We start from the raw sequence: 55,201 nt of genomic DNA, 5'->3' as shown, positions 1-55,201 counted from the left end.
AAACCTTTTCTTCATAGTCTTCATTAATCACCCGTCCTTCCCGTAGATCCTTGCAGGAAAATAGATTTTTAAACCTGTCAGCTGTGGTTTTGTGGGATTCATTTCGTGCCTGCTCTGTCTGTTCTCCTGCACTGCCGGGGAGGAGGGAGACAATTACAAACTCCGGGCGCTCGTTGCTGCCCCGAGCCCGGAGCTGGGAATTATGTAACCACTGGGTGGGCTGGGGCATTAAATACAGAGTTTGGGTCGGGATTTTGGGTTTCCCGGCAAGCCAGGAGGTTGGCAGGGCTGAAAATCCGTCCCGAGCCGCCTCCCTGGGACAGCGGCAGATTCGGGAAGGGGAGGGAGGCTCCAGCGCCGGGCGCAGCACTCACGCAGCTCGCCCGAAGTTCATCCGCGACATCGAGCTCACGGAGGGCAGGTTTCCATCCACGCCGGCCCCATCCGTGTCCCACTGCCCCAAAAGCAGCGCGGCGGGCGGCTCATGGGTGGGATCCCGCAGGATGCGGTACCAGAACCCAGCTCCGGTCCCTCGCTGTCATCAATAATGGATGGAGGCGGAACTGCGGGGCCCGAGGGGGAAGCACTTCCAGGAAAGGCGGCGGAGGAGCCCCCGGGGAGCGGCGCGCAGGGAGCGCGGCTGTGGCTGCCGAACGGAGCCGAGCAATTAGCGCGGCTCTGCCGGGAAGGGCGGCGGCGCTGCCGGGCGGGGAGGGGCTGCCGGCCCCGGGGACACGCCGGGGACACGCCGGGACCCCAGGGCACGCAGGGCGCTCACAGGGACACAGGGCACGCAGAGAGACCCAGGACATGCGGGGCGCTCACAGGGACACAGGGCAGGCAGGGCACTCACAGGAACACAGGGCACACAGAGGGACCCACGGCACTCCGAGGGACCCAGGGCGCTCCGAGGGACACAGAGCACTCAGAGGGACACAGAGCACACAGAGGGACCCAGGGCAGCCCGAGGATGCAGCCGTGGTTGAAGCAGCACTGGCAGAGCAGCAGTACCGTGCTCTCCCCTGTCCCCACAGCAGGGACCGAGTCCAGCCCCAGGCTGAGCTGTTTGCCGTGTTTGAACACGGGCCAAGGGGTAAAATGCAGATGTATTTGTTCTGTTTTAGCCCCCAGAGGAAGGGGAGGGAATAAGGAGCACATTCCTGGCTGTGAGCGCGGGCAGGCCCTGGCACAGGTGCCCAGAGCAGCTGTGGCTGTCCCTGGGTCCCTGGCAGTGTCCCAGGCCAGGCTGGGACAGCGGGAGGTGTCCCTGCCACCTGAGGAGCTGGCACTGGATGGGCTCCGAGCTCCTTCCCAGCCCGGAATTCTGTGACTGGCAGCACAGCCCACAGGCTGGCAGAGCATCACCCCATGGGAGGCTGCTCCGGGAGAGACACGGCCCATCACCGAGCTCGTTTTCCATATGGAGGGATCCATACGCCGGTGACATTTCTAGGACATGCTATTTTTGCCTCGTGAGGGGGCTGGAAACATCAGAGTGGCTTTCAAGAAGTGAAAGCACCCTATTTAAGCTGAGAAAATTGTTCTTGCTGATTAACCTCGAGCTTTTGCACAGTGTCTCTGGTGACACAATCCCACAGGATCTGAGGTGAGGAGGACAGGTGTGGTGGAGCTGCTGGGATATGCAGTGGGGAAGGGCCCAAATGGGGTTTGGAAACCTCTCGAGCTGCTCCATGGGGATGTGCTGGGGTGCTGAAAATGGTCACCCTGAAAAGTAACCCCCCAAACTGGGGCTCAGAGGCTGCTCCTCAGCAAAGAGCAGTGGGACACAACAGCCTGGAAGTTACAGAAGTAATTCCCTGATGGAAAGCAACCACAGATTTAGGTGGGCAAAGGGGCAAAAAGGCAAAAAATAAATTCCCCTAAACTTCTTGTACTTCATTTGCTCCAGAGTTTGCAAAATTTCTCAAGTTCATGGGTTATTTTTTTTATGCAGGAAATTCCATGAAAATTATGACAATTCTGGGAGGTGAAAACCAGCACATCTCTGGGAGTGTAGATCCAGCAGGGGGGATTTAGCTCTTCCAGCCTAGAGACACACCAACTGCAGTGTGGAGAGGCTCCCAGACTTTCTTTCCCTTTCTTTTTTCCCTTTTTTCTCCGTGGGGATAATAATAACAGTGTCAAGGACACCATTCAAGCTGAAGCCTGGAGAGCTATTCAGTCCAGGCCTATTTACGGCCATTATAAAATGCCTGTGGATAGTTCAACGACCGATTTTCAAGAGTCTTTCTCTACCTTTTGAAGGCTTAGGAAAATCTATCAAACTGCAGAAATTAAGCTATTTTTCTTCAGGGGAAGAGAAACAGAGCAGGGAGCTTCTCACATTAAAATGCTGCCGTAGATTCCCGATGAATGAAAAATTGCCCGGCATAATAATGAGCTGGGAGATGGATTTTGAACCAGCTTAAAGCTCTGTGGCAGCAGTGCTGGGGATTTGGAGGTGAAAGATGGAGCATCTCTGGGAGCTGCTGTTCCCACATCCATCCAGGGAGTGAGGGATGCAGCCGGGCTCCGAGCACCCAGCAGGGCACGGGGATGTGCAGGACAGCTCCATCCCGGGATCAGGGCTGCAGATCCCCTGGGTGTGCTGTCCCTGTCACACGTGGCTCTGCACAGGGGCCCTAAAGGCCCAAAACCCCCTCAGGAAGGGGCACAGCCCAGTGTGTCCCCACTGTCACCCTGCCTTCTTCCTGCCTGCTCCCGCCCCTCACCTGCATGCCTGGAAAACGGCACATGGAGCAGCTTGCTCTGGAAAATGGGGGCTAGAGTGCTGTGTGCTAATTGTCACACAACAAAAACAATCATGTGCTGAACAAGCAGCTCTCCCCCAAATGGGCTCCCAGCACGATCTGGTTCTCAAAGCCATCCCAACCCACAAATGGAGCCCACTGGCTTTTCCAAAGCCTCCAGTTCCATTTCACTGAGTGGGAAGCACGTTTATTTTTCCCTTCCAAGATGCCAGCTCCCTCCTGTGTGTAACCACAGAGCATCATCTCTGTGTCCTGCAGGCAGAGCCCAGCCCACTTCCCACCAGGAGGGGAGGCCCAAACCATCCAGGGCCATGTCCTTGCCTTGGGGAGCAGCACGTGCTCCTCCAGCTCTGTCCCTGTTCCCTGGGAGCAGAGCCCAGTGCCCGCCCAGATCCACCCTGTTCTCCTTGTGCCCTCTGGAGCTGAGGGGTGGAGGGGCTGTGGGACACCCCAGGGCGGTGGCACATCCCTGGCAGCCTCCGAGGGCCCCTGGGAGTGCCATGGTGCCGCTGTCCTGCACGTCCCCCGCTGTCCCACACCCCGGCCATGCCACAGGGAATGCCCTGCCCTGCCCCTCCCTGGACAGCCCATCCTGCTTTCAGGGCCTGCTGTGCAAGATCCCCTCCCATCCCAGGTTCCCTTTTTGTGCTCTCCATCGATTGTGTCTGCCTGAGCCCCCGGTCTGTACACGGGAATATGAATAAATGATGCCCTGGGGATGGAGGGGATTTGGAGCTGCCACGTGCTCCTGGGGTAAAACCCTTCCCTTTGCAACAGCCTGTGCCACTCCTGCATTTTCCTTTCTGCTGCCGAGGCTTTTGCTTCCCGTTAGAGCAGGAGCTGTGTCCAAGGCGCTCCTGAGGGACGAGAGCTCGGCTGCTGAATTTCCAGGGCTGGCACGACGCTGTCAGCGCCCCAGGACCCTCTGCTGCGGGCTGGTGCTGCGAGGCAGGGGCTGGATTTACAGCAGCAAGCAGGGATTTGGGAAATGCCAGTCCCTCTGCCGGGGGAGCGTGCCTGGGGTGTGCCTGGGGGTTGTTCCCTGCTGGGGCACAGCAGAGGTGCCAGGGCATGGGACACACCTGGGGCACACCACACCGCTCTGAGGCTCCAGCACTTCTGAAGCGCACACTGCTCTGCCCCGGGAGGACAGGGAAAGCCCTTGGCGGAATGTCACTGTCCCCATCTGGCTGCCAGGGGGTGCAGGAGCAGCCAGGGCAGCCCGGAATGTCACTGTCCCCAGGGAGCTGCAGCAGCAGCGCTCCCTCCTCCCCCCCGTCCCAGTCCCGCCCCGGAGCGGCGCTGCCGGAGCAGGCGGGGCCGGGCCGGGGCTCAGGTGTGTCCGCGGCGCCCCGGGCCCCTGTGAGCCCCCCGAGCCCCCCGAGCCCCGCGGGCCCCCGGCTCCCCGCGGGACAGGCCGGTCCCCGCGGGCAGCAGCTGCCCGCTCCCGTGGGAAAGGCGCCGCGCCGGCCCGCGCCGCTCCCGCCGCCGCAGCACTTTGTTCTTTGTGAAAAGCGGGAGCTGGAGCCGCTCTTTGTGCCGCCGATTTGAATTTGACCCTTTCCAACACCAAAAATCGATATTCCCGGGGAGAAGCAGTGGGTGCTATTTTTCCAAGCCCTGTTTACAGCGGAGCGGTCCTCGAGGCAGATGTTATCTCGCGGACTTTACCAAATTTTACAAAGCATTTTCTGAGCACATAATGACAGTATTATCTTTGTCCACCTGCTGAGAGGAGCGGTGGGCTCACAATAAATATCGGCTTCCGAGACGGGCGAGTCAGAGTCCGTCTTATCTGTCCAGATGGGGGGAAAAAAGGCCCTAATTTACATCCCAGAAAGCACTGGGGTGTGACAAAGGTCATCGGCTGACACTGTACCCTCGGCTCGGATGAAAAATATACGAGTCAAGGCTGCATTGTGTGAGGGGGACCGGTCCCTCCCAGCGGCTCCTGCTCTGCCCCTGCACCCCGCACCGCCTGAGCCGCGGCACTCCCTGGCTGGCAGAGAGCGCCGGGCTCCTCTGGGTTTGCCGCCACGGGCCGGGTTCACACAGCTCCTGCCCCTGAGGAAACGCCTCCCCGGCACTGACAGCGAGGGTGGGAGCACATCCACGGCTCTGGGTCCAGGGCCACCTCCCACGGAGTCTCCTGGCTGGGCGACTCCCTCCTTCATTTCCAGGACGTTTTCTGGGTTTTACAAATACCCCACAATTAGTGAGTTAATGAGCTAATGAGGGAATTCTAGCCAGCTTCCCTCTCATCCGAGACCCCACGGGATGCTCCCTGCTCAGCGTCTCAGCAGCAGATCCTGGCGCATCCCGGGGGGCACAGCCCATTACGGAGTGACAGATTCCTGGAATTAGCCATTAGATTAAGGTACACGGCCCTGGAATTAGCAAAGGCACGCGTGATGCTGAGCTGGTACCACAGGAGCTCAGCCAAACCAGGGGTGAGGGCTCTGCTCCGAGGGGCCGGGGGGCTCTGGCTGCTGGGGTGTCACTGTGGAACCTGTCCCAGTGCCTCGCCAAAATGACAAAGAAAAATGAGTGGGGAGTCAGAAAGGAATATAAAATCATTAACACAGCGCCTAATACAGTGGGAGAAATGTCAGTGGGGACGCTGAGCTAATGGGCTAGTCTCCTCCAGAATTTTATTATCTCTGAAGTTCTAAATAATGCATCACACTCGGATCCCCCTGTCCCTCCTGCCGTCAGCCCGTGATTCCCCAGCCCAGCACAAGGAAGCGGGAAACCAGAGACACTCACCCTTGTCTGCACGTTCTACAGGTAGTGATTGAGCCAAGATTTATTTATTAGTCAGGCTGTGATTGATTTAGAGGAGATTTGCTGGCTGGAGTTAATTACAGGCAATAACTGGCTGCCGCTGCAGGGACATCCCGGACAGTGCCTGCTTGGGACAGCGACCTGGGGCAGTAAAGCCAAGGATATTCACCTTGGTTTGAGCAATGGCCTGTCCTGGAAGTGCTCGAGGCCAGGAGGAACAGGAGGCAGGAAAGGGAGCAGAGGAACTGCGCATTGCCCATGGCCCTGCCGTGGGGCACCATTGCCTCCCGGGCCCGCAGCTGCCCCTGCCCTGTCCCCAGGAGCGTTCCTGGATGTCCCTCCCTGCCCCGAGCCTTGTTCGGGAGCCAAACACACTGGGACACAAACAGCTTCTCCAGTGGAAAAGGAACAAGCCCCTTTAAAAAACCCCAAACAAGTAGAGAACCCAAAACAAGCTCTTTAAATTTCATCTCCCAAGGCAAATCCTTTAACTTCAAGCGTCAGTCCCAGGTTTTTGTGCTCATTATCACCCTGTAAAGCCCCTGCTAGAGGCATGTTTGCTGCCTGGCACTGGGGTTTGTCATGGAAAAGCTGACCCAGCCAAGAGGGAGCTGGGAAAACATCCTGCCATGAGCATTCCAGGGACGCTGCCTGCTCGGCGCTGGCACGAGTGGCCCAGACTGAGGGTGTCCCAGGTCACCCCAGGAGTGGCAGAGGGACACGTGCACAGCCACCAGTCTCTGCCCCTCCGCCGGCTCTCAGGGTGTTAATTAATTAATTAATTAATTAATTAATTAATCGTGTCTCCCTCGTTGGCTGTTCGGGTCAGGCTCCCCGTGCCCATCACAGTGAGAGCACCCCAGGGAGCCCTTTGTTCCGCAGAGGTGAAAAATTGTACCCACAAAAAGAGTTCCCCCTGCGATCAATTCCCTCTAACAACTTTATTGATTAGCTGCAGTAACATCTCCCATTTATTAATTATGAAGAAGATGTTCCAGTGATTGCTTAAAGTTAACTGTTGTGCTTTCCCTGTGCCCTCAGGCCCAGCCCAGCCAGCACTGCCCAGAGTGGCATCCCCGTCCCTGGAGGGATTTACAGCTTTGGGCATGTGGCTCTTGGGGACATGGGGCAGTGCTGGGGGAACGTAGGTCTCAATGCACTTGGAGGGCTTTCCCAGCCTGTAGGGACTCTGTAATTCCTCTATGCCCTTGTTCCAGCTTGTACCTGGCCATGGATTTGTGTCCCCGCAGCGCTGGGACCAGAGGGGTGCTTGGTCCCAGGTCCTGTGCACAGGGGACGTCTCCATGGCTTTGGCTGTTTGGAATTACTGACAGCAGAGGGGACAAACGCCAGCACTGGGACCCTTTACACACAGGGAAGGGATGTTGGGGTGGTTTCAACAGCTCAAAGCAGAGATTGTCCATCTCCTTTGCTGTGGAGATTTTCCAGGCAAACCCAGCCTGGCAAGGGGCTGTTCCCAACCCTGCTCCAGCCTCAGGAACACGCCACCCCAAAACCCCAATGTCACCAGGGCTGAGGGGGCTCATCAACCACGTTCGCACCGTGAATTAAACGAAGGAGTCAAGCCAGGGCAAGGAAGGCCAAGAGCAAGCTGGAAGCAGGGGTAAGGAAGGAAAAGGAAGGTCAGAAAGAGGGTAATTAAGGAAATGCAGCACAGAGAAATTATACAAGAGAGGATTAGAAATGTACAATTGGTGTCGCTACCCGGGGCCATAAATCACCTGCGGTGGAAGGAGCTGCTGAAGGAAGCCCAGGGTGATGCTGGACTGATTATGAGTTTGAAATATGGCACGTTGGCAAAAAATCCACGGCGATTTATCTTCTGTCACCAACCATCCCGGGAAGGTGGCAGCCATCCCCACACAGCTCTTCTGAGACTGAAACTCTGCTGCTGAATTGATTTCTGAGCCTGCCAGCCTGCATTCGTCTGAGCGGGTAACAAATAACACAGGGAGGGAAAAATTGGGAAATCAAAGAGATCACAGTCACGGCAAAACAAATGGATGGGGGCAGGACAGGGATTTGGATAGCTCAGACTCCATTTACACCCTGCAAGCAAACAGAACCCCAAATAAGCCTTTAGCGTGGTGTCCTGGGTATGTAAAGATTTAATAACTCAGATTTGCAGTCCTACCCACCCAGAGTGATTGCCAGCTGAGAGAAGGGTGAAAATCTATGCTTTTAGTAAATATCTAGATCTAAAAATAAGAGTGGGATACAAATCCTAGCAACACAGAGGGGTTGGCTGGGAGGTGAACGAAATCTCTGCATTAAAGTATGAACATGTGCTGTCACTACAAACCCAGCCCAGCCTCCCAAAGCCCCTGCATGGGCACAGGGCAGCGGCAGGGCTGGGAGCCAGCCGGGAGGGCCTGGGGGGCTGGAGATGCTGCAGTGCCGGTGGGAGGCAAGGCAGGAGCCTGAGAAAAGCTCCAGAAGGATCTGCTGGCAGGAAGCATAAACCAAAAATAGGCAGTGGCAGGAATCAAGCCGAGAGTGGGGAAAATGGAGACGGCGATCAATACCCAGAGACCAGAAACACAGAGGATGTGAACAGGTTTTATTCCTGACCTGTGCTAACAGGGCCTGAGCTGAAAACCTGATTTCTCTTAGACAATTCACAGGCATAGTTCAGAAATGACTAAAAATGAAACATGTAAATGAGGGCATTGATTGCAAGGTGTCCCTTGCCTTTAGCACTCCCGAGCTGCTGCCAGGGCCTGGATGGGGGTCCTGACACAGGGAAAGGGGGCACTGGGGCATCTCTCACATGGGCACAGCCCAGTTGAGGGACCAGGGAATGTGCCTCTGTCCCCAGACAGTGACTGCCTGCTGCCCTGAGCGTCTGGGAGGGGGTCCTGGGCATCCAGAGTGGATGGCAAACATCCATTCTGCAGCTCATCCACGGTGAGAACGGAGTGAGCAGGGAAGAGCTCAGAGCTGGAGATGCATCGTCCCACAGACAATAATCCCAGCACGAGGCTCTCTCCTCAGCACCTGGAGCAGCCCCACTCCCATCCTACAGCAGGCCCAGAGCTCCAGCCTGGGATCCACAGCCTCTCCAGGACACTTCACCACCTCCCCACTGGGAGAACTGCCCCCATTTCCTAAAAATATTGACCTAATTGGCCCTTGCACTGCGTTTCCCCGTGAGAGCCCAGCAGCAGTGCGGCACCTCAGCTTTCCTGCTGCCCCACTTCCACCCTGGACACAAGGAGGTCACGGGGAGCAGCTTGTTTGGGATGGCCACGGCCTCACTGCCACGGGATTAGAGCAGGGAGTCCCAGGGCTCAGGGTCCTCCCCTAAGCTCCGCAGTCCTGCTGGAAAACAGATGGTGAGGGAAATGATTGGAGGAGATTAATAATAACACTGATAGAAAACCAGATCGAAGGGATCAGGGCGAGGCAGAGGGGCTGAGCCATAATTTGGTGCCTTGTGGGAAATGAGGGGGACAGATGCTTGCCTAAATTTGGGGATTAGATTTTGTAGCCTAAAGAAGATAATAAATGAAATGATTATGGTATTAAAGTGCTGGTCCCTGCGGACAAGCAGGCTGGGAAGACCCTTGGCATTAAGAGCCAGGGATGAGGGGACGGGTCAGTTTTAGGGCACCCTACCAAAGGTCATCTCCTGACTGCTGAGAGCTGCTTTAGCCCAGGGGAAATTCCTCCTCCAGGGGATCTATGGAGCATGGGACAAGGATCCTGTGGTCACAATTTTCCAGGAAAGTTTAGCAAAAAAATGCTGGTTTTTGTTTTTTGTTTTTTTTTTTTTTTTTATTATTATTATTTTTAGCTGGCTCATGCACTTGTTTGGGCTTTGGGAAAAACATGGCATTTCAGTGGGACAGAGTTCCAGGGCCACCTTACTGGGGTGGCTGGGAGGGCAAGGATGAGCACAGCCACCAAGGCCAGGCTGCACTGGCAGGGGCACCCTCAGCTCAGCCGGCTCCACACTCACAGCGGCTCTGAACAAAGAGGTGTTTTTGTTTCTGGGCATTTTCCCGGGCTTCTGTCCCCAGCCTGGAGCCCGAGTGGCACCAGAGCTGACCCAAGGTGGGACCCCGGCCCGTTCAGGGGTGCAGTGCCGGGGCGGACGGGGGGACCATCCCTCCCTCGGTCCCCGCCCCGCTCTCGGGCGCTGGCCCGGCTCCGCAGGGACCATCCTGCCCGCTCTCCCCGGGACGGTAATTGGCGCTCGGGCTGACAGCAAGGCCCGGCGCCGCCTGGCGTCCCTGCGCTGCGGCCCCGCTGCTTATCCGCGCTCCAGTTAAGGAGTTTCCCATGGAGAAGTGGCTAATGACGGCCGGAAAGATGAGCAGGGAGGAGGCAGTGCAGCTCCCGCTCGGCAGACACAGCAGCCCCTCTGCCGGAGAGGGAAGCGGCGCGGGAGAGCCCCGCGGCCGCGGAGGAGGAGGAGGAGAGGGAAGTGCTTTACGAGGGGAGCCTCTCCTCTCGCACACAAATATCTAAAAACTATTAATTTCGGGCGGCGGCTAGGAAGATATACATGAAAGGGAAATTGATTTCTATTTAAATGGTATGTTTTCATCACCTTTTTTCAGAGCATGAACATTCATCTCTGAGTACCTGTGCTAATTGATTTCAAATGCAATTCAACACAATCACTGTAGAATAATAAATCTGGGGGCCAAGAAGGGAAAGGAGGGAGCTCGGCACGGCTGGGAGGGGGAGAGCCCGCGGGCACGGGGGAGGAGGCACATCCAGCCTGGGAAAGGTGGCACAATCCCATTAGAGCCGTCCCTGGGGGATCAGCGAGGTTTACGGATAACACAACGGGACCTGCTAATCCACATAAACTCTCGGAGAGAGAGAGATTACCAGCGAGATGGGACCAGCCCAGGAGAGCAGCCAGGGCTGGGAGGGCTGGTTTGGGTTGGGAGGGATTTACAGACAATCCGGGGACAGGGACAGGGACAATCCTGGGCGGGGACACCTTCCACTGGGGCAGGTTGCTCCAAGCCCCATCCCGAGCAATTGCAGGGATGCAGGGAGCAGCAGGAGCAGCAGGCGAGCCTGGAGGAGCTGGGGGGCACCAGGAAACGCTGCAGCTGGGAATCCAGGGTCGCCTGCCATGCTCTGAAAAACACCCAGCTTTTAGGTGTTTGTCCTCAAATAAATAATGGAACATGATGCCCAAAAAGCTGCCGAGGGAAAATGGGCTAATGGAAGGCCTGGGTAAATGCAGGTGAGGCGGAGGGGAGCTGCTCCTGCCTCTCAGCATGAGCACTTGTAGCCAGATATTGCAGTGCTACAGCCTGTTGTGGTACTCAGCGCTCGAGAGGATGCTGCAAACTGGGCAGAGAACAGAAAATAGCCATAAAAATTACCTGCAGCCGGAAAGACACTGCACGGCAACCAGCTGAAAGAGCCTGACATGTTTAGCTCATCAAGGAAAGAGGGGAAAATGCCCTGATAGCCGGATATGGGAACTCGTGCAGGAAAAATGATGGGATAACAAGGCACCTTTAATCTGAGGCTGCTCCACAAGGAAAGAGCCCCCAGACTGGAGCTGGGGGAAGCTGTGCAAGCCCTTCCCCACTGACACAGGCACATCCCTTGGGTGCAAGGAGGATCAGGGAGTGAAATTCCAGGCCTTTGGTAAATGAGCAGTGTATGAATTCAGTGTGGCACTGTAGGACAAAGCTCAACAGCATATGGAGTTAGCCCCATTTTCCCTGGCTGGTTTGGCTCCCAGCTAATCCCAGCCATTTCACACACCGCTGGGAAGGGAAGGGGATGGATGTGGACACTGCCCAAAATGGAGGTGATGCTGCAAATGCTCTGTTCCTTTGCTCTCTCCACTGCTGGGACAAACACGGGCATTTTTGGACTTCTCTGAAGCAGTTTTTATGGATATCATCTTTATCCAGGACATGTAACCTTGCCAGGGAGAGGGTTAGAGCTCCAAACCCACCTCCAAACCACTTGGAGCTCTTATATTGATGCAGCTGGGACTGTAAGCAAAATAAAGCCAGTGAAATAATGGCCAGTGGACAGGCAGAGACCGTGGAAAGGATATTGATTGGAACAGGGTCTCTTTCTGCACAGCACACTGAGCTCCGGAGGGCTGAGCTTCAGGTAATTTCTAGCAAATAATGTGTTGTACACTGTTATTTGTGGATCCTGGAAATCAAACTGGAGCATCCGGGGCTCTTGTCTAACAAGTCCCTGTAGCTAGAGCCAGTAGCCGGTGCCTTGAGAGAGGAATAAAAGCAGCAAATCAGAAATAAATGGGAATAAAATGAAACCCAGCATGTTTGGCAGGGGTGGGACACCGGGTGCACCTTCCCTGGGTCTGTGTGTAAACCCTGCCAGGAAAGCCCCAGGGGAGCTGAATGGGATGAGGTTTCCCAGGAGCAGAGGTGCACGGTGAGAGGGGACACACGGCCGTGGGAGCAGCAGCTCCTCGCTGCCATCCCTGCTGCAGGGCCATGGAAATGGTGTGTTTGTTTACGACACTCACTCGAGCTGCCAGCCCTTGCTGCTGAAGGCTTTGGGGCAGAGCACACCTGGCCAGGGCAGAGGGGGCATCAGGAGCCCTGCCAGCCCCAGCAGCGAGCCCGGCTGGCCTCGCTGCGCTGCCTCCAGCACGGGTAACAAAGAGATTGCAGCCCCGGTTCAGAGGTGGGGAATTTGATAAACTGGCTCATATTTTTAAATGAACAAATGACACTTCATCGTGGCCATGACAGAGGGCTCGGCGCTGCTTTACAGTAATCTATGCCTTCTTTAACACACGGCTGCGATCCTGGCCGCCGGCAGATGAAGGATGGAGGAGCAGGCAAAAGGTTAATAGAGCATTGGGCCTTTTTTAATTGAAAAAATGACTGAGGGACCATGTAGCAGAGCGAGCAGTAATATTATTACAGGCTGTAAGTACTGTTCCAGAGACTTACTGTTCATCTGGGAGCAGAGTAATGAGCCGGGCTGCTCCCGCCTCGGCCGGAATGCCGATGGCTCCAGCAGGAGCCAGCTGCCTTGGGAAAGGGACAGGATCGCCTAAATGTTTGTGTTCCTTCACAAACTTCGAGTTTCTCCAGGAAAAAGTACCCTGGGTGGCTGGCAAAATTGATTCCTCCACATGATGCCTCAGCATCGGTGTGCCAGGGGCTCCAGCTGGGCTGGGATCTGTGGTTAAGGAGAGAGGCTGCAGGGAGCTGATCCAGGGTGGCACAGGGTAAAGCAGCCTGGCTGTGTCCAGCTCAGGAAGGGACAGACCTTCAGAGCACCATGGATGGGCCCTGCGTCCTTCCCTGGCACTGCTGGTGCTCCCTGCTGCCAGTCTGGCACAGGGCACAGCATGGAGCATTCCTGCACCTGAGCATCCCTGCACTGGGGCATCCCTGTGTGAGCATCCCTGTGTGAGCATCCCTGTGCCAATTCCTGCACTGGGGCATCCCTGTGCTGAGCATCCCTGTGTGAGCATCCCTGTGCCAATTCCTGCACTGGGGCATCCCTGTGTGAGCATCCCTGTGTGAGCATCCCTGTGCCAATTCCTGCACTGGGGCATCCCTGTGCTGAGCATCCCTGTGTGAGCATCCCTGTGCCAATTCCTGCACTGGGGCATCCCTGTGCTGAGCATCCCTGTGTGAGCATCCCTGTGCCAATTCCTGCACCTGAGCATCCCTGCATTGGAGCATCCCTGTGCTGAGCATCCCTGTGTGAGCATCCCTGTGCCAATTCCTGCACTGGGGCATCCCTGTGCTGAGCATCCCTGTGTGAGCATCCCTGTGCCAATTCCTGCACCTGAGCATCCCTGCATTGGAGCATCCCTGTGCTGAGCATCCCTGTGTGAGCATCCCTGTGCCAATTCCTGCACTGGGGCATCCCTGTGCTCCTGCCGTGGGTGCCCTGGTTGGATTTCCAGCACAGGCCGCAGCACGCCCCGGGCAGCTCCGTGACCCCGCAGCGCCATCTGCTCCAGAGGTCAGGAACAGGATAAACGGCTCATGGGAGAGCCTGCAGGGAGGGAGAGCAGGATGGGGAGGAGGATGTCCCGGAGGAGCTGGCAGACAAGGGAACGGCAGCGATGCAGGGAGGCCGCCCTCGGAGCAGGGTTACCCGGAGCAGGGTCAGTGCCCGGCTCGGCCGAGCGGCGGCGGGGCCCAGCGGGGCCGGCAGGGCTAATTGATGAGGAACCGCCCGCGGAGCGCTGTGTCATCCCCAGGAGCTGCACCCGGGGCTGGGGGAAGCGGGCTGTTAAACGGGCTGTGGCGGCACTTCGGGCTGCCAGGATTTATGCGCCGCGGGAGCAGCTCTATCTGTCATCTGTGAAAAGCCTCATTTACAGAGAGACTCCGTCAGGAAAGGCAATCAGCCTGGAACCTGCTATGCTGGGAATTTATAACTGCTGTGCCAGGAGAGCTCATCCCTCCCTTGGGCAGGAGCTGGGGGAGCTGGCCTGGGCTAGGAACGGGTGTTTGCTCCCCCAGGGAATCCCCCAGCACCCTCAAGGGGCTCAGGGTCTGGAGAGAGACACGGTGATGGGGACACCTGTCTTTGGCACGGCTGGCAATGCTTCTGTTGGGAATACAGACCTGTCTCTGATGAGCAAAAGGGAACCCTCATGGAAAGGAGGCAGGTTTTGCCTCACCTCTGGGCCTGGTGATGCCCTGGGCCTTTTCCTCTGGTGTGGAGGAGGATTCCCAGGCATGGGAAACCAGAGAATCCAGAATGGTTTGATTTGGAAGGGGTCTTAAAGCCTATGCAGTGCTTTAAGCCATGGCCACCTTCCCCTGGCCCAGGTGGCTCCAAGCCTCTCCCCACAGCCTGATATGGACGTCCTCTCCTTCCCAGGAGCCTGGGAGCCCAGCAGGGCACAGCACCGGGGCCTCTGCTGCACTGCCCCCACGATGGACCTCAGAATAAAGGCCCTGACCGAGGGATGGATGGCTAACATCATCATTTGTGCTGCATTTTCCTCTCCCGGGGAGGATGAGCTCCAGTTATTCCCATCCATCTCATTCTTTCAAGTCATCTTCATTCTGCAATTTCCCCTCACCCCGAAAAGAGTCAAAGATCGATCCGTTTCTTTCCAATTTCAGCTGGGAGAGGGAAGGAGCCTGAGGAGAGGCAGAGGATGCCTTTTGCCTCCCCCGGCACGTGCCTGTCCGTGTTTCTGCCCGTTCAGAGCGGGAGCACGGCTGGCTGGGTATTGATCCCTCCCTGGGAAGCGCTGCAGCCCGTGCCCTGACCTCCTGCTCACCTGCCAGAGCCAAAACCAGCCAGCCTTGTGTCTCTGTGAGGCACAAAAGGAGTTTCCCCCTCACAAAGGTGAAGGCTGTCCCAGCCAGGACAGCAGCCACTGCCACTCTGCAGCAGCACAGAAAGGAATAAATCCCGACAGGAGGAGGGTGAGCCCTGCCCACATCTGCAGAGAGCTGTGTTTGCTCTCAGCTGCTCTGTTCATGGCCAGGTGAGGATGGCAGAGGGGGATGTGGCACTCAGATCAACAGTGGGATTCAGACACCCGCCGTGAAACACGACAGACCCCAACACCTGTGCCCCAGCAGGGTCACTGACCCCTAAACCCTCACCCCAGCACACCCTCCTGAGCCCCTTGCCACGGCTGCTAACAGGTCTGAATTTAGGTGTCATGCAGCAGGTGTTTGATTACCAGAGACAGGGCTCAATGGCATTTGTGTCCCAGCAGGGAGCAGTTTGGATGTAGTTTGGCTCCAGTGCTGCCTCCCAAACTCCCTCTCTGATAACAGGTGCTTTTATAAACATTGTAAATGAGATGGATTCAAAATAGGCATGGTTTTCCCACCTGATCAATAGATCTGAAAGGAACAATGCCAAATATCTGGAGTTACTGTGCAGCACTGATGGCTGTCAGGACAATGGGCAGAGCAAAGACAAATACACACCTTTGCCTGGGTTATTACTTTAAGCCTGTTATTATCATTATTATGGGTGATTAAAAATCCCATTAATCAGATGCTAAACAGATTAAGCCCTATGAATTAATTTTCTGGAAATAACTAAGATAAACATTCTGTGCAGAGCTCATTTAATGAAATAGAAGCTGTTTATCTGCAAAATTAGGGCCTGAGCTTCAGCTGGAAAAATCCAGCGCGGTGTGGGCACGGCGGGCACAGGCTGGAGCCAACGCTGATTTTTTACCCATTCTAAGTAAAAGAAAAATCTTGCTGTAAGTAATTTATGATACATTACACAAAGAGCTCATTAGTGAGAGCTACAAAATAAAATTACAGTCAGTTAGGAAATAATTCCTTGATTTAGTGTATAAGCAGAGGGGGCTGAAGGGCAGAGGCCCCATGTGCTGCTCCTACTCGCAGTTAAACAAGAGGGTTCTTACCAGCTTTGCCATTAATGATATAGGAAATGAACATTAATTGATTTTTCACGACCCTCTTTCCCTTCCACAATCATTGAGCTGCCTCTGAGACCAAAATATTGGAGCCAATGGGGTAAAGCAGTTTCACTGTGGTGAAGTAAATACAAGAGCCATGCAGCTGTGGCAGTGCCCTCATCCTGAAATTATCCAGCTGTTCCTACTGCTATCCCAGCCCTGGGCTGACCAACATCCTGATCTCCAGGGCATTGCTGGTTCCTTTTCTGTTAAAAGGAGCTTCACAGCCAGTATCCAGCCCCTAAAGTGTCACCAGGGACAAGTGGAGCTTCCCTTTGCATCCATTTACAGCCCTCTCCAGAAATTGCCTATGGATCTGCTGTTTCTTGTATCTGTTTTAATAAATGGGTGTGTTTGCTATTGCTGTTGAAAGTTCTGTGTTTGGCCTTTTTAAGTCATTTGATTAGGAAGTAGAGAGAATATTTTAGCAGCAGAGAAGGCTCTCACAATCAGCACTAGGAGGAATAATCCAATTTTCTTGGCAAAGAAGGGCAAGGGTCCTCCTAGGAGGTCAAAGCTCCCTTAGCACAATTAGAACTTTAATTAATGAAATTGGTTGAGCCTCCACCAGCAGAAGCAGCGTATCTGTGGAGCTCTGGGAGCGGAGACAGCAGCTCCCTGCTGGCTCTCCTGAGCACAGCCCGGGCCCCCCGATGCACCCAGACCCCACCATGCGTTCCAGAGATGCAGCTTGGGGCTCTTGGTTGGCCACCAAGAGCGAGATTGGCCTCTGCAGCAGCCCTGTGAGGAGCGGCACGACTCACCGTGTGTCGTGCTGTTCAGACATGCTGTCTGCAATTAATATTGCATAATGGCCTCCTGATTCCTAAATTATGTATTTCTCCTTCTCAGCATCGTGTGGTTTTTTTACAGGGTTAATTATTTTCCATCATTCTGCCTTTAGCAACAGTCGTCTTAATTAAGGGGCCAAGTTCCGCTCTCGTTGCAGCCTGGCAGATCCTAATGAAATCAATGGAGCCGTGCGGTGTAAATGGGAGGGACGCCGGCCCTCCAGTAAAGTAAACCGTTCCCTCTGTCGTTGATTAATGCATAAAATTAACCCAGCCTTAATGTCCAACTCCTGCCTGAGTGGATCACTGCAGAGCCCCCTCCCGGGCTGCCTTTCCCCAGCAGTTCTGACCTTGTTCATCCCGTGCGCAGGGCTCTGCCAGCAGCACGTCCTGGGTGCCCTGCTCTGCTTTTGGCTTGGAGAAACACGGCACCAGTCTGCAAGCAAGACTCCGAGTCACTGTCACCTCTCCCTGCAGTGGCTCCAGACAGGGCTGAGCAGGTGCTCCCTGTCCCTTTGCTCCTGCCCAGGGCTCCCCCAAAGCCATGTGCTGTTCTTTTCCAGGGATCAAACACCTGAGGGCAGGGATTTAAATCAGGACCCCCATCCCTGTCAGTGCCCCCTGGCTCGCTCCCTGCCTCTCCCCTCTCACCCCTGCCTGCTGGCACCAAAAGGGCTGATCCCCAATTATTCCTCCCTGGCTTGCATTTCCTGAGAGCCCAACATTAAACCAGGCCCAGGCAGCCATGCAGGGGAGGCTCCAATAAGTGGATGCACATGCAATATTCATGGATGGCTTCAGAATAGTTACAGATCCATCACACTTGGCAGAGGGATGGGGATGGCGTGCTCTCCTAATGCTGGGCTTAAGCACCTTCTTGAACCCGAGCCCTGAGGATGGATGAGCGCCTGGAGCCGGGGTGCTGGCGTGTCCCCATGTGTCCTGCACAGCCCCCTCCCACCTCAGGGGGCAAAGCCTTTGGCACCTGGGCCTGTGGGCACCCCTGGCCACCCTGCGATGCGCTGCTCCTGCACCCAGCGGGAGCTCTGGATAAAGAGCAGGGCAAACAAGGGAGCCTCTGGAGCTCAATGCCCTCACTCTGGGAAAGGTTTGTTTACCAGCTCCTGGCCAGCACCACACTGCAGCTCCAAACCTGAGCTCATCCCCCAGGATTAATTTTTACACAATCATTCCGCAGTCTATGATAATCACTCCATAAAAAAATGAAGAGATTTGGGATTTTTTCCAGCGCGGAGGATTAGGTCTAAAGACGAGTAATCTGCAGGAGGCTCAGCTGCATGCACACCACTAATCGCTCCTCACTCTTCCCAGCTTTAGCTCTTTCATTAGGATTTTGCACAGTGGGCTGGCTGTCCTTGCTGGGGCCGGCTGCCACAGACAGACAGACATTTCCCGAGGGATCCGGCCCTGTGCCAGCCCACGGGGCCACGGCAGCAGCCTGGAGCGTGGCAGTGCCACGAGTCCCTGCAGTGCCACGCATCCCCGTGGTGCCCTCCAACCCCGCAGTGCTGGGCACACGGCTGGGCTCATCGCCTCTCTCTCCACTACAAAGAGGAGCCTCTGGAACCAGCTCCCCACTCTGGGATCTCTCCAGTTCCCTTGGGAAGGAGGGGAAGCAATTGGCATGGGAGATATTAATGCAGCGCAACAAACCAGGTGGTGGGATGGTTCTAAAATGTAATAAACTATTAAAGAAATAATGAGCTTAAACCCAGAAGCCTTTAGTAAATTCCTGGTGGTTGAACCAGGTGGAGAGTGAATAATAACTTGGGAACTGGCAGTTTCCCTGTTCCAGGGGCAGCCATGTTCTCCTGAGCCCCCAGGAACCTCCTCCGGCAGCCGGCCTTGCCAGGCCTGGCTTAACTAACCCTGGTCCTGCACAAGAGCAGCAGTGAGTGCAGGAGGTAGCAACAGGCACCCCAATCCCCCCTCATGGGCACACCAGGACTATTCCTATTGTCTCCCACTGAGGCTTGGCACTGAATTCCCAAGGATTCCTGATGGGATGTGACCCCATCAGGGGCTCAGTGGGCTCCTGGCACTGCCAGAAGGGTGAGAGCTCACAGGCTGAGAGAAATCACTGCACGTTTTAGAGTCAGGAGGAGAGACGTGCCTGTTGTGCCCAGCAAGCATTTTTCCAAATATAATTAAAATAAGTACATCTCTACGACGGCTCTGACCACAGGGATAAGGATGCAACGCCAGGTTTTTAAAACAAAATAACGTAAGCACTTACAAAAGGACTCGAGCAGACTTTGGGTACTTATGTTCAAAATAATTGTCCCAGGAAACCCGATTCAGCAGCCACCCAGGCTGAAAGCACTTAGGCACACGTGGGCAGGCGTTCAACAAAGCATTTAGTGACCCCGGCGCTGCATCAGCAGGAACGCGGGGCTCCGGGCAGGGAGTGACTCAGGGAAACCGCGGGGCTCAGGAGGACGAGGTCCCGCCGGGGTTCCGCCTGGATCCCGCCTGGATCTCGCCTGGATCCCACCTGGATCCCCCCTGGATCCCGCCTGGATCCCGCCTGGATCCCGCCTGGCTCCTGCCAGGGTGCCACTGCAATCGTACCTGGTCATGCATGGGTCCCACGGGATCCCACCTGGTTCCAGCCTGAATCCCGCCCAGCCCGCGCTGGGGTCCCGTCCGCCCCAAGCACACACGGCAGCGTCCCCGCTGTGCCCCGGTTGTCTCCAGCCTCCGTGGCTGCTCCCACTGCCTCAAGGGCCGGCGTGCGAGGGTTCTTTAGCCCAGCAGGGTGTCCCCGGAGCCGCAGGAGCTCGCTCCTCACACCCTTCCCCCGGGAACACCTTTGCAGCCCAAGCGGAGCCGCTGTAATACTGCATACTCGTGGTAATAAATTCATGGATCTTCACACCCCAGCAGGCTGACAAGCACCTCTTTAAAACCACTTGGAGCACTGTGAGGCAGACCAAGACCCTTTATGCTTGGAGACCCCAAACACCAGCTTCAAAGGAGGGAGGGAAATTACAAAGATAGCCTTGAAAAAGTGGATTTCAGTGTGGGCAAATCTTCAAAGCACAAGTTTTCTGAGCTGTTTTAAAGACCGTGTACCTTTTGCATGAATAAGTCAAAAGAGGAAACCTTTCCTAAGCACTCACCCAACCTGACAGGTGGTTCCTCTGCTGGGCTGTGAAGTGACCAAGTCTCCTGGATCCTTCTGTGCTTCTCCTCGCTGGGCCCCATCCCTCCTGCAGTGCCACCCCTGCTGCCCGGGGACTCTGCCCCAGGACAGGGTGTCCGTGGGTCTGTCCCGCTGCCCAGCTGAGAGCTTTCACACACGAGGCACATTTCTCCTTGGAGAGCCTCAGATCCCAGCTAAGCAGATTTCCTGCCACTGCCCCTGCTGGATTTTCCTGACTTTAGGGCCGGTGTTTCTCACCAGCTGAGGGCTCGGTGCACCCGGGGCTATCCCAGGACTGGTGGGAAGCTGCTGGCAGCCTGGCACACGTCCTTGCAAGCTGCCCCTAGTCGCCAAGGCAGCTGGCAGAGCACCCTGCGGCCCTGTGGAGCTGCCCCCAGCCCCGAGCTGCCTAATTGAGGCGGGAGCGGTACCTGGGCCTCCCCGCTCCTGCCGCAGCCTCCGGCGAGCCGAGCTCTGTGTCAATTACAGGAAAATCAATGAAGATACTGTTCAGGACTCCTTTTCACCATTCAGCACGGATGATATCCTTCACTTTCTAGCACTGATTCATTTACTTTCGGCCTCTCCAGAGGCTCCTGACATATTGCTATCTCTGAAGAATCTGAAGCAAGAACTGCCTTTGTTTCCACTGCAACTTGTTGGTGGGGCTGGAGCTCACTGAGGGTCAGGGGAGAGGCTGCAGCACACGGCAGGGTTTAAACATTTCTTACCAAAACACCTTCCCAAGGTCCTCCCAAATCTCTTTTGCATGGGCAGAATCAGGGGGAAAATGGGTCCAAACACAGGACCAGAGTGCCATCAATGTCCTTACTCTGGCTGAGATGTCCCCAAAAGCAGTGACACCACAGTGGTGCTGCTTCTCTTGTTGGCCATGTTGGATCGGAGCAACCTGGTCCAGTGGAAGGTGTCCAGGGCAGGGGTTGGAACTGAATGGTCTTTCCCAGTCCAGCAGCTGCGAACTCTCCTGCAAGAGAAAAGCCAGGAGAGTGAACAGGACCGTGACACTACTCGCTCACTCAAGGTCAGAAACTACAGGAGATAATATTAAATGTTATAGAACTGATTCCTAAAATATTTAAAGCAAAAGTGTGCAGTTGGTTTGTCCTGGGAGGCCTTGGATTCCACGGGGACAACGCTATCCATGTTGAAGCTGGGGACACCGTGCCCTGGGTGGACAATAAGGGACATCAGGTGACAGCTACATAAAATGCCTATGTCCTGTCTTAAACCACTGCTATCTCCTGCATTCCCAGCCTTTTCTCTCGCTCCACCAAAGCCACAGACATCCCACAGCAGCGGGATATAGACCTCAGGCTGTGCTCTGGCCCAACTCCCACTGCAGGCAGAACTTCACTGATGCAAACCCTGCGAGCTCCTCGTGTTCCTGCTCTTCAAAGAGAGCTCCGTGCATGGAGAGCAGTAGGAAATAGCCCAGAGCAAGGACGGGGCTACAAAGACAGGATCTATTATTTATGAGGCACTTCAGTGAACTCGGGGCTTGGAGGCAGAGTGGGCTGGGGGGGGACCTTTGTGGGGGGAAAAATGGAGTTTGAAGAAACACTGAGAGTGATGCAGCATGCAGAGGTCGTGCTCATGAGAGACATCCCTGGGAATGCAAAAGGCTCTCTTGGAGTTCACATGGGATTTGCTCTGTGGTTTAGGGGGCAGTTTAATGACCCATGCTCCAAAGGCCAGGCTTTTAAAGAGCAAGGGGTCTTCTGAGCTGGCTCAGAGCATACACTGCCTAGCACAGCCTCCAACAGCTCTGTATATGCCACCCGGGATCTACGGTGTCACAGGGAAATGGGAGCTGGGCATGCCGTGCACACACCCAGACATGGGTCCCCAGCAGAGGAGCAGGGTCCCCAGCAGCAGAGGAACAGGGTCCCCAGCAGAGGAACAGGGTCCCCAGCGGAAGCACAGGGTCCCCGGCAGAAGCACAGGGTCCCCAGCAGAGGCACAGGGTCCCCGGCAGAGGCACAGGGTCCCCAGCAGAGGAACAGGGTCCCCAGCGGAAGCACAGGGTCCCCGGCAGCCTAGGCCCCCCATGGCTGAGCCATACTCAGGCCTCATGTGTATTTGGGGTCTCCATGGGGCCCAGGGGGTCCCCTGTGGCTGCCAGACTGGGCCACACAAGGTTTTGGGGGTCACTTGGGCACCCCAAGGCAGTGGGAAGGGTGGTCTGGGCACCTTAGGGTTGCTGGGGGAGCACTGGGGATGTCAGGGTGGGCACACTGGGGGGAAACTGCTGTGGAGGAGACCCCGAGGCTGTTGGGGGGTACTGGGGCTTTCTGGGGGGCACTGGGGCTTTTGAGGGCACACTGGGGACGCTGAGGGGACACCTGGTGTCGGTGGTGGGCCCGCTGGGGCCGGGGGTGGCCCAGGGCCTTGCCGGGGCCTCGCTGGGCCTGCCGGGGGTCACCGGGGGGCCGGGCTGCGCCCGAGGCCGTCGCAGCGCGGCTGCCGGGGGAGCGGGGGGGCCGTGCGGGGCCGTGCGGGCGCTCCCGGCTGCCATTTCACCGCCCCGTCCCTCCATTTTCCTACGAGCGCGGCGGAGCCGGCCCGGCCCCGGCCCCGCCGCCGCCCCCAATGTAGCGGCGCGGCCGCCCCGCACCCGCCCAGCCGCGGGGCCGCCTCCGGCATGCGGAGCTGCAAGATGGTGCGGGTGGCCAGCGTGCTGGGGCTCGTCATGCTCAGCGTGGCGCTGCTCATCCTGTCCCTCATCAGCTACGTCTCGCTCAAGAAGGACAACATCTTCGGGGCGCCCCGCGCCGCCGGGCCCCGCATGTACATGTTCCACGCGGGATTCCGGTGAGGCGCGGCCCGCCATGGCGGCCCGGGCCCGGCCCGGCCGGGCAGCGAGAGGGGCGCGGAGCGGGGCCGGACGGCGCCGGGAGCGGCCACCGCACGGGCCGGGCTGCGGGGAGGCGGGCGGGGGCACCGGCACGGCCACGGCGCGGCCACGGCGCGGCGGCGGCGCCGGGCGCTCTCCGTGGTGCTGATGGCGGCGGCCGCGGGGGCGGGTCGGGCTCGGCCGGTAACGGGCTGTGGGTCTGTGGGGGTGTGTGTGTGGTTTGTGTGTGCACGTGTGCTGTGTGCTTGCGTGGGCGTCTCTGTGTCTGCGGGGGTGTCCTCATGGGTGCTGCACGCATGTCTCTATGTGTCTCCATGTGTGTGTGCGGGTGTCTCCGTGTGTGTCCCCATGGCTGCGCACGGGTGTCTCCATGTGTGTGCGTGGGTGTCCCCATGTCTATCCGTGGGTGTCTCCATGTGTGTGCCTCCATGTGTCCCCATGTGTGTGCATGGCTGCCTCTGTGTCTCTATGCATTCCTGTGTCTGTGCATGGATGTCTCCATGTGTGTAAGTTGCTGTCTCTGTGTCTCCGTGTGTCCCCATGCGTGTGCATGGATGTCTCCATGTGTGTACATGGCTGTCTCTGGGTCTCCATGTGTCCCCATGTGCGTACATGGCTGTCTCTGTGTCTCCATGTGTCCCCATGTGTGTGCATCGCTGTCTGTGTGTCTCCGTGTGTCCCCATGTGTGTGCATTGCTGTCTCTGTGTCTCCATGTGTACATGTGTGTGCATGGCTGTCTCTATGACTCCATGTGTCCCCATGTGTGTGCATCGCTGTCTCTGTGTCTCCATGTGTCCCCATGTGTGTGCATCGCTGTCTCTGTGTCTCCATGTGTACATGTGTGTGCATGGCTGTCTCTATGACTCCATGTGTCCCCATGTGTGTGCGTGTTTTGGCGTCTGTGCCCACCTGCAGGTCTCAGTTCGCACTGAAGTTCCTGGACCCCTCGTTCGTGCCCCTCACCAACTCCCTGGGCCAAGAGCTGCAGGACAAGCCCTCCAAGTGGGTGTTCAACCGCAGCGCCTTTGCCCACCAGAGGTGAGCCAGCACCTGGGCACTGGCACTGCCCGGCCGTGCCCCTTCCCAGCGGCATTAAGGGAACGCAGCACCCTGCTGAGCACTCCGGGCAGCTAAGGGAACGCAGCACCCTGCTAAGTGCTCTGAGCTCTGAGGAATTTGCCAGAGGCAAGAGACAAAGGCTGAACCAGAGCTTTCCCCCAGACACTTGCAGCTGTCCCGAAAGACTTGATTATTTCAGAGCAGGACACCAGGCTGCAACACACTTAGTTATTGTACTAGAACGTGACCCAGTTTCCTGGTGGGCAAGTGGAATTGTCATTACTCCAGGATAAATAGCAGTGGTTTAAGAGTGGAAGCACTTGGCCTGTAAAGCCATGAAAGGCTGTGCTCATGGAGGCCAGAGGCACACAGAGAAAGTTCCCAGCTGCTGGCAGTTCTGAGCAAGTGCAGTGCTGCTCTGCCTCCAGCTCCGCTCCAGCTGCGGGGGCAGGCACACAGCTTTGTGCTCTTCATACATACATCTATTTGCTGATTGCATATATTTAGCATTTCTATAAAAGAAAATAAAACCATGTAGCCATTTAGGACAGCTACTGCCATGTTGGACTGTAATTTTGTCCTGCCAAATGCCTGCTGGTTTAGGGGCTGCCTGGTGGCTCTGCTCACATGTCCCACCTGCGGAGCAGGAATCTGGCTCTGTGGCCAGGCAGGATGGGGCTGCTGCAGCCCTCAGCGCAGGGTTTGGGCTCTTCTCCTCCCTTCAGGCCACAGTCCAAGGACAGCAGGACAAGTACTTCCCTTGGCACTTAGTCCCACCTTTTCCCAGGACCTCCCAGGCTGTGTGACAGTGACAGTGGCCCCCCTCGGTGCTGCTCCATCCGTGGCACCAGCAGCTCCATAAGCCTGCTCCTGTGCTACCCCTCGGATGATTTTAGCTGATGCCTCAAGGAGCTGCCTCTGCACTTGTCCATCAGCCAGAACCCATAATTAGGGCACCCAGTGGGACTCCATTAATGCTCAGACATTGGAGGATGTGAGCTGGAGGAATGGTTGTTTGTTTTCCATAAACATAAGTAAATAAAGTCCTATTCAGTTTCTAATTTTATGCCCTGCAAGGGAAATTCCCAAGCAGGGTTGGTTTTGTTTGCTTTGTAAGTATCCCTAATAACCCTCCTAAAAGTGCTGCTGTGCTTGCCCAAATATGAATTAAGGAACTATATTTGCATAGATGGAGACAGTGACTGTTGCTTGGTTTTGTGATTGGAAGCTTGTTAATGAAAACATAAATATAAATATATAAAAATTGTCTCCTGTTAATTCAGTTGGATATCCTGGGTTTGTTTCACGTGCCTTGTGGCAGCACCAGGAATGAGAGGCACACAGAGTCCCAGCAGAAAGCTGTGCCCACCCTGTGTCACTGCCCAGACAGGGCGGTGCAGTGCTGGGTGGCTGCGGGGTTGTAATGGAAGCTGCACCCCTTGCCCTAAGCAGCCAATCCCATATTTTAATCCTGACACTTTTCCAAGAGGCACGGGCACAGACTGAGCTGGCATCAGTAGGGACCAGCCAGTAAATCCAAGTGGAGCTCTAACTGAGGAGCCAGCTCCCTCATTCCCATCTATTTATATTGATTTAAAAGCCACTGCACCATGTTGCTCAGGAAACTACTTCAGTACACTTTAAATTAAAAAAAGGAAAAACATAAGTCTAGGTGGCAAACAAATCCACTGCAAAAAAGGGTAATTAGAACTGCTCGTTTTCTGCTATTTTGCTCTTGTTTTAGGCAAGAAATCCTTCAGCATGTTGACGTCATCAAAAACTTTTCTCTGATCAAGAGCAGCGTTCGGATCGGGCAGCTGATGCACTACGATTACTCCAGCCATAAGTATGTGTTCGCCATCAGCAATAACTTCAGGTCTCTGCTGCCTGACGTGTCTCCCATCATGAACAAGCACTACAACATCTGTGCCGTGGTCGGCAACAGCGGCATCCTGACCGGGAGCCAGTGCGGGCAGGAAATTGATAAATCGGATTTTGTCTTTCGCTGCAACTTTGCTCCAACCGAGGCTTTCCAGAAAGATGTTGGAAGGAAAACCAACCTTACCACCTTCAACCCCAGCATCCTGGAGAAGTATTACAACAACCTCTTGACCATTCAGGATCGCAACAACTTCTTTCTAAGTTTGAAAAAGCTTGACGGGGCCATCCTTTGGATCCCCGCTTTTTTCTTCCACACGTCGGCGACAGTCACGAGAACACTGGTTGACTTCTTTGTTGAGCACAGAGGGCAGCTAAAGGTCCAGCTGGCTTGGCCAGGAAATATCATGCAGCACGTTAACAGGTGGGTGGCCAAATACACCTCCTAACGATTTTCCCCCCCATGCCTGATGTGGGAGGCACATCTGACTAGCCAGGAGCACTGCTTGCCAGAGCCAGATGTTTTGTGGTTGCTTCAGAACAGCCTCCAGCTACTTCTGAGCAGCCTGAGTCTGAGTCCCTCTTGTTTTCCCAGGTACTGGCGGAACAAGCACCTGTCCCCGAAGCGGCTGAGCACAGGTATCCTCATGTACACCCTGGCCTCGGCCATCTGTGACGAGATCCACCTGTACGGATTCTGGCCCTTCGCCTTCGACCCCAACACGCGGGAGGACCTCCCGTACCACTACTACGACAAGAAGGGAACCAAGTTCACCACCAAGTGGCAGGAGTCCCACCAGCTGCCTGCAGAGTTCCAGCTGCTCTACAGGATGCACGGTGAAGGACTGGCCAAACTCACCTTGTCGCATTGTGCCTAAGAACCTAAATCTTGAAGTGCCAAACAATTGTCTAAAAAAGTGCCCAAAACCAAATTAAACATTCTTCAGATAGAATTCTAAAAAGGAAACAAACCCACCCTAGAATCTTTTCCATAATTTAAAGATGCTTTTTAGCTACTGCTCATCCAAGGTTTCAGCGTATTTAGCGGTGCAGAAGCTTTTATCATGTTCTGTGGATGCGATTTGTGCAGCTGCAAAGTTGAAACATTTTGCATTTCTAGATAAGCCACTCAGTATGTTTTAATATCTGTTCATATTTTAGCATTCTACTAAACACCCTAAATAATTTTGTTGTTCCTTGCCATTAGAGCTAGAAATGCTACTTTTAAAAGGTTTTGCTTCTTTTGTATCTGTTGCTGTCAATAGCTCAGCGTTGCCGTGGCCGATGGAGGAAGCCACTCGGAATTCCAGCCCATTGTCACACACAAGCTCCTCAGTGTGGATCCTGATTTCCACCGCTTGGGTATTTTCCTATTTACTGAATTTTACATTTTTTAAAGAATAACAAGAAGAAGGTCACAAAGTGGCTCATACCTTAGCTAGGTGTTTATATCACTCTTGGAATACTTCAGTGTTTTAATTCCTTTTGGGACAGATCCTAGTCCAGACTAGACAGACGGAGGCATGTTCATTCCCATCCTGGATAGCTGATGCTATTCTGTCATTTGATTTTAAACTTAAACCACCACAATATAGAGAATTAGGCTTCTCTGGAGACCTATTTGGTGAGAAAAGCCCCAAACCCCTTCCCTCTGCTTGGGCAGGGACTGGCAGGATGGGCAAAAATGGAAGCCAGGTGCTGGGATTTTTAAAACCAGTTTTTGTAGGGAAGTGAGCAGAGCTGGAGGGCAGGGAAGACGAAATGCCAAGAACAAATTTCCCCATTTATGTCTGTAACTCACCAGTCAGCCAGCTGGAGCAGTGTCCCCCTTCTCCATCACCAGCAGCACTCCAAGGCAGACAGGGCAGCTGCTTCCTTGGCACCACAGGAAATCCAGCTGTTTGGGGACAGGACAAACAATAGGGTCACTTACAGTTGGGGAGTGTTGGCCATTACATCTCAGGATAAAGGAGCCTGGGAAATAACTGGGTTTCTTATGAGTATGAGTATGCTGGCAAGTATTTAACCATTTTTTACTGTTCTGAGTGAGAACTGACCCCACAATGACAGAAGATGCAAAATCCAGTATTTAAAATGGCACAAGTTAATTTTCCTTAGCTTCTTTACCTGTGTTCAGACATAGGAGATGAGGAAGGAGATCTCCAGCACAGCACCCAAGCTGAGCAGCCCAGGCATGTCCTGGTGCCCACTGTGGCACTGCAGCTCCTCTGGCCCTGCAGCCAGGATGGTTCTCCCCTACACCCCTGGGTGGAGAAGGAGCTGGTGGCTTTCTCCTTCATGGGAAATATCCCACATTTCCCAGCTCATGGAGCCACACTGGGGCAGTGGTGATGTCTCCCCAGTGCCAGCAAGGGCTGTGGGGTCACTGCCTCTGGGAGCAGTGGGGCTGGCAGTGACCGGGCACCGCTGCAGGCACCCTTCTCCACGTGCTGGAGCACGCAGATGGTTTAGCCCCAAGCCAGAAATTGCACAGGGAAAGAAGAGCTCTGCTCTGGTCGTTAATGAAGGGCAGGAATGAATAATTTCTGCTATTGTTTCCTGTGGAGCTGTACAGCAGCCGTGCTGGTCACTGAGGCCCATGGGAAAGCAGTGCCCAGCAACTCCAATCCTAACAGAGCCCACGGGGGCAGAAGGGTCACCCCAAACCCTGAGTGACCCTTCTTGGCCTCTCTGAATGCCGGGTATTTTTATCAAGAGGCCTTTTACCAGTTTCCTGTGGGGACCCATCACTTCTCCTCAGCAAATTAAAGAAATGAGAGCTATTATCATTATATTGGCATGAAAGCAGGGAGCAGTGTGCTCCATACAGTTCTGGAACCTCCCGTGGTCCTGGAGAGGGGCAGAATCCCCTGCCAGTCCTGGGCACAGCCCTGGCATCACCACTAGAACTTTCCAAAAGCACAAAGAGGCACCAAATGCAGAGAAGGAAGCACAAAACTGACTGCAAATATTTGGAAATGGGAACACAGAAAAATTATTGACAGAACGCCATATTACATCATTGATTTTTAAGCAAAACTCCCCATCGATGCTCCAGACCCACATTGAACATTTCAGAATCATTGATTTTAATGGGGAGTTCTGCCCGGTGATCAATGGCACAGCACAGCCCACAGTAAATTGCTTCTTAGTATCAATATTCGTTTGCCCAAGCTTGTGCAAGGTGGAAAACCATCTCAAAGTGCACAGCTTTTGCTCTGCCACGTGGGCTCTGAGGGAGAGGTGAGGATGGCAGGGGATGGACAAGACAGTGGCTGAGGAGGAGAGACTCTTTGGGGCTGCCTCTCTCCAGCACAAATGCCTTTGCATTAATAAAAAAGCATCTTTATTATTTATTGAATAGTTATTTACAAGGTACTGGGGGCTGCCCTCCTCGCTCAGGACAGCCAGTGGCCCCTGCAGGTGGCATCACCTTCCCTCTCTTTGGCCCCAAACCTTCCTGCATGAATTCCTGATGATTCAGGGAGAACTCTCCTTCCCATGACTGAATGTCTAGACAAGCCAACAGAGCTAACGCAGCGTGATCGATACCTGTAAGTACAAAACATTTGAGGCTCCAAAATCCAGACAAGTCCTCCTGAGCAGTTCCCTCCATTGGGAGACCCTGCTTGGCCCCTGGGCTGCCAGGACAGTGTCCAGTGGCAGCCACATCCCTCTCCAGCCCCTTTGCCAAGGTGCTGGGGGTGTACATAGGACTGGGAATACATGTTTCCTCTCTTCTTTCATACATCTCGGGTCTCTATTTTTGTTGCTTGCATCTCCTTGGTGAATGGTAGCAAGGCAGGTGAAAACAGGCATTTGGCTACCAGGTTTAATTGTAACACTAAGCCAAAAAGGAAGAGATTGTGAAACAGAGCTAACTGTGAATGGAGGCTGCAAAAACAGGGCAAATAGGAAAAAGCAGGTTTTCTGTAAATGAATGTGTCTTTATTTCAATGGCTCTACAGTTCAATGCCTGACGGAGTTGTTTTCGATAAAAAATATAAACATTAAAAAAAAAAGAAAAAAATTGCCATAATTGTAATAAAGGTTTCATTAGTAAGGGCCATACTAAAAGCATTGTTTATTTTTCAATGGCTGATGTTCATAAAGGGCCAGGGCACCTCTCAGGTGAGTGGTGGGAAGGACGCTGCAAGCGGATCTGCTCCAGCCCCATGACCACGGAGAGCCTTGGGACAGGGGCTGAGGGCTGGCACCAGGCTGTGTGTGTCCCCAGGGCTGGCACCAGGCTGTGTGTGTCCCCAGGGCTGGTACCAGGCTCTGTGTGTGTCCCCAGGCTGTGTGTGTCCCCAGCCCAGGCTGGAGCACAGCACTTGGTGCCCTGGCTCCCCTCGGCATGAGCATCGGGGCTCGGGAGCTCTCAGTGTGATCCCGTGGTGAGATGTGCCTGCAGCATTGACTCATGTGCCATAACCTGATATTGAATGCATTGTTTTTAAATAAAATGGTTTCTTGTGCATTGGGAGTCTGTAAAACTCCACTGCCTCCGCTTCTTCCTTATTATTATTATTTCCCAAACTGCTCAGGGCCACTGATAGGTTTTACTGGAAAACTTCACCAGAGGAGTTGCCAAAAGTGTTGCTTAATGCTGCCTATATTTAATTATGCAGTGCAACAGGCTTGGTGAGATGGATCAAATTCTGCACTCCTGTGAAATAGGTGAAGATAAAAAGTGTGGGAATGTGGGCACTGATTGGCTCAGGGTATTTGCTCATTAAGGTGAGTTACACCCCCACGAACATCTTACAGCCCACTGCTGTTATTACTTGTTCCAGGTGACCTGCTGCTGGCTCCAGCACTGCAGAGCCCTCACTGGCAGGAATTCTGCTGTGTTTTTAGGAGCTCACATGAACTCCCAGGACCGAGTTCCTCAGGCTGGCAGGCGCAGGAGCAGAGCCATGCCAGATCCTCTGTCTGTGCTGTCTGTGCTGCATCCCACCACTAACACCCACTACAGCCCATATATTTATCCTTGAGACCATCCTGGCAGAGCAGCATGGATTTATAGTCTTGTAACCCAATTTGGGTATGGGGATGGCATAGGAAAAATCCCTTCCTTCCTCTACCACTGGCAAATGTGAGGAAGGCTCTGCTGGCCATGGGTGCTGGGGCTGGAGGGTGCCAGTGGCCAGCATGGCTTGAGCCCCCTGCCCCATGTCCAGCTCTGTCCTGAGGGGCTGAAGCTGCTCGCTCTGCAGAGAACGGGCTTGTGACAGCAGTTTCAAAATGCCAAAGAAAACACTTGCAACGTTTGTTTAAAAGCAGGCGAAAATGACACCTGCAGGCCCTGGCCAGCTGCTTTAGAGGAGAACTCTCTGTGCCTGTGCTGTGTCCTGCACTGAGGTGTCACCCTGGAGTCACCCTTTCCTGCATGGCTTGGGTCAGGTGTGGGTGCTGCAGGACACTACAGAGAACCGCGGAGAACAAAAGACAAGAGGAATTAAATTTCATATTACCAGGGGAGCCACAGCCCAAACCAGAAGGATGCTGGGCAAGAAAGCTCAGCCAGGCCAGGTCAATCTCCAGGTTTGTCCCAGCCTGCCATCCCTGGCCACCCCACCGCTGCCTCTTGGGGAGAGCAAGGGCACCCGGCGGTGGCAGGGGAGGCCCGGCTGCAGGCAGACAGAAGGGAAGCTAACAAAGAAACCCCCTCCTCCCTCCCCCAGGAGCAGGGACAGCCTCTGGCAAAGGCAGCCATGCAGGCAGGGAACGCTGTCCCGCTGGGCAGCCCCAGCTCGCTGGGCTGGAAGCAGCAGCAGCAGCAGCCCCCCGGCACCGCTCCTGCCCACCGTGCCCAGCTGCCAGCTCGGCCGCACCTTGTCCTGCCTGTGTGACAAAGGACACCCGGCACCCTCCTGCCTCTGGGGGCAGGCACTGCCCCAGCAGATCGGACCCTCGGCTGCAGCTGCAGCACACAGGGATATTTACACCTCGATTCCCAGGAAGGTTTTGAAATTAACTTGGAAAGACACCAGACTTAGACGCTACGGAGTGTAACAAAACATCCTCAGGGGACACAGCCATCGGGTGCAGGTTTGGAAAGAAAAAGTCGAAGACCTGATGAATTTGTTGGAGAAGGAGAAGGCAAGGCAAGAGGAAAAGAGAGGAAAGGGGAGGACACAGACACCAGCTCATCTGCGGCACCAGATCCCCATCAGGGTCTGCCCACCCACCCTCCTCCCGCCTGCCCACAGAGGCACCTCCGTCTCAGGAGCGCTGCACTCGCCTCTTTTTTCTCCAAATCAACCGCAACTTTTGCCTTCCTTTGGGAAGGACAAAAAGATTTCACGCCTAAGTTGCCCTGAACAAAGGCACCTCACGCCAGAGCTTTCTTTTCTGTCTTCCTTTTTTTCCCCTCACCACAAGCTGGCAGCGGGAGGAGTAGCTGGGGTGGGGGGAACTCCACTTTATACCCGCCTGATAGTGCCAAAAAGCAACTCAGAAAACACCGTGAGCTCCAGAGACATTGCGATGACAGCATGGAAAGAAATTTATCATTATCCCTTGGGAGGCAATCTGTAGGGAAACTGGGCGCTGTCATACACAACCTGTTTGCAAGGAGATGCCAGGGGCTCTGGAGAGTGAGTGGCCTGATGATCGAGGGTCCAAAAGGCGACATTTCTCCCCAGTTCCCCTCTTTTAGTTACTGGAGGTGGGACTTTCACAAGTACGGAGACGACCATCAGGGCCGAGATAAGGACTACACAAAACTCAAGGACACTCAAGGCTGTTGTTGCTGCTGCTGATTAAAGGAGAAGCAGTGAACTGCACAGCTGGGAGCAGCGGGCACAGCCCGACCCGGTGTGTCTTGGCACGGGGGCCCTCACGGGCTGTGCCATAGCGGGCAAGTTCCCGCTTGTCAGCGGCATGCCAGGGTGTGCTGTCCCCTCGGGCCCCCGTCCCTGTCCGCTCCCATCCGCGCTGCCCCTGTGCAGAGCCGCGCTGCCAGCCGCACGGCCCGTGCCCTGAGGAGCTGTGCGCTGCCCCTGCCAGCCGCGGGGCTGAGGGCGGCCCGGGGAACCGGCCCTTCCCTGGGATGAGGGGAGAGCGCCTGTCCGTGTGTGTGTGCACCGGGAGCGGGATCCCTCAGCCGTGTGCCAGCGGGCGGCACGGGGATGGCGGGCTCCTGGGACTCACCATCCACCCCCGGGTGAGGTACATTCATCACACCTTATTAATGAGCCCGAATTCAGCCGCATTTAAGGCAACTAATAACCAATAACCAACAGCACAGATCAGCGCTGTACCTTGGTTTGCAGCAGCGAACAGGGAAGCAGCAGGGCCGGCTGTGTGCAGCGGGGCCCCGGGAACCGCCGGCTGAGGGCTGGGCTGAGGGACCGGGGGATATGGAGCCACTTGCCGGGAGGAGAGCCGTGCGGCGGCCGCGCAGCCGGCACCGCAGATCCCCGTGGCGGCGGTACGGGAGGAGCCCCGGCCGCTGTCGTGGCCGGTTCCGGGCCGATTCCGGGATCTCCTGGCGGCACCGCACGCTACAAAGGCGGCGGAATCTTTAACGGCCCCGCCGTCCCCTCACGTCCCCTCACATCCCCTCACGGAGGCCACGCCCCCCACCCTCAGCCCGCCAATGCTCCCGCGCGCCCGCCTTTCCCGCCCTTCCCACCGCCCTCACGCCCGCTCACCCGCGGCTCAAGCCCGGCCCCGCGGGCGCGGCCGGGGCGGAGCGGCCCCGGACAGCTCCCGCCGCCCGCAGACGGCGGCGGCGGCGGCGAGGCGAGGACATGGCGCGGGGCCGGCGCGGCGGGCCCGGCTGAGCCGCCGCTGCCCGCGGGGCGGGCGGCCACGGGCCGCGGCGGCCGCCGCCCCGATGAGCGGATGAGGAGCGGGCGCGGCGGCCGGCGGTGCCTGGGCGGGGAACCGGGTGCGTGCGCCATGAACCCCGAGCTGGCGATGGAGCCGCTGGGCAGCCTGCACGGGGCGGCGGGGCACGAACCGGAGATGATGGGCAGCCCCAGCCCTCACCACGGCGGCCGCAGCGCGGGGCCGCTCCGGGTGGCGCCGCCCCCCCCGCCGCCGCCGCACCAGGAGCTGCCCCCCGCCGCCCGGCCCGCCATGGTGCCCAGCATGGCCTCGCTGCTGGACGGCGCCGCCGAGTACCGGCCCGAGCTCTCCATCCCGCTGCACCACGCCATGAGCGTGCCCTGCGAGGCCTCGCCGCCCGGCATGGGCATGAGCGGCACCTACACCACGCTGACGCCGCTCCAGCCCCTGCCGCCCATCTCCGCCGTCTCCGACAAGTTCCACCACCCGCATGCCCACCCGCACGCCCACCACCACCACCACCACCAGCGCCTGCCGGGCAGCGCCGGCGGCGGCTTCGCGCTCATGCGGGACGAGCGCGGGCTGCCGGCCGTCAACAGCCTCTACGGGCCCTACAAGGAGGTGCCGGCCGTGGGGCAGAGCCTCTCGCCGCTGGGCAACGGGCTGGGCCCGCTCCCTGGCTCCCAGCAGGGCCTGCACGGCTACGGGCCGCCCGGCCACGACAAGATGCTGAGCCCCAACTTCGAGGCGCACGCGGCGATGCTGGCGCGGGGGGAGCAGCACCTGCCCCGGGGGCTGGGGACGCCCCCGGCCATGCTGCCGCCCCTGAACGGCGCGCACCACCCCGCGCCCCCAGGGCCGCCGCCGCCGCCGCACGGCCCCGCGCTGCCCGCCGGCCGGGAGCGGCCGCCCCCCGCCGCCGGCCCGCAGGGGAGCGGCGCGGGGCAGCTGGAGGAGATCAACACCAAGGAGGTGGCACAAAGGATCACGGCGGAGCTGAAGCGCTACAGCATCCCGCAGGCCATCTTCGCCCAACGAGTGCTGTGCCGCTCCCAGGGGACCCTCTCGGACTTGCTGCGGAACCCCAAGCCTTGGAGTAAACTCAAGTCCGGCCGGGAGACGTTCCGCAGGATGTGGAAGTGGCTGCAGGAGCCGGAGTTCCAGAGGATGTCTGCCCTGCGGCTGGCAGGTAGGTGCGAGCCGGTGCCAGGCGGGGAGCGCAGCGCGACCCTCGGAGCGCAGCGCCGAGCGGCTGGCGGGCCCCGCAGTGCGTCCTCCGCCGGCCCGGCCCGGCCGCTTCCCCGCTCCGCCGTGAACCGCGGGGCTGTGCGGAGCTAGTCGGTCCCCGCCTCCCGCGGCACGGCGCATCCCGGCTGTGTCCGGCGGAGCTGTGAGGGGCTCGGGGGCGGCGGAGAGGCGCGCTCCGCTGCCACGGCCGGGTGGCGGGGCCGGGGCTGCTCTCCAGGGCCGGGTGCTGAAGGTGCGCACTGGGCACCGCACCGCGCTCTCCGTGAGCATCCCTCCTGCGGCTGCCGGGCGCACCGGGGGGGCCGGGCGGGGGCTCCGCGTCCCGGGACAGGCGGGGCCGGTGGGAGCGGGCGGGGGCCGGACCCCGCGCAGCCCCCGCGGCCCCGGCCCGGCCGCATTGTCCGCGGAGGCCGCGCGGGCGCCCCCTGGCGCGGTCGCGGGGCGCCGCAGCCCCCATTGTTCTGCGGGGGCCGCGGGGGGGGGCGCGGGCAGCGATCCCCGGTACTGACCCCCGGTACCGACCCCCGGCACCGGCCCTCGCACCGCCCCCGGCAGCGCCCGCACCCGAGGGGAGCGGGACAGACCCGGCGAGAGCTGTGAGGCGTGCGGGGTGCGCCCGCGGCGCGGTGGGTGCCCGGTTGTGGCCCCCCGGCCGGTCCCGCGCCGGTGCGGACCGGGCCCTGCCGTGGAGCACGGCCGGAGCTGCCTTCCCGCTCCGCGGGAACCGCGCAACCCTGGAACTGGTTGTAGAAGGACACGGGGAACTGTGGCACGGGCAGGGACAGACCGCAGCATGGGGTGGGGGCCAGGGGCCGGGGCGCTCTGCTCTGACAGCGACGAAAATCACGGGGTATTTGTGCCACCGAGTCCGCCCTTCTTTTATTTCAATTGATCCCGTCCAGGGCAGATCGTTTCCCAGTGTGCAGGTACACAGCGGGCTGTTCCAGGGCTGCCCGCCTCGCCGGCCCAGCCGGAGGGCTCTGAGGGGCCCCGGGGGTCTCTGCGATGGGGAGATGGGCACAGGGAGTTCCCTCACGAGGGGCAGCTGCCGGAGAGGCTGGGATGCGGCGGAGCAGGGCGAACAGGAGCCATGCATGACTGATGGCCTTAATCCCTGGCCGACCTGTAAGCAGAGGTGCTGCGGGTTAAACACCCACGGCCTGGGCTCTCCGGAACTCCCGTGGAGAGTGCTCGGGCTCTCCGGGATGCGGGGCAGTCCCGGTTCGGGACAGGGACGCTGATCCCCTGCTCGGCTCTAGCGCTGACCGCAAACTCGGCTGTCCCTTCCAGCAGCCGCGGGCGTCCGGCTCCTCTGTGCTTGCAGCCAGGGGAAGGTGCCGGGCTCTGACAGGGGCGTCAGAGCGACACAAGGGGTTCGGGTTTTTTGCCGAGCACGCGGTGATGTCGCCTTCACAAACAAACGTGTATCGAGAGGGAAATCGATGCAGATAATGTTTAGAAGATTAAAAGAGCATTAATGCTGGCAACAGGAGCATCAACGCGTGGACCCAGTTTTCATTGATCTGGAACCTGAGCCGGCTCATTTCCAGTAACGTGGCGGGTGCTTTTCCTTCCCAGCACTGGTCCCGGGTGGGGGTTCCCCGTGGAGCCCTGCATATAGAGCAGAAAATCAGGAATCACAGCTGCATGCAGAGTTATGTCTGTAAAATTCTGGGTCTCTGCTTTACCAGGCCCCCTTGAATGCCTCTGCATCCGGGAGTAAAGTTTGGAGAGAGCTCAGGTGCTAAGTGGCCGTGGACTCCCCATGGAGCGGGAAAGACCTTTGCAAATTACCTTTCCCTTCAGAAAATCGATTATTTTAATTTCCTTTTATTACCACGTGTGAATATGCGGCCCCATTGCCTCAGTGCTTCCTTCTCCCCCTTCGCTGGCTTGCTTAAATCCCCCTGAGCATGGGGAAAAAGCCACAAGTATTTCAGGTTTTTAAAACAAAAAATACCCACCAGGTACCCACCACAAGTGGGGTGAAATCCGCTGTCCTTGAAGGGAAATCCCCCTCTCCCTGTGGCAGCCGTAGCAATGTGGGTGTGATCAGTATATTTTTTCTTATTATAGAAGATGTATAGTGTTGTCTGTCCTATTCTAACCTAATCCAATGTCATGCTATTATTTCTGTGCTCATTGTCTTTCCTCGGGGGTCTTTAGGAGCCCTCTCGGGGGCGGCCCTGGGGGTTCTGTGCGGGGCAGTTCGCGGGCACAGCGCCCTGCAGGCTCCCGGTGCACCGGCAGAGCGGGGCCCCCTCGGGACGGCTCCGGGAGAGCCCCGACGGACAGTCCCTACACTTCTGCGGGGTCAGCAGAGCGCCCCGCCGCCTGCTGCCCTTCTGCGGCGCCTTATTGGTGATCAAACGCTTTTGTACCGAAACACCATCCGCGGTTCATTACCGCGGAGCTGCCCGATCCGCTCCGTGCTCTGCCCTGTCAGTACCACGGAGAGCGGCGGAGAGGGACCGGAGCAGGGCCGGAGGGACGGGAGGAGAGCGGGAGCAGCAGCGAGACGAGACCGCGGGGTCCCCCGTGCCCGGCGAGCCGTGCGTGGCAGCGCCAGGAGCGGGCGGTGGCAGTGCCACGTCCCAGGGCTCAGCCCCTGCACCCCCAGGTGCCCCAGCCGAGGAGAGGGGTCTCACAGTGACGAGCGGGCTGTGCACACTTGTCCGCCCATCCTCTGCTTCTTTGTGCCCTACCAAATGTTTCTTCCCTGGATTTTGAGACTGTTTTGTTGCCTGCATCCCCAGCTAAAAATGAGGCATGATAACGTCTGTATCAGGCACGTTACCTGTTTATAAAGCTATTTCTTAGTGCTGAACTAAATATACAGGTATGTAAAGGTTCTTTGAAAGGTGCTTAGTGGCTTGAAATATTGGTGCTCTCTTCAGCTATAGATTAGTGGTTGTGTTTGAGCAATCCATGCGGTAAATTGTGGTGCTGGCTGATAAATTGTATTTCTCATGTGCCAACTTTCCGAAATCATCCCCTGCCCCAGCTCTTTGTTCCACATCATTTCTGAAGGCGTTTCTGCCACACAGAAATCTGAGTCCTCTTTTTGCAAAGCAAACGAGTTTTATCAGTTTCTTGATTATTTGATGAAGTTCATTCTGAGTACATTTTGGCTTAAATGCATTTCTGTATTTTCTCCGCTACTTTTTAAAAGAAACAATGAATTGGCCGTCAAGTGTTACTCATTCTGAAGCTGTTTTCCTTTGAAGATTTTCCCCCCAGCATCTCTTTTTTTTTTCCTGTATCTCTTGCCCATCACTGTTTGAACCTAAATATCCCAGTCTCAAGTATTCCTCTCCAGCTGAAAATTGCCACCATTTATTTGTGTTGAGGAATGCATAGAGGTGAGAACATTTTTGCCCACAGGATTATTTCCCAGTAACGGGTGTCGGTTCTTCCCACCCTCTGTACGAGCATTTTTGCTCTGCGCTGTGGCCCCGGGTGCTCATCCTTGGCGCTCCTCCCTGGTGCTATTCACAAGTCCTTGTCCTGGATGTTGCTGCCACCCAGCAGCTGCAGGAGCCGTTCCTTCCCTCCCAATTAGCCATCACAGGGAGATGACAAGCGTCCTGCAGCCCCCGGCACGGCTGTGCCGGGCTCGGAGCACTGAAGCAGCAGCAGCCTCTCATCAGAGCAGCTCCCCTGGAGCTGCCTTCAGAGTGCGCACGGGGCTCTGCAGGTGTGCCGAGAATGGAGCTCGGGGCTGAAAGGGACTGCAGGCATCGCTTGTCCTCACGGCCTGCCCCTTTCTTCAGCAGCTCCCGAGGGGATTTTTTACCTAAGCGATCTCTTCCAGGGCTTACAGGTACAAAAAACCCTTAATGACTGGCCTTAATCTCACTTTTTGTCTTCTAAACCCTTTGCTTCTCATCTTACCCCCACTAGACACAGCGAAGAAGAACACTCCCTTCCTTCTGATAGCAATCTGTTTGTATTTAAGGCTCCCATCCTGTCTCCTGTCTTCTCTGGAAAAAGCCCATCATACCTGGGCGACGAATATGCAGGGAAAGCACTATATCCAACGGGACAGATAATACATCTCTTTTTCCAAGGTAAAAGATTTTGTATCCAGCTCTATCAATCTTGCAGACTTTTACATAAAAGGCTCTCTGATTTATGGAGGGGTTTGCACACAGAAATCATACCAAACAGACTAATCTCAAATGGGTTTGGTGATAGCATCAGCCAGACAACTCGCTGATGGCAGAGAGAAATGCAATCAAAAAAGGAATTGGAGTGTTTTGGGATTGTTTGGGGGTTTTGAGGTATAAAATCAAACTGCTCCGTTGTGAAAAAAGGGACTCAAACCACTGGTAAATGCTGCTCAGAGGAATTATTAGACAAGCGATAGAGGCTGGCAGGTTCCCAAAACGCAAATTGTCTCCAAGACCAAAATATCTCTCAGTAAGCAGGGAACATATTTATGAGCAGCGGTGATTTTCCAGCAGTTCTCATCCCCTCATAATGGGATGGGAGCACGAGGCATTAAGCTTTGGCAGGCAGCGCTGGGCTGCAGGAGGTGAAGGCAGGGCAGTGCAGGGCTTCCCACACACCTTCTCCTCTGTGCTGAGGGGGAAACAGCAGGTGGGGTGCCAAGAGAACACCTTCCTGCTGGAACAGCCAGCTGTGAACTTGTTTCACAGAGCACTGCAGGAATCCTGGATCTCCACACAGGGAACACCTCGCCATTACAATGGATGAGCAAGCAGATCTTCCCTGGAAGAACAGAATTAACTTTGTGCCATACATCCAATCTGTTTTTCAGGATAAATGCCATCAAGGGCATTCCTAGGGTTTCAAAAATGAGGAGTTTGGTGTGTGTGCAGCAGCAGGGATGAGCAGCAGAGGCTGTCCACCCCGACAATGTGATTATTTGCATCTTCATTCTGATTGCTCCTTGTTCCATAATGATTTTGTACACAGCGGAGTACTTAACCTAATTTGTATTGATCTCAATCGCTCTCATTCGTGCATACTTAATTCAGAGAGGTAATCAAATTGATTTCTGAGGCCTAGTTTTTAAAAGATTGTAGTAACAGGGATATACAAGGGGTTGCTTTAAGTGAATCACAGCAAGAGAAAAACATTTTAAATCTTTATAAAATGTTTTGATGGTCATTTCATTGTGTTCAGTATTACCAGAGTAATTACATTTCCCTCACACTGAGTCCTCTCCAAAATCGAATAGAGGAGCAGTTTTAGTTCCATCAGACAGATAACTGGGTTTGGGTGCCTTTGCCCCCACACAAACCACACGGGGCAGGATCAATATTCACCACTTGTCCTTAGGAACAGTGGGGAGTGAGGGCATACTGCTGGATTGAGTGAACATCGGTCTCTGCTTGGCTCCTTCTTAGCCCCTGCTCTTTGTTTCGTGGCTGCAGAGGGCTCACAGGGTGGGCCTGCGCTGAGCACTAGAGCTTCTCGGTATTTTTCAGGATTTCTGGCATTTTGGAAAGCCTGGGCTGGCTAGGTTCCTCTCTTGTGGGGAAGAAAATGGAAAATCAGAGTCATTGTTGCAGAAAGTCAGGCAAATGAACTATGAGTAGGGAAATTCAGTGTGATGATACTCAGGGTGTCACAGTGCCGTGCCGGGTCCCTGCATCCTCTTAATGCCCTTCAAGCTGTGGGGCTCCACTTTGGTCCATCTAAGGGAAGCAGCATGACCCCAATTCTGAGCAGTTCCTGTGTTGTTTCTGTTGAAGAGCATCTGTAATCCAATGCAGAAGAAAAATCTTCTCTTTTATATTTTTATGTATATTTTTTCCACAGTTACGGCTTTCAGTTCTTGCCGGTTGTCCATTTTCTTCCATAAGATATGTTCAGGTTTAACCACAGCTAATAAATCAAATTGTGCTTAGAATCCAGATGGTCTCTTCCCTTCCCTCTGCTGTTAAAACCTTTCTGTTTCTTCCCGGAAAATCACTTGATTTTATTAGAGTGCTCACCCCATTTTTCTCTGCTGAGAGATGCACGTCAGGCGCAGCGTTTGCCTTTGTGGGGCCTTTTCAAGAGCAAACTCAACAGTTCAAGGAAAGTATTTACTGAATGCATCAAAAAGCACATACCTCTGCATTATTTATTATCAGATACCAATAACTGTAAAACGCAGAGTATCTCAGGACATAAATTAGTGATGGTAGGAAACACTCCGCTCGTCCCAGTGTCCCGGAACCGATTAGGAGCTGCAGCAAAGATGCTGCTGCTCATCATGTCCCCAGCACCAGGGACATCACCTCCTGGATTCTGGACACGTGGCCAAGTGAACCCAGACTAACATCTGCTTGTTCAGCTCAGACAGGCAGCTGGATGTCATCTGTGCAGTGTCAGGGGTGCACTCAGAGGGCCCAAACTCTTCCCTCCTGCTGCCTCTGGGATAATGGCCTCACAGGAGCATCCCTGCTGCTTCCTGCTGCCGTGGCTGTGCTGGGAACGTTCACCACAGCCCCGGTCTGGTTTCAGCCCGACTCTCAGGACCAGCCTTCTCTTGTGCTTGGGGGTACTTTGAGGTCTGATTCACCTCCCTCCCAGAGGCAGCTCGGCTGCAGCCACTGGAATCTGTCAGGGTCAGGCACTCCAAGAAAATACCCCAGTTTCCTGCAGAAATGCTGTGAGGGTCCTCTCCCTGCATGGACAGAGGCAGTCAGTGCCACAGTGGCTGAGCCAGGCTCCACACAGGTACAGCCCTGACTGGGTTAATCACAGACATTTCCACAGTCTGACTTTTACTTTTGGCCAGCTTCATTTCACGTTCCAGACCTGCAGAATTATTTAACAGGGCTGCTTAAAACCCGCCCGCTTATCAATTCTCTGGGCTCATTTTGTCCCAGCACATTACCTAACCATGTCAACATATGGATTTTCTCTCTGTGCCCGCTGCAGACGGCCTGGGCAGGCTATTTTTAAGTGTGGGTGTGCTCCGGCAGCGGTATTGGTTTCAGCACTTGCTGTTCTCTCTCTGCTTATAAATACAGAGCAGCTATTAATACGAATGGGGTTTAGGATCCATTAGCAGGGCTCAGCGATGGCCCAGCACTGCTGCCCTGCGTGACCTGAGCTCTGAGGCTGGCTTCACCCTCGGGACATGCCCCGGGAAGGGGACAGGCATGGGAGCGGTGCCCTGGGGTGCTGGCACTGCAGGGGAGGAGCAGGGCAGGGCCAGGTGAGCCAGGGCCTGCCCTGGGTGGCCAAGGAGCTCCCTGGTGCTTTTTCCCCTTGGTGCTCACACAAAGTTGCTGCTACTGGAGCTTTGACTGGGGTTTGCTTTGGGCTGTTTCAAGGGACTAAACTTACATACAGCTGTTATTCCTGGCTTTTGAGAGGTACTGGGGATGTAAAAGCAATGCAGCCCACTGGATTCCTCTGGGAGCCCTCCGGTCCCATGTGCCAGCGTGGTGCTGGCTCAGCTGGTGACATTGCCCGCACCGTGTGACAGTGCCTGCCATCGGGGTGGCTGGCAGGGTCTGTGGGCACCACCCTGACGCTTTCTCTCTGTCTCTGCCACCCCCTCCCAGCCTGCAAACGCAAAGAGCAAGAGCCCAACAAAGAGCGGAACAACTCCCAGAAGAAATCCCGCCTGGTTTTCACGGACCTCCAGCGCCGAACGCTTTTCGCCATCTTCAAGGAGAACAAGCGTCCCTCCAAAGAAATGCAGATCACCATCTCCCAGCAGCTGGGCCTGGAGCTCACCACCGTCAGCAACTTCTTCATGAACGCGCGCCGGCGCAGCCTGGAGAAGTGGCAGGACGACCTGAGCTCCGGGGGCTCCTCCTCGGCCCCCAGCACCTGCACCAAGGCGTGAGGGGCGCGGCGCGGCCGGCACAGCGCGGAGAGCAGCGCGGCCCCGCGCCGGTGACTAAAGCACAATCCCCGCAACCAAGCCAGCCCGGCTGGTCCCACTCCTACGGCTTCTCTCAGTCTTAGCAGGCGCAGGCTCCACTTTAACCTCTCTCCACACAATACTATGCTCAGGACAGGCGAAGCAGGTCTGAAACGTAGGGGAGTCGTTCTTGAGGCAGGTTTCTCCTGAGCCCCGGGTTTCCGTGGCCGGCCCGGCAGCCTCGCGTGCCCGGCGCCTGCCGTGTGCTGGCCACACCACCCTGCGGCCACACGACAACGGAGCACAAAGTCGGATACTAAAAACCCAAGACCCTGTTTTTAAACTCAGGCACGGTTTTTTGTTAAGTGTTTTAGGGAAAGATCAGATTTGAGGTTTTTTTGGTTGGTTTTTTAGTTTGATTTAATCAGCTTGTTCTTGGATCAGAAAAGTTCAGTTCTCTTGAGCTCGAAGCATCAAGCACAAAGCCAGTAGCTCCAGCCACGGCCCGGCCCTGGGCTGCCCAGGGCGGCTGTGCCAGCTGCAGCCTGACATCCCGGGAACACCGCACGAGCCTCAAGCACAGCTGGCAGTTCCTCACAAGCTCTGTGCTTGTACCTAATGCACACTCAGGAGGTCGATGGAACTGCTGCAGTTCATGGAGCAAACACTCTGTTTTGGAAGACTTAGATTAATTTACATTATTACATCCTTTTTAGTTTCTGGGAATCTGGTTTCTCCTCGGCAACGGCTGTTACCGAAACCTTTTCAGCGTTCATTGTATTTTTGTTCATTTTATCAGTATTTTACGGTACTTTCGAGCAGGAAAAGAAACAGAAACAAGCCCTTCAGATGCCACTGACCGTTTCAGATGTGCCGCGTTTAGCTCTATCGCATCCCTAAGTTCCTTTTCCCTGCCAGCTCGCCGAGCCGGCAGGAACACAGCACACCAAAGAGACAGGATTTCTGCAAGCCAAAGATGTTTATACCTTGCCATTTGTCCTTGTGGCTGCTGGTGCGGGTGGCTGGCCGGCGCCGGGGGGGCCTGGCGAGCCCCAGGCCCTCTCTGCCGCCCTGGCGGCGGCCGCCGGCTGCTGACCGGCCTGGGCTCCGCCACAGACACTTGAGACTTTTTTATGTACTACTTAATCGAAACCAAAGAAACGTTTTCTGCACCTACTTCTTCTGCAACAAACTGTTCCATTGAAAGATAAAATAAAAATAAAAAAAAAAAAAACCAAGGAAGCATGTCAGGAAGCAAACGAGTCCCACACTGTGTTCTACAAACATCTCGGACGTTTTCGGAAGCAGATCTCAAAGAAAGGGTTGACAAGAATGAGAACAAAGCAAAGCCAGTACAATTGCTGCTTCATTTGACAACTCAAGTCCTCTTAAAGTCGAAGATTGTCTTTAATTTGTGCCTATGCAGTTTTTTCAAAAGAACAAGGAACAGAGCAACCAAAACCTCAACAGCTACAATACCAAAGATGAGGATTCTCACTACGTGTGTTTCAGTTTGTTTCTCCTCTTGCACGACTAATGCACATAACCCCACTGATCTCTGGACAGGTAACCACTCGTGAGTCTCCGTGCAGCCAGAAGGGTGGGTTCTTCTATGCTTTCCCTCCTTCTGCCCCACATGGCACCTCTCTGAGAGCTGCATGGACTCCAAGTGAGGATGTTGGGATTCTACCCTGGTGCATCTCCTCCCTGCAGGGAACACTTGTGGGTTGGCTGTGACCTGTGTGTTGGTCTCCTGTGTGTCTGGAGCCGTGGACAGCCACCCTCCTGCGTGTGACATCGGTCCTGTGACCTCCACCCTTCTTTCTCCTCCCCAGGGATAAACCTTGCAATATGTGTGTTCCCATCTCTGTCACTGTGAGTGCTGAGCAGCGCCACAGCCTGGCTCCAAACCTCCACCTGAACCAAAACCAGTATTCAGCAGTTCCTGGGGCAGTTCAGGAGCTGCTGCTGACATATTAGCCTTGTAATGTTCTTTGATCCAGGTCATGATGATCCAGATCATGACATGTCTAAATCTATCCTCAGAGCTGGAGCACATCTTGCTCCTCTCTGCCTTTAAACAAGGGCTTCATTTTAACTGCTTCACACAACTGCTGCTGTCACTTTCCAATTAAAATAGAAAAAAAATCAAGAAGCTGTGTCTGCTCAGGACAGGAAAAGTCTCTGGAAAGCAGATTCAGGATCCTCACAGCTAAATTGACAGCACGTGCCTGCTCTGGGGATCAAAGGATCCTTTGGCAGATTCCAAGGAGATTTGGAGAATCCTTGTAGCCAGACATGGAATAAAGTTGCCCAAAAATGGTCCCACTCTGTGTGGATGTATCCTGAGGGCTTCTCACCCAAATGCCAGATGTTTGAGTGCAGAGTTTGGAGCCAGCAGGCTGTGGAGCAGGGCCCAGCTGAAGTTTCACTTTCATTCCCACCTGAGTGTCCATCAGAGCAGCCCCTGGTGCATTTTGAGCTCGGCATTGCCCTCAGGGGAGCTGTCTCATGCTGATGTGTCCCCTGCAGTCTGCAGTGACAGGGGATGAATGGCACAGGACCAGTGAAAACCGCAGTGCTCCTTCCTCAGCTCCCCTTCCTGCAGTGAGAGGGCAGGGAGGTGCATTGTGTCCCACAGGGAGTGAGCCCAGGCATCTCTGAGCGTGTGGGACACTGCCCTGAGGGACACTGCCCTGAGGGACATCCAGATTGCACAGCTCTGCCTTCCCCAGAGGCAGAGGCAGCTGCCCACAGCTTCTGGTGGAGCCTGGCAGCAAAGACCTGGGCCTTTTGCTCCTGTCAGAGCTCATCCAATAGCCCCAGCAAAGGGAGTTTACATCAGGCACTGAATTACTTACAAATTTCTCCTCAGTGAAATTCCCTCCACATTGTGGAAGTGTTTGTTACACAGCATTACAGAGTAGCAACACAAATGAGGGTTCTCTGGGCTGGGGCCTCAAACCTGTCATCAGTCCCAATGCATTTTCACCCCAAGATCCTGCTGCATTTTTTTATCCCTGCATCTCTCATGGCCCTGTGTGTCTTCCATTTCACAGTCCACCCCCTCAGGCCTTTATGTAGCAGCTCCCTGAGACAGGAGCGTGGCAGCCGGACTGTGGTGAGGTGTTTGTCCTGCCCACACCCCACCAGACCCAGCAGCTCTGTTCCGCCTCCGGGCCCTGTGCCGATGAATCTATAGAGCTGTGTCATGTAACTTGTTGCTTTGTTTATTGTGCTGCCAAAGACTCGTGTGTACAGAGAGTATCCCAGCATCACCTTCTGGACCAGGAACTTGGAGCCGCAGCCTTGGGCACAGCCCAGATGAATTCAGCTCTCGAGAAGCCCTGGCCATTGCTGGACGTGCCCTGCAGAACGCAGAATGTGCTGGCCGAGTGCGGTTGCAAAGCCGTGTCCCTTCAGCGGAGCCCAAAGAGCTGCGGAGCGCCCCGGGAGGGCAGGGCTCCTTCCCCGGGGAGGCACGGGTGGCCCCGCGCTGCAGGGCGGGCTGGCTCCGGACACGGCCCGGCTCCCCTGGCGGGGCACAGGCCCCGAGTGTTTGTGTGACACGGGGAAACTTTCTACTTGGCCTCCTTTATATTTATTATGGGGAATTTTTATCGTTTAAATTTTTTAAGAAGGCAAAGCTTAAAATGGTTTTATTTTTTTCCAGACGCCTGTGGGTTTTAACCCGATATATGATCTATCAATAATGTAATTTATTTAATTTAGTCTTAGGGCAGGTCCTGAGATCTCTGTTCAGTCTGAATCCCTTTGTGTTTCGGTCTAGCTTTTGGAGTTTTGCCTGAATGTAGGTGGGGGTCAGGCTCTGGTGTTAGCCATTTGTGTCTATTTAATTCAGCCATTTGTGAGTTCATTTGAGAGTAACTTTGCTTATTTATCTGCAGGGCTGTTGTAGCGCATCGGGGATGCGACGCCTGTGAGAAAATTCACTTCAGAGCTGGTACTGCTTTGTAGAGCAGCCAGCTTCAGTCACACAGGGGAACAACAACTCGTTCCCTAAAAGTCTAGTTTTAATCCCTTCTTTTAATTCATTTTAATTGTTTAAATATCAACGTTTAAATTATTTAAGTTAATCTCTTCCCTCCTGATTAGAAAATGTGACATACCTTTAGTATGGCACATGAAGCCTTCATAATATAACTTATTTATTTAACTTATTCATCGTCACCCGGGGATGCCCTTGTAGAGTTTTTATTTTTTAATTAGAGTTATCTATAAAGCACTACAGCTGATTTCCTGTAAGAACAGCAGAGCGAACTTTGAGGACAAGCAATGAATATTCAACCTAAAACTGTGCGTTCAGAAAAATAGGGGAAAAAAAAAAAGACACTAGGATACTTTGCCTGAACTTTGTGGCTTCTTAAAGCTTAAGCTGGGGGGAAATAATCCATGCCAAGCAAAAAGAGAGAAACCCTTAAACTAGCTGCTTCCAAGAATGAACTTCTGTGTGTGGAAAAAAAAGAAAAAGGAAAAAAAATGAAAAAAGAAAAAAAAAAAACCAGAAAAAAACTTTCTATTTCTAGTGAGAACCAAAGAGGCTACCTCACTGACTTTTCCATTTGTAATTTTAATCGTGTTGATGATACCAAAGATACCAAAGATTTCTTTCTCTGTGCGGTCTGCATTCTGCTTGTGCTCTCCGATAACTCCCACTGTTCTCTCCTACACCCAGAAACGTCCAGCAGAGCCCAGATTCCCAAAGAAACGCTACCCTGGAAGCTGCCAGTTCTGGTGATGCCCTTTTCTGTGTTCCTTCCTCCCTCCTGCCAGCCACAGCCGCCGCAGCCGCGGAGCGTTCCCGTCCCGGCCCGGCCCGGCCCGGTCCCGGTCCCGCCGGGCTGTGTGGGGCTGGAGGCGATTCCGGCCTTTGTCCGTCCGCACATCCCGCGGGGAACCTGCGGGCGCTGCCCGGGCCCAGGGGGTGTGTTTGCAGCAGCAATTAGCAGTGCTAATTATTGTTATTGTTATTATTCTCGTGCCCGAGCAGAGCCCAGGGCCGGCGTGGGGCCGCAGAGCCCGGGGCAGGGGAGGAGTTGGTGCACGCGTCCAGGAGCTGCTCCCTGTCCTCACCTCTCCTACAATTACCGTTTTCAGATAAAAATCAATTAATTACTTTTCTCAAGTTAGCAATGAAGTGAGGCTACATTAAGCTCCATTAGCATCACGTTCCTGAGTGATTGCTTCCAAGTTGTTTGGTTGGGGAATTAGCGGTGCCCTTTGGCACTTGGGTTTGAGCCTGTTCTGTGCTGTTTGCGGGCTGAAGCAATGCTCTGAGGAGCCGAGCCCGGCCCTGGGCACTGCTCACAGGCTGGCACAGCTGCTGCAGGGCCCGGGCAGGAGGAGTCCTGAGGATTCCCTGAGCAATCTGCCGGGCCGTGCCCTTGCAGGCACAGAGTCACCGACAGCTCCACACAAACGCTCCGCTTCAATTAAGTGCTGCCTTTTGTTTTGTGTTTCTTTGGGGGTTTCAGTCTGTGTTGGAAACGGTAGGACTTGACAAGTGTGCTTTTCTCTCTGTCTCTGTGTTCCTTCGATACAAAGCTATAATAATTCTCAGGATGCCTTCTGGGCGGGGGGAGCCGGTTGTCCCTGTGCCCTCGGACACAGACAGTCCCCAGAGCTGGCAGGGTCCCCGCGGCCCCCCCGACTCCTGCTTCACTTGCAAAGAGTGATGTTACCACGGGACGAGTGCCTTGCTTGAACCAAAGCAACGATTTTGCCAGTCTAGACCTCTCTGTGCTTTTTTTTATTCTTCCTGTGAATACCTCAGCTTCGACTGGGCCGCCGAATCGTACCTGGTGGGCTTTTGTACTGTGGTGCTTTGCAATGCAGCCCTGCAAAGAACAGACTCCTGATGATACCAAAGGCTCTCCTCTTTCTCCTCCTCCTCCTCTTCCCCCTGTCCCTGATCTCTCTCTCTCCATGGTTCCAAAGCTTTATTACGAACTGGGCATGTTGGCAACGCAGACCGTGCAATCCCTTACCGAATTTTCTCAGATATACCTCATAGAGAATAGCTGTTTAGCGTAATGTTATTATAGCGTATGTAATAAATTATTCACTGTTTCTTTTTGGTAACTGTGATTTAAAAGGAAAAAAAAAAACAGAAGAAGAAGCTTTATATATGTTTTAGGTTGTGCTTTTGTACTAGACGGAGAAGGTGCGCTTAAAAATGTACGTCAGTCTTTCTTCCCGTTGGGTTTTTTTTGTTATTATGGATCGGGGAAAAGTTGCAGAATGAGCCCAAAGTTTACAGTTTCATATTTTGCTGAAGAAACAATCTGTGTTCATTTGCTCTGTTGGAAAAAAAAAAAAAAAAAAGAAAAAAAAAGAGGAAAAAAAGTATTTTCTACATTTGTGCTACTTGGTCTGAAGAGCTGATTGTCCTGTGTGACGGTGTAGTATTATAATTAGCAACTGCCAATCAGCGCTCCCATGTGTATGCATGAGGCAAACCCTTAGCAGTGTGATGCATCGTGGTTCTTAATGGCAACTTCTTCCTTTGGGTTTGGGACGAGCTCTTTGGCTTGGTGTGTTTATTTATGCATGGAGCCTGTTAGCTGTTCGCAGTCGTGGCGCAGTTGTGTTTGCATTTACGCTCTGAAATCACGCCCGGGTTCGCCCCCGCAGCTCAGCACTGCTCGGGGCGGGCGTCCAGATCAGCTCTGGTCTGTCCCTGTGCTAAACAGACCCAAATTCAATTCCAATCAGATTGCCATCTGGGGAGAATTTCGGCCAGCTGGCAGCTTCTCCCCAGCGATTCGATTCCCTCAGTCCCCTGGCAATACATGCCCCGCTCCTCAGGGAGGCTGCTGTGTGTTTCTGCAGGGTCAGGGCTTCCTTTGGCTTTATGGCAGCCCCTGGGCACAGCAGGGCCGGCCGGGGTGGGTGCTCAGGGACCGCCCTGCCCCTCCCCTGCTCCTCCCGGCCCAGCCACCGCCGCTGTTGTGCCAGCAGGGGCAGGGCACAGAGCCTGCGCTCGGCAGCGCTGTCCCCGCCGTGTCACCCGGCCCGAGCCCATCCGAGCGCTCCAGCTGGGTCCTGTGCTGCTGCCCCGCGCCCTGCCCTGGGCCAGCTTTGTGGAGGTGCTTTATCCCCCTTTGATTTGTCCAGATTCACGCTTGAGCCCCCTGTTTAAGGATGGGTTGTGTTTTCTCTCCGGGTCCAGCTTTGGAGCCCTGCTGTCCCCTGCTCGCAGGCCGTGCTGGACATAAAGCCAAACCAAGTGCTCCATACCCTGCACTCTATGGAAAAGCAGGCCTGGGAGGGGCAGTGGCACGCTGCTGAGGAGGCCTCTGAGTGCTGATGTGGTCTGTCATTAAGGGTATTTTAGAGATGTGCTCTCATTAGTGCAAGGAGACCTTTTCATTTGGCCTTACTCGGTAGGTTGTGATAATAATGGAAGCTGTGTAATATAGCCGGGTTATTTTCTGTCCTGATTTCTCTGCCAAAGACAGTCACAGACACAAGAACTTTAAACAGGGGTTTTTGTAAGACAGTTGATGATTGTAACAGTGGTTCATCTTCCAGAAGTTTCCCGGTTGTTTCGCAGTAAGCAGAGCGGGACGTTGGGCAGGGCCCTGCTGGCAGATGCCGCCACTCCTCACCGACGCGCAGTTGTTGTGACCCAGGCCGAGTACACCCGCATTCCTCAGCCCAGAGGCCACCAGGGGTATGGGAGGCCGCGGCAAGGGCACGGCGGGGCTGCCACGAGCTGCTCCAGCTGGCTGGAATTTGCCAAGGTACTTGTATTATGAAATTTAAGGTCTATTTTATTATGTCATTTTATGTCATTTTTTAACTTTGTGGAAGGTGGTATGTTGAACTGAGTGTAAGCTGAGTTTTTCAGACAAATAAAGTAGCTAAAGAGTGAATGTTATTTTATCATTAAAGGGTTTTTACTCACTGATTTGTGCCAATAGATGTCCTTTATCTCAATGACAAGTATTACATTGCTTTCAAAGTTTTATTTATAGCTATTGATGTAAAACCCACACACACATATTATTTGCCAAAGTTCAATAAAGGAGGAAAACAATGCTTTTGCTTCCTTGTGCGATCAAAAGTTCCTGATTTTCCCCAGGGTTTTTTTCCACCACAAGCCCATCCCACACCAAGGGGTGCAGAGGAGCCAAGGGGGCTCAGGCTGCTGCAGCTCTCGGGGGTGAGGAGAGCTGAGCACAGGCCCCGGGGTAGGACCACATCCCAAAAATGCCACCTGGGACCAGGGGCCTGGCCAAGCGTGAGCAACAACACTTGGAAAAGCATCTGGCACCTTCTCCCACGAGCACAGCCTGTGCAGCTGTGATATTACAGGAGAAACCACTCTGTATTTGTGTAAGTCATGGAATTATATGATGCAATGTAATTGCTGTAAAATTATGTTAGTTATTGCACTTTCTTTTCCTGAAGCAGCTCTACGGGAGGAGGCAGGAGGTTCCTGGAGCTGAAATTCCATGGCAAGGAGGATGTAGCAGGTTTGCCTTCATTCATTCATTCATTCAGTCAGTCAGTCAGTCACCTACCCTAGCTGTGGACAAGTCTTGTTTGTTTCGTTTCCTCGGAAAAAGCAAAACAAAGGGCACAAGAAAAGCACTTTTGTTGTATTTCTGTCTTTAAAATCCAAACAAACCCAGCCCCTTCTTGCCCTAGCTCACTCCTCTGAGCTCCTGGAGCAGGGTCAGCCTGGGGAGGCGTGGGGGCCCCCAGAGCCCCCCAGAGCAGTGACAAGGCCCTGCCTGGGGGTTTCTTGGCTGGGATCTAACCTTGGCACCAATGTCTAACCTTGGGGTTAATAAACTCACTGAAAAGTTTGTTTTCATGCTCATTCTCTTTGTGTCCCTCTCTCGACACTGAGCCAGATTCTGCCATTAATTAAATTTACAGTGCTTCATTTCACTTTGCTGAGTGGCCACGGGCGCAGATAAAGGCAGAGCTGCCTCCTCAGCACTTTGTGTGACAGAGCCCAGGCCGTGGCTCTTGCGGCCTCCTTTCCGCCTGCCTGCGCTGGGGAGGGCTGCAGCGGCACGGGAAGGGTAAAAACCCTTTAACAGCAGAGAGGCGAGAGTGGTGACACCGAGACTAATGCAGCCGCGGCAGGTCATTTCCATCTCACTCGCAGGATTGCTCCCCCGGGGATGCATTTTCCAGGCACTTAGCACTGGGCACAGCTGGAGGAGGGAAATGGGACCATTTCATTAAGCTGAAGGATGAGCTGGGTGTGTGGGAGGATTGCAGCCGGGCCGGGATGCTGCATCGGCATCAGCTTTTCCCAGTGCCAGGCTGTGCCCCTGAGCTGGGGTCCAGGGCCAGCTCTGGAGCCATGGAGCTCATTCCTCAGCTCACTGTTCCCAACCCTGCCAGGGATCACGGCCATCCCAGGATAAAGTGCTGTAAATGCCCCTCGGGAGCAGGCACCGCTGCCATCCTCCTGCTGCTCCCCGGGCAGTGCATCTGTCGGGGTGAGCCCGGCAGGAATGAGCCGCCCTGTGGGACCCGCCCTGAGCACAGCACGGCTCCCTCCCGCTGCAGATGATCCCAACACTGCGCAGCACTTCAAACCCTGCGGGAATTCCCTCGGGACACGGCCCGGCATGCAGCCCGCAGGGAAAGCTGCACGCCAACAGCAAGTCAGGGTGAGGCAAGTGAGTTTCTTTGGAGGAAAACAGCAGGAGCTTGTGCAATGCCACTGATTTTCAGCACACGTGGGATGGAGGTGCTGAAGGAAAACAGCCAGGACAAAAAAACCACCTTGGAATAGGCAGCGTGGCAGGACAGCACAGCGGGATCATCAGGTGGGAACATCTGTCACCAGTGCCCACACACAGAGAGAGCAAGCCAAGGCCAGCTCTGCCTGCCAGAAAGTGCAGAAACCCTCTGGAAGCTGCCTGCAAAGCTCCAGGAGCGACTCTAGGGTCCGGCTCAGAAAGGGATAATGGCAGGAAGCCATAAGATATTAAACCAGCAGATTAAAACATACAAGACCACTTTGGGTCGTGTTACACCTCCCTCCCCTCCCGCCTGACAGCACGAGAACTCCAGGGCAGTAAAAGAGAACCCTAATGGCCCAATAACTCTGGGATAAAAGCGCTGGGGGAGCTGGCTGTGAGGAGCCCAATGACTGCTGGGGGAGCTGGCTGTGAGGAGCCGGGGGGGAGCTGGCTGTGAGGAGCCCGGGGGGGGGAGCTGGCTGTGAGGAGCCCAATGACTGCTGGGGGAGCTGGCTGTGAGGAGCCCAATGACTGCTGGGGGAGCTGGCTGTGAGGAGCCGGGGGGGGGAGCTGGCTGTGAGGAGCCCGGGGGGGGGGAGCTGGCTGTGAGGAGCCGGGGGGGGGAGCTGGCTGTGAGGAGCCCCGCCTGGGCACGGAGCCCCCCCGGAGTGCTCCCGGCATTATCCCTTAAGTGCTCGTTTAAGCTGCCTTGGAAATGCCCCTGCTCGCTGGAGAAACGCAATTAGGCCCCAAAGTACGGGAGATGTTCACACGCTATGGATCATCCTTAAAGATGACAGGAGACTGCAGCGCTCTGGATTCCCTCTGCGTCATTCCAGGAACTGCCAGGCCCCAGATCCGTGTCCCTTTCCCTGCTAGTGAGCCATGGCAGCACAGCAGCACCTCCAGTGACTCACAGAACCCCAGGCTGGCTGGAACAGAGCCGACAGACATCCAGGGGCAGGGACAGCTCCCAGCAGGGCAGTGCTCCAAGCCTGCTCTGCACAGCTCTGGGGTGGGAAGGAGCAATCCCTCCCTCCCCACTTGGTGGCCTGGTGGGGCCTTTGGGGCTCGGGTGTCACCAGAGCAATCTCTGAGCCCGGGGATCAAAGGCTGTGTGTGTGGAGATGATCCCTCTCTGGACAGACAATCCATCTCCAGAGTCATGGCAAGGATGCTCATCAGCCAGGCCAATGGACTCAAATTAAATAACCTCTTCCTGGCACTTAGTGCTGAGCACAAATTTAGCAGGAAGACAAAAGGCAGGTTTTAGACCTGGTCCACATTTGCAAATCCCTGTGCTCTACAGGCAGAAGTAGGGCTTGAAATGCTGAGTGACAGCCAAATCCCTCACCCAGGTTGTGCTGCTGGACACAAGTACTTTCACAGAGCATGAGAGACACAGCACAGCTCATACAGCCTCGGGAATTTGCTCCTGGAAACACAAAAAACCCATGGCCAAGCAGGAAAGCAGGTGGAGAGTGAGCTCTGCAGAAAGAGGGAGGGAAGGAAAAGTGCTTCCACAATGTCAGAGACTGTTCTGGATTCAAATATGACATTGCCAAAGTTCTGCCAGGCTCGCACAGCCAATCCCCACTCAAAGGTAACCCAGCAAAGCCGGGACTGAGGTTCCAGAAGAGCAGGAGCACCATCACTGCTCTGCTCCACACTGCCCACCTTCCATCGGGCTGGGTTTGCATCCCCATCACAGCCCAGTCACAAGAGCTCGCTAATGGATCAGCTTAAGTATCCAACATCTCCAATCCCTGCTCTAGAAAATAATCAATCCAGCCCTTAATTAGCAACATCAGCAAGGAGCTGCCCAGAGACCGCTAACAGGGAACAGAATAAATTATCCATCTCAGGTGGGATCCCACACCAGGGCAAATCCCTCATTCGGTCTTTGGGGGGGTGTCACTCACTCCAGCCTGACACCAGAGGGGCAGAGACCTTCATACACCAGCATGAAGGGCTCTTACAAGCACACACAGCTCAGTTATTTCCTTAAAAGAACTTTAATTGGAATTCCATCCTTATGGCAAATGACACACAGAAGGAGTATCCAAATTTGCTGTGTTACATCAAATGGAAGTCCTTGGTCAATGTGAAATGCATATGTTGGGCCAAAGGCAAGGATCTGTTCACATGTGGCATTAACAGAACCAAAGGAGCTGCTCTGGCCTGCAGCTTGCACTCCGAGGTGATGGTGGTGGGAAGGGAGAGCTCACTGAGCTTCAGGTACCCCCAGGGAAACCCTGGCCCCACTGAGCTCAGCTGTGCCACCCTCCTCCCAGGGGACAGCAGGAGGCCAGCTCTGACACCACCACACCCCTCTGGTGCCACAGCACCTTCTCTGAAATGCAGCGAGGACCCAGGGACAGGTTAAAAACAGACTCAAAAAGAAAAATTCACTCAACAATGAAAAAATAAGCCAAACTGCAGAGTGTTAAAGCAGGAAAACAAGCTCACCCCTTTACCTCCCATTTCTTCCCTCAGGACACCACGGGCTGTTCCTAACTCCCCAATTTCCAGTTGATATCCTGAGGCCAGAGCTCCACAGTGCTGCGTGAGCTGCAAACGCAGGGGGACACAGCACTGACAGGGCTCAGGAAGGCACCTGCACCATGGATCCATCTCTCCTCAGGGCACACACTCACCCAACCCGCTGGCCATCGGCCTGGGAGGTGAGGACCCTCTGACAGCAAACAGCACCACCAGCTCTGTGAGACTGGCTCCATCTGATAAAAGCTGGAAAATTAAGTGATTTCCACATGATGCTGTAATAGCAGCAACAAAGTAATTATCCCGCTTGTGGTTAGAACACTCAAAAGTGAATT

At 55.1% G+C, this 55,201-nt stretch overlaps 2 protein-coding genes across 2 annotated transcripts; both read left to right on the top strand.

Annotated features, from left to right (window-relative positions):
• The first annotated feature begins 22,562 nt into the window (after window positions 1–22,562).
• Window positions 22,563–27,951, top strand: ST8SIA3 (ST8 alpha-N-acetyl-neuraminide alpha-2,8-sialyltransferase 3). Its single transcript, XM_054293327.1, has 4 exons — window positions 22,563–22,764; window positions 23,724–23,846; window positions 25,612–26,169; window positions 26,341–27,951. Exons 1-4 carry the CDS (start codon window positions 22,595–22,597, stop codon window positions 26,621–26,623), a joined length of 1,134 nt encoding a protein of 377 aa, XP_054149302.1. The 5' UTR covers window positions 22,563–22,594; the 3' UTR covers window positions 26,624–27,951.
• A 5,648-nt stretch (window positions 27,952–33,599) lies between these two features.
• Window positions 33,600–42,756, top strand: ONECUT2 (one cut homeobox 2). Its single transcript, XM_054293346.1, has 2 exons — window positions 33,600–34,734; window positions 42,326–42,756. Exons 1-2 carry the CDS (start codon window positions 33,600–33,602, stop codon window positions 42,610–42,612), a joined length of 1,422 nt encoding a protein of 473 aa, XP_054149321.1. The 3' UTR covers window positions 42,613–42,756.
• Window positions 42,757–55,201: the final 12,445 nt, after the last annotated feature.

The sequence above is a fragment of the Melozone crissalis genome, unplaced genomic scaffold, assembly GCF_028551555.1.
Source record: "Melozone crissalis strain CALT ecotype California unplaced genomic scaffold, PUWL_Pcris_2 ptg000136l_1, whole genome shotgun sequence".
Classification (NCBI taxonomy): Eukaryota; Metazoa; Chordata; class Aves; order Passeriformes; family Passerellidae; genus Melozone; species Melozone crissalis.
This window is presented reverse-complemented; position numbering and strand designations above follow the sequence as displayed.

Coding starts and splice junctions, on each gene's coding strand:
- ST8SIA3 (XM_054293327.1), top strand. CDS start 22,595: ATGCGGAGCTGCAAGATGGTGCGGGTGGCCAGCGTGCTGGGGCTCGTC. Junction 23,847..25,611: donor AGCGCCTTTGCCCACCAGAG/GTGAGCCAGCAC, acceptor CTCTTGTTTTAG/GCAAGAAATCCTTCAGCATG. Junction 26,170..26,340: donor ATCATGCAGCACGTTAACAG/GTGGGTGGCCAA, acceptor TTGTTTTCCCAG/GTACTGGCGGAACAAGCACC.
- ONECUT2 (XM_054293346.1), top strand. CDS start 33,600: ATGAGGAGCGGGCGCGGCGGCCGGCGGTGCCTGGGCGGGGAACCGGGT. Junction 34,735..42,325: donor GTCTGCCCTGCGGCTGGCAG/GTAGGTGCGAGC, acceptor ACCCCCTCCCAG/CCTGCAAACGCAAAGAGCAA.